Consider the following 66,474-nt stretch of genomic DNA (forward strand, 5'->3'; position numbering starts at 1 on the left):
ATTATTTAAATTAGTACATGCGCGTCTCATGCGAACAATAAAGATTCCAAGTGGATTACCAATATGCAACAGACGGTGGGATAAGGAGTCAAAAACTGAAATAATGAAACTAATGAAACTGAAACAAAGGGGGAGAGGGCTATACCGGATAAATTAGTTCCATGACTGTTCAGTATTCTAATAATGAAGAATAACATAATTGAGAGGTAAGAAGTTAAAAATAATAAAATCGATCACACTGCACTGATGTATTATGTCGAAAAGTATAATATGGAAATATCAATATTAAAAATGTGATTCAAAAATTTTCTGGTAATAAAACGTTTGATGAATTTTAAATACTCACGAAGTCACATAACTAATCAGGAATAAAAATAAATAAATAAATAAAATACAATAAAAGAGCAGTCACTTGAGTTAAAGAAGAATTCTGGATGTATAAATGGATTAATATGGGAGAAAATTAATTCAAGTATTGGAAGCAAAAAAAAAAGTACATATAAAAGTAGAAAAAAGTCCAATTTTAATATACGACTTAAACAGTTCAGAGCATCTTATTATCACTCCAAACATTTTATAAGCTCAAAACCAACTTTTATAAGTTCAAACTTCTATCATGATGAACTAACTTGACTCCAAAACCTAATTGATGTTAACATAAAAAGGGGTTAATCCTACTGTATAGTCGGCAGTGCCTACTAATACGTATATTCTGTGAAACTTAAGTTCCAAAGAAGAAAAAAAAAACGTGCCTTGCAAGAAGCAGATGAAGGGATAGCAAGCCAAGAAAAAGGAAAGACAAAAACATACATAACAATGCAAAAAGGATAGAATGATTTGAAGAATATAATATGATAACTGAGTGCTAAATTATCCTGTAAATTATCCGGATATATGTACCCTCAGGGGTACATATCCGGAATTTGATAATGATGTACTGAGTACTATAAAAATTGGTTTCAACTGGAAGCCCAAAGACATGGCGAAAAGACATCGCAACAATAAAAAATGTTGCACTAGGCCTAAGACCATAGCGTAAGGAAAGAAGTTGATAATATATTTAAAAAATCAGTTATTCACGGTAAACATATGCGTATAATGAATCTTTATAAAGAAAATCGAATGGAGCATTAGGAATTGGATTTGTGGATGAAACCCTTTCAGGGTAATAGATGGCAATGCTGTAGCCAATGAAGTTCTAACTGAGGCTCGGCTATTGCTGTTACCCTCTTGCCATGATCAGAACTTTAATAGCTCAATAACATCTTATCCCTACACTGTCCTCTACAGATAACGGGGAAGATGAAAAGCATTCTTGCTTCTCCCCTTTAAGCCAGTCCTTATAAGGCATTAGGAATTGCAAATTTACTCAATTTCATACTCAGGATAAGTTAGGGAGTGTTCTACGATTTGAGTCAAGCAAGTGGAATGATGATGGTTGCTCATGGTATCATATCAACACATTACGCAGACATTATATAATGCCACGAGTTATGTGGCATTATATACAATGTCTTTAATAAGAGATAACTCTTATTAAAATGAAACTATGCGATACGTCTAAACATCTGCTTTTCTTAATTACTTAGTTGTTGTCTTTTTATTTTTTTAAACTGACATACTTATTTTTTATCAGTTAAGAATCTGTTTAAATTTTAATATGTCTGCAGGTAATTTGAGCATCCGAAAATATGGGACAGTACATTTTTCGGTTTTAATTGGGTCCTCGTTTTAATTGATTGTTTTACACTAATGAGACATCTCATGGGCGTATTCTAATTTAAAGTGTTCATTGCAGGAAAAAGTATTTGGTTGGTTAGGCTGCTGGCATGATCAGAAAACAATTAAGATAGTCTTTACTTTAGTAATCAGGTCGCTTTCTTTAAACACTCGTTTCAGTTTTTAAAATTTCGGACGTCTCACTTTTCCTAATGTCTTCTTCAGACATTGCAATGATAAATCGGATCAAAACTTTGTAATCTTTACAATACATAAAATATTTCTATAGTAGGTATACAGAACTGGATTATAAATATCACCGATTAAGTACTTTTAATAAATTTACTGTTTTTGAATTTCAATCCAATAATTTTATAGTTTTGATTTATTTTATTTTTTTAAACGTTTATTGATTTATTTTATTTTTTATATCTGGTCAACACACGAAAGGCCACAAGACCTATAACACACTAGTGCCGTGTGTGGGCAAGAGGAATAGAAGAAAGGAGGAATCTATTCACATTTTGCTTGAACAACTGAGGATTGTAATCTTTGGGGAAGGCAGAGACTGTTCCAAAGGACAGAAGTAGATGAAATAAAAGAGGAAGCAGTGCAGTTGGTTTCGGTGATTTTCGAGATAGACTGTAAAAGGATGTTAGTTAGCAGTGGCTCTTGTTTTAATTATTTTGGAGGAGAATGAGGGAATAATAGTGGCCAATTCAGTCAGTAGAGCATGAATGTATCTGCAGAAGAGGCACAGGGTAGAAACTGAACTTCTGTGAGAGAGGGAGTGAAGCGGGTTTATGAGAAAGGGATCATTAATTGTCCTCTTCCGGATAGAGAGGATTTTGGTGCACCATCCAAAATATGGGAGCAATATTCCATAGTTGGGCGGATTTAGGCTTTGTGTCGAATTAGCAGGTGTGAAGTAGTATCGTGTGCGAAAAAGTACACCAAGATTTTTGGCGGCTGCAGAAGCTATAGTTGAAATATGTTTGTGCCAGGAAATATCGGAGGTGCAAGTCAGTGCAAGAAGAGAAATCTGATCGTGTTTGGATATCTCAGTAATACTGAAGATAAGGTGGGAGGGACGCGAGCTCTTTCTTGCGAGAGATCAGACAAGTCAGTTTTGGTGGCATTGAAGTTTACAAGATTGTCTTTGCCACACTGGGATATAGCTAGGAGATCTGGGTTTAGGTCCCTGGTCATGGTAGCTCTTAAGGATGCTAATACTTGACATTAGCAGGTTTGTCGTATAAAAAGGAGGAATGGTAGCATCGTCAGCAAAGTTTTGTATAGAATTGGATGCCTCTTGGAGCAGGTCGTTTATATATAACAGGAAGAGAGTGAGTGAAAGAACAGAACCCTGGTGTACTCCTGCATTGGTTGGGAAAACTGAGAAGAGTAAACCGTTCACCATGATACGTAGTGACAAACCAGTGAGAAAGTTGGTGATTCAGTTGCATAGTGTGGAAGGCAGACCATAGGATGGCAGTTTGGTGAGTAGGCTCCTGTGCCAAACCCGATCAAACGCATTTTTCAAAGGCGTTTGATCGGGTTATCGAGGGAAATCACAAATTTAAAGAAACACTTGAAAGGAACAAAATTTACGACAGATGACGAAGTCATATCTGCATATTCTGAGGACTGGTTTGCGCAACAAGGGGAAGCCTTTTTTCTTAGAGGATTGCAAATGATTGCAAACTTGTTACAATGTTGCTGCATTGTAACAAGTTTACAAGTTTGCAATACAGTATATATTAACATTAACATTTCTAACTAGATGGGTGAAGCAAAATTACTTTTCATATTCCCCTTGTCTTATAATGAAAGAACTTTGAATGGAGTGTTTGTGAGCTATATGCTCGCCCATTGAGGGCAGTGAAGTTAGCTGTGTTCAGCTGAACTTAAGATAGACTTTGGTCTTTTATATTTGTTAATTTCTGCTTCATTATATTCCGAGGCTTCCTTGATTAACGGATTTGGATAGTTACTTGTCTTGGTAAAGAACTTCTCAGCTAGATTTATGAGGAAGGAAGAGATATAAGGGATATTAACTTCTCTATGGATCTGGGTGTTTCTTATAAACCAAGGGGCATCCAGAGTCACCCTCATGCACTTATTTTGTAATCTCTGAAGTTTTAGAATGTTTGAATTTGCGGTGTGGCTCCACGCTGGGGATGCGTAAGTGATAGCCGGTCGAATTACCATCTTGTAAATTGTTAATTTTGTTTGTGTGTCCAGTTTACTTTGTCTGTTGATCATAGGGTAGAGCTGTGCTAAGACTTTGGATGTCTTTGAGGTAATGTAACTAATATGTTTGCTGAATAGGAGTTTACTTTACTATCAAGAATCACTCCAAGATATTTAACTTCAGTCCGCCATGGAATCTTTACTCCCAATAAATAAATATCCTCCATGGTATGGATTTTCTTTCTAGTAAACAATATAGCTGAGCTTTTCTGGGAGTAAACTTGGATCCTCCAGTCTGCCATCCACTTTTCTAAAATGTGTATGCTGGTTTGTAGTCTTTTAGTTGCCAGTTTTGAGCTCAGTGATCTTGCCATCAGTGCAGTATCATTGCATATAATGCAGTGAATGTTGTTCTTGGGTTCAGAGGGATGTCTGCTACATAGACTGAGAATAGGAGAGGTGCCAGAAGAGATCCCTGAGGTACGCCTGCCGAGATCCTGCGTCTGGTCGAAACCGTTTTGCCGACCCTGACCTGCATATATCTGTCTTTCAGGTAAGAATTCATTTCAGGTAAGATTTCAGGTAAGAATTTGACAATACTGAAAAATGATTTTCAGTATTGTCAAACGCCTTCTCTGCGTCGATGAAGATGCAGCTGTGTTGAGTTTCCAGTTAAAACCTTTAGTAATGATTTCTACCAGCCGGTGTACTTGTTGAGCTGTACTATTGTACTTATGGAAGCCGAACTGTTCATTAGGCAAAATTCCTAACTTATCTGTTTCTGCTTGAAATCTTGAGAGGATCACTTTCTCTGTCACCTTTCCGAGGCTGGACAATAGGCTCATGGATCTGTAGCTTTCCGGAAAGTGAGGATTTTTTCCTGGTTTCTTCAGTGGCATGATGATAGCTGTTTTCCATGTAGTAGGGAAATGCTGGAATCTAAAGATGGCATTTGGAATGTAAATGCCATCTTTAGATTCCTATGGCCTTTCTAGGAAGTAGTTTTACTATTCTGTTAGTTATGCCATCCGTTCCTGGAGCTTTTTTACTGTTTAGATGGGAGTTGATATTTATCATTTCTGCTGGATTTGTAGGAGTGATATGTTCGGAGTTAACAGTGTTCTGTCTTAAGGTTGTCCTAACATGACGATGAATCTTGAACATAAGGTTGATATTTAGATTTGTATAAGATGGACTGCACTGAGATTTTAGGTTATCTACTAGTGCTTTTCTCTTCATCTTTGTGAACTGTCCCTTTCTTGGTTTGTATATGAGGTAGGAGTTGCTTTTTGGTGCGGATTACTCTTACGAATTTCCATACAGAATGATCTTCAGTATTGATGTTAGCCAATTTGGATTCCCATTGATGGTTTCTGTGTTTTTGAAGAGCATCCCGGACCTGCCTGTTTAGATTGTTCAATACTGTTTTATCTTGTGGGGCTCTGGTATTGTGGTATCTCTTTCTGGCTCTATTTTTTGCTCTGATTAGTTCCATGATTTCTTCAGGGATACGGTTGGTTGGGTGGTAAGACAATGAATTATCTGACTGAGTCTATTGCTTTCTGAATTTGTATGGTTAAGTTATTTATTGCTGTGTCAATCCCTTCCTTTTTACTGATATTGGGCACCAGACTAATATGATCGGGAAGAACCTTGGCTAACTTGTCCCATGGTATGAATGTGTGCAGAGGAGAGAATTGATCTGATGAACCTAGACTAAGCACTATGGGACTGTGGTCAGGAAATAATTCGTTGATTGATTCCAATTTGAATCGATATCTTAAATTTTTAAAGATGACAATGTCTAGTACATCCGAGTTACCCGAAGGGCTGAAGTGGGTAAGATCGGTAGGGCCGGCCACAACACCAGAGTTGAGCATTGCAAAGTTGAAAAGTGTGTGGCCTTTGGTGTTAGTTGATGAGCTGTACCAAGCTGTATGTTTTGAGTTGAGATCTCCTGCTATTATTATGGAGTCAGTTGGACCAAGTATGGAGTCCAGATCTGTTGTCAGCAGAGGAATGCTCGGCGGGTTATAAGCAGCGTAGATCTTGAGACTTAGTTCTTGCATGTACCTCCATACCGGTCACCTCCAGGTTTACTGTTTTGGGCTTGTACTTTAAATATATATGGCTGTGCCTCCACCTCTTGTACCAGTTCTGTCGTTTCTGTACATTATGTATCCACGGAGTTTTGGGTTATTAGCTGGTCGTAGGTGTGTTTCACCAATCAAGATGATATCAGCACTGAGACGAGTTACAAATTCTTGAAGTCCAAAATCTTGTTCATCAATCCATTTGCATTCCATGCGATTAGCTTAAGAGCTTTTGGTTTGGGTTTATTATTCATGACAGATGGCTGTTATAACGTTTTGAGTGCCTTTCAAGAAGATGTTGAGGGGCATGTCTTTCTGAATTACTGCAGCATAGTGGCAAATGAGGCTGTTAAAACGGATGTTATGTTGGAGCTTTCTAGCTCGAGAGATATAGGAGACTTAGTTCTTGCAGCCTCAGCATATGTTTTGGTCATGGTTGTTCCTTCCTGTGAGGTTGAAGGAGAGGTGTTTCGGACTGGAGGACGATTTGTTCGGTTGCTTAAAACGTTGTTACGTGAAGGAGCAAGATTGACTTTTGTTGAACCTCGATTTTTTGGATTGGAAAGGCATCCCTTGTAGTTGGCGGGGTGAGGTCCTCTGCAGTTTGCACAGCATGCTGTTGTGCATGGTTTGGTGCATGTGATGGTCTTGTGCCTCGCCGCACTTCAAGCACCTGAAGGCTGCCTCACATAATTTTTGGGCGTGTCCAAACATTTGGCATACATGACACTGACCTGCAGATGCTCTTTTCCCAAGAGGCTCAGTTGAAATCTTGATTCTGCATACTAGAGTCAGTTCATAGATCTGCTTTTGCGTGTTGCTTATTTCCACCAGCACCAAAGGCATTGGTCTTTTATCAGATCTGGACATTCTGCTCAATTTTACTGGGGACGAGCCCCTGTCTGGAGAGATCAGTGCTCACATCTTCAGGAGTAATACCTTCAGATATCCCACGTAGAACTATCTTCAGGTTCTTTTCGCTGGGTAAAGTGAAGGTGTGATATGGGACGTTAGCATTGTCCATAAATCTTGTCATCTGTCTGTAATCCGAGACAGTAGTGGGTTGTATTTTAACTCCATCATCTGTGTTTTTGGCCCATGAGAATGAGATGTTTTGTTTTCTGAGGGCTGACGAGACAGGGATCCATTTTTCCTTATCCCTTAATATGATTGGTGGTATCTTTTCTTTAGGATCATTGAGTGTTTCTATCCTCTTGTTTTGGGTTCTTTCACATTGGTGGAGATTTTCCTCTTCTTTTTGACCATTTGGAACTCTGTATCTGTTTCCAAGGTATGATAACTGCTGTCTTGGGATGTAGCATCTTCCATACTTGGGGAGTGTGCAAAATCTGATTGCGTCAGAGTTATGCGCTCTTCACTTAGGTTATCCATATCGTCCTCTGTGACTGCTGTGGGGGAGGGGGGGGAAATGTGTCAAAGAGCTTGACTTTTCCTGGCCAATTATCACTCAGCAGCTTTCCTAGTCTGAGGAATTCCATGTATACTTCCTCGAATTTGGCCTCATTCAGAAGTTTTGCCATGACAATAATTTAGAAATGTGTTAAGACACAGATGCAGAAAGAGTAGAGATTGCTCAGGTGTCCCGAGCAGGAAAGATAATCCTGTGGACTTTTGAGGGTCCATTAGCAAATCCCGTAGGCACTCTTAGGTATCTACCAGCAGTAAAATGTCACTATAAGAAACAATGGCGATACTAGTGGCAGTAGGCCTAGCGTATCGCCCTTGTAATTTCAATTGACTTACCTGGATAAACCACTATGGAAAAATAAAGTGTCTGTTTATGGTTAGCAAGCAATTAACTACTATTACTAATGAATAAGCATAAATCGGGAAAAAAACATATCAATCAAATTCACAATTCATCATCAATAATACACGACATGAAACACTAACACGCGAGCCCATTCATCATCAACTCCCTCCACTATATATATATATATATATATATATATATATATACAGTATACAATATATACTGGGGTGTGCGCTGAAAAGTTGTGATAATCACCGGGAAGGAATTGAAATAGAACCGTGTAACTTACGCATTATTCTACATATTCCCCACGAAGTGTTACACACTTGTTACAATGCTGATGCATTGTAACAAGTTTGCAATCATTTGCAATCCTCTAAGAAAAAAGGCTTCCCCTTGTTGCACAAACCAGTCCTCAGAATATGCAGATATGACTTCATCATCTGTCGTAGATTTTGTTCCTTTCAAGTGTTTCTTTAAATTTGGGAATAGGAAATAGTCATATGGGACCAGGTCTGGCGAATGGGTGGGTGAGGCAGATATTGAAACCCAAGTTGTGTATTGTCTGTCGGGTTTCATGAGCAGTGTGAGCAGGTGCATTGTTCTGAAAAAGAAACACGCCTTTGCTCAGTTTCCCGCAGTGTTTTTCCTTCAACCCCCCCCCCTTTCAATTCCTTCAGAGCTGTTGAATAAACTGCTGCTATAGCAGTTTCACCTTTTCTGAAGTACTTGGTAAGAATTACACCATCCATATCCCAAAAGACAATGACAAGAACCTTCCCTGTTGACTTTTGTGTTTAGAACTGCTTTCGCTATGGAGAAGCTGTGCGTCTCCACTCCAATGACTGTTGCTTGGTGTCTGAGTGATAGTGATGAAGCCGTTTTTCATCAACAGTCACAATACGAGCCAAAAAAAAATTGCTGCTTATTTCTCAAAATGAGCCCAAAAATCCTCTGAGATGACAGCACACATTCTCTCTTTTGGTTGGCATTTAAACATTTTGGGACCTACTTCGCTGAGAGCTTCTGCATGTCCAGATGTTGGTGATAAATAACTCCAACTCGTTTCCTGGATATCCCCATAGTCTTTGCGATGTGTTTAGCTGGTATTCATCGATCATCAAGGACAATGGCATGAACTGCATCAATGTTTTCAAGTGTGATCGCAGTGGAAGGTCTTCCTAACTTGGAGTATCTGTTGTCTCAGAATACCCACCCATCTAGCAACTGCTGGATATGCTGGCCACAGTCCCCTAAGGTCTCATCCCTCGTATATATACAAACCTAATTTTTTCCCTTTTAGTCGTTTCAGACCGTACGTGACTTTGTAGGCATTGTCCACCAAGTATCCCTAGTGAGATTTTTACAAGCTGGTTCACTATTGCTTCTCACCTCCCCCCCGATAATGTTATCCAGGCTCTTGGATGGCATATGGCTGGGAGGTATTCATGACTGTAATCCAGATTTGTTCATGGGATGGGTTTGCCTGTTCTAGGGGACGAAAAATCCCATTTTCCGGGTGAAAAAATCCTCTACCTCCGTATGAGCCTCCGTATGGGAATCGAACCCAGATCTTTTCGACCAAAGGGCTCTTCGTCTATACTGAGCTAGGGAGGCTCTCTCTACATAAAATCTTTGCCATTAACATTACTAATTACACTGGACAAGCACCTCCATAGATTAGTCGGTTCGACTAAGCCTTTGGTTGGAAACACATGAGTTCGAATCCCATCTAGGACGCGAAGAATCTTCGTCAGGGCTTTTCAAATGAAAGTGAGGTCTTCATACGAGGGGGGAAGAATTTTTATCCTGGCAATCCCGGTTTTTCTTTCGCAATGAGCGAAATCGGCTAATAGAACATGCAAAAAGTACATTACAACCTGTAGCATTATACTGGTTTTGAAAAGACGGTGCCGTACCTGCTCACTGGCCTCAGCAACTGTAGCATCATGCTAACAACGAACTATTTACAATGATCAACAGCTTTTTTAATTTTTCTCAGTGAATGATGTTATAGGATTGTGAAGTAGTGTAATTATCGTGCTGCTTATCAGTTTAAGGACAGTTTAAATATTGATTGATTACTTATTAAGTATTAAATGGTTCTGAAGAAAGCAGGGGAATTATGGATGCAAATTTGGATGAAATGTTCACGGGATATCATGATATCTGTGCTGCATGCACAGAATGCATGCTGAAATTCATTCGTGAAAGAGGAGAGAGAGAGAGAGAGAGAGAGAGATTCAAGTTCAAGGCAAAATAAAATTTTTGAGGGGGATTAAATTTAACTAGTTTATCCCTCCCCCCCTCCTCACCTTAGAGAGTGATATGATGGTCAACATTTAGAAAAATAGCTATGGCTATTCTTGAAATCCTGCTTCAGATCTTGCAAATTACATGTTTCTAACGTAGCAAAGCAGAGTGATGTCTTCTTCAGAGCTATAAATAAGACATGCAGTCAGAGAAGGTAGATCATTGATATGCAGAATAAAATAAAATGGGCGAAAGTACAGACCCTCGAAGTACGTAACGCTTGTCGAGAGTTGGATAACACAAAGAAGGCGGCCTCTTATGCGAACAGCGAGTGCGGAATGCATATTATCATCTCTGCTTTGGCGGCTATTAAGTGGTGCAGAAGTAGACTGCTTGGTGGAGTTCTGAAAGCGCAAAAGTAAAAGTAGCAAGTCTGGTTTACACAATGTAGATTTCTTTTCTGATTTCCAACTTACATGATAGATTTTATTGAAAATGTCGTAAGATTTTTTTTTTTTTTTTTTGAAAAGAGGTTTTAGGAATATAAATTATATCTAGTGTTGGCGAAAGAGTACAGAACACATCACACATTCGGCAGAAGGAGGTCTCCTTCATCTTTAGATGATTTGCTAAAGAAACATCAAGAGATGGAGAAGCTAAGATTAATACACGTTATGGCCAATGATTGCAGCAACGACCTGAGAAAGTCAGGGGAGTACATTTTAAGTAAGTGGGCCTTATCTTAAAGTCCCATTTTTATATATATTTCTCAAAACTTGGGAGCCTTTAACATTAGTTTTGTCTCGGTTAGAATTCCGTCTAACTCGAGAGAAACGTTTTTTTTGAAGGACTTTTCAACTAAAGGTGAGTTAGCCAATCTCATACATAATGAACGAGATCAGTTTTCTTCCCTTGAATTTTAGACTTTTATCCCCCAAAACAGGCATACAGCAGGAGAACGCACATAATTAACAGACATAATAAATCCCTTCTTTCGGATTGGTCATAATTCTAAACTGCCTAACCCACTATCATTCATTCAATCATCATCGTTGCACAATCGAATTGGAGCTATTTTGGCTAATGGTCGCAGCTAATTTTTCCACTAACACCCGAGATTTCTCGACAAAGTTTTAGTAGAGATCTTAAATATTTCATTTAATTCTCACCTGCGAGAGGAGTTCGGCAGGTTGTGGGAACACATATATATATATATATATATATATATATATATATATATATATATATATATAGGAAATACCGTGAGTTGACATAATAATTAAAATTATAATAACGGAATTAACTCACTTAAAATATTACTTATTAGTAGAAATTTCGCCTGAGTATCACAGCTATCTTCAGTACATGTATAAAGCTAATTAAACAATAACTGACAATTCCAAAAGGCTCCACCTAAGTAGCTAATGTAAGATAACTAAAAAAGGTCAATATTGCTTTGATAACTAACTAGGGAGGCTCACCAGTGATTCAAACTTTAACTTATCACGAGAAGCGTTAAAAAACCTTCAGGTATGAAGTCGAAGATATACGCAAAATAGCGTTAAAACTTTCAGCCACTAATACAGATTCTAGAGCGTTCTTGATATCAACAATTTCTCTACTTAAGAGGGCGAGAGATTTTTTAGCTTCGCGCAGCTATAATTTAAAAGCGACCTACTGGCCTTTAAATAGATCCGACGAGCTCTTTGGGACCTAAAATCGCTCTTCTGATGAACTACAACAGTTTCTCTCGAAATTAAATGCATTTCATCCAAGGATCCAGTTCACCCTAGAAGTAGAATTAAATAAACAGTTAGCCTTTTTAGATCTTTTAATTCTTCGCCAACCAGATGGTATCCTACATTTCTCAGTCTATAGAAAGAAGACTCATCCATGCCGAATCTCATCACCATCCCAGTAAAAAGGTAGGAACTAATAAATCACTGGTTCATCGGGCCCACTCCTTTGTTCTTCAGACGATCTCTATTACAGAAAGAATTGCAATACATTATTTCCTCCTTTTTATCTAATGGATATAAAAATTCCTTCATCAAAAGTGCTTTGAGTAGTTTTGATATGTCTTCCTCTTCAAAATACAGAAGAAATAACGCGTATTCCTATCCCTTATGTGCAAGGCATTAGTGAACGCATAGCAAAAGTTTTGAAACCACTAAATATTTTTGTTGCCTTTCGATCTTTCGGAGAAATCTCCACCTTTCTCATTTCTCCAAAGGACAAGCTTCCACATCTCAGTTATCCAGGTGTCTACCAGATTCCTTGCTCTTGTGGATTATCTTATTTCGAACAAACGGGAAGATCTGCCTTTATTCGCCTAGAAGAACACCGGTCTCATATATATAATACCTTGAACCTGAACAGTCTGAACTTGCAGAACATGTCAACACTAGACATAGGGTTCATTTGGAACAAGACGATCCGATGGTTTACGTCTATCCCCTTTGTGGGAGATAGAACTTTATAAATCAGCTAATCTTTCCTAACCTTTATTTTAATTGTATATATATTTCCTTTTTTTTTTTTTTTAATAAGCTAGGAAATTTATTGACTTTTTTTAGTTATCTTACATTAGCTACTTAGGTGGAGCCTTTTGGAATTGTCAGATATTGTTTAATTAGCTTTATACATGTACTGAAGATGCCTGTGATACTCAGACGAAAATTCTAATAAATAATATTTTACGTGAGTTAATTCCGTTATTATAATTTTAATTATTATGAATAGAGCATAATTAATTGCATTACTTCTAGAGTTCCGTGTTTTACCTTTTACTACACTGAATTTAGGCAATCCTCTTTAATATTAGTTTATTATCATTTAGCCTCATTACCTGACACGTTTGGAATCGATCTTGAAGACACGAATTCCATTATTTCGTACAGATGAATTATTATTCTCGAAACAAATTGCATTATGTAAGAAATCCATCTCGTTTTAATTGTCTCATTAGTAGAGACGACTTATCGCAATACTTCCAAGTTTTCCTTTCTCAAATGAGTTTAAACCAATAGTGGTTGTCAATATGAAGCATCTCTATTTATAAACTATCTTTTAATTATTCTCAGCTTCTGAGGCCGAGCATTCATATTTATTGCTGTATTTTCATTTACCTCATAAAAACAGCTCATATATAAAAATGAGTTAAGTATTGATGAAAGAACGAGTATAATGGAAATTTGGTGCAAATTCCAAATTTATTGAATAATGTGCGTGGTGAAACAGAGAAGGAGAATTTAAAAAAAAAAAAAAATTAAAAAACGACTTTTCTTGGACATTTCTCATTGTGCTCAAATTGCGATTGCTATTTCATTAAATGACTAACTGTTCGAATCTGGAAGGCTGTTCTACTGATTGTTGATCACGTCTGTCAAATAAAAGTGGTAGACAGACAATATTGAGATCATAAGTAGTTGAATTTTGATCCTAATGATTTTTGTAATAAGAACTGTTTTTAAAACCTATCACAAAAGTTGTCAAACGAAAAACGCAATTGGAATAATAATAATATTATTATTATCTGAGCTTTCCAGCAGGGATTCAAGGATTCATCGAGGGAGACTATAAACCCAGCTATCATACCTTCCCTTAAATTCATTCACACTAGATGCACTCACTACCCCTAAGTGTAAATTATTCCACTCACTCACTCACTGCTTTCTGGGAGAAAAACCTAGCTCTTAAACTTAACCCTTTCTTGATTGTGAACAAACTTAATTTCCATGGATGCCCCCCCCCCGTTCTCTTCCCACCTTCCATATAACGAAAAATTTCATCAGTTGAAATCCTAAAACACCCATTCATTTATATGTGTTGGGAGAAATTCGCGCTTTGAGTTTGTCTTGCTGTATCACGAGTTTCTCCACTCTTACTTTTCTTTAAAAATCAAAGCATGTTAAAAAAGCACTTTTTCATTTAATTAGATCAAGTCAAACGTTGTCTTTCTTCCCTTATAATACCATCCGTAAATCGATCTTTGTAAGAGAAATGTTATATGGAGGCGTGGTTTACGTAACGTTCCAGTGACAATTAAACAGGTGAAACCGGAGAGTGTGCGCTGTTTGACGCAAAGTTTCACAGTGAGGGATATAGAAGACTTGACAAGTGACATTCAGCAGCTGATAGCAAAGTACATCTAACGGAGTGTAACTTCTCTTCTCATAGCTGCTTCACAAAGACAAAGAAACAGGTAATTTTCTTTTATTTTCCCGTTTATTTGTTATCCACAAACTAATGTATTTATGATTCTTTTGGATATTTAAGTTTTATAAAAAAAAGGTATAATCTTACAATAGAAATTCAACGAAGCGAGACATTATTATATTTTAGTTGCAATCCAAGTACGTCTTTCACTGAAGCAAACAGGAGTTTGTAATTTTTTTTTAATTACGATATTTTTGGAATAACAGAGATTATTGTTTTATCTGCTGAGTTGCTAAATAGTTATTATCTAAAAACTGAAACTTTCATAAAAATATAGCACTCTTTTGGCTTAACTTGATTTAAAAATACGAACACTGTATTGATGTTCTGCTAATACATATAAAATTGCCAAGCAGGAAGCCTTCATATGTTCCAAATATTTGAAATAAACTTTTAAAATTGTATTACCTTTTAATGGTGCGTTTTATTATAATAGTTCGTATCGTATATTGCTAAACAATCCACTGTTTAAATTAAAGATGCCAAGATATATTCTTGGTTTCATCCTTTATCCAAGTGTAAGCAAACAATATCTACGCTTGAAATAACTTCATGACAGGGCTACTCGTATATAGAGGCTAATGACTTCACAATATTGCCTTGGTATTCCATAATGCAATGCACGCAGACCATTTTAGATGTGTATAATGCCGTGAATTATGGGTAGGGCCCATACCCAGACCAGTTTCGACCTTTATACAAGTAGTCTAGTCGTGAAGATACTTCACACGCAAACATTGTTTTTTTTCCCACTTGGATAACGAATTAAAGCAAGAGTATAATTTTGGCATCTTTAATTTATAGTATAATCGAATGAAACAACTTTCAACATCTAACTCTAATAATCCAGAGTATTTTAATAATAAGATTGGACACATTTTAACTACTTGTATATAGGAAATATATGATTTCTGCATTCAAATTTGGTATCTCTTCAGGGTCTAGCACTTCCTGATGACATTTATTAATACTCATCATTGCGTTTGCTTATCTCCTCGAGGAGTAGAAAAGTTCTACTCGCTGACTGATTTTCTCCTGTCACTGGGTAGAACCACAACTCAGTTTCCTGTTTTGGAGTGTTTTAGGTCAAAAGTGATGAGTTTAGTAGTGATTCTTTAGGGTCATTCGTGAGATTTAGAACGAATTTATATCTCACTCAGAGGTTTTGGAGCGGTATCTCCACACTTAAACATACCTCAATAACAGATCTGGGTAGGCCTTTCCAATGCATGGCATTATACACATCTGAAAGGGTGTGTGTTTTGCATTATGGGATACTAAGGAAATTGATGTGCAGTCATTAGCCTCTATATACAAGTACCCCAATCGTAAAGATGCTTCATTCGCAAACATTGTCTGCTTACACTTGTATAAAGAATTAATTACCATAAATTAATGATTACTAAAAAACACGTACTAACCACAGTGATAAGTTTTAATACGTAAATATTTCAACCCAAGTATCTTGGGACATCCTCAGTACAGTAATTCAAACAATACTAGGAATAACATACGGTTAGGGCGCATGATTATAATGGAATCTCAATATGCGTGCTACTGTTATAGAATTAATATGTGTATTAATTCTATAACAGTAGCGTGTTATAGAATTAATTAATTACCTCTGATGTTACCTGGCATGTATGAGGTCCCATGCTGCAAGTTGTCTTACTTTGGACAGACAGGTAGATCTGTTCAGAAACGCATTTCGGAACATCAAGACCACATGCGTCTTTTCAAACCGCAGAAATCTGGCCTCGCTCAACACGGAATTGAAAACCCAGACCATAGGATCCATTGGGATAAGACAAAACTTTTACATAGATCTTTATGTAAACATGAACGTTTATATAAAGAACGTGCTGAAGCCCCACTACACAGACCAAATTTAAACCGCAATAACGTTCTTGCTATTCCTAAAGTATGGGAAATTATCATACAAAATTGTGTAAAATAACCTCTTTATATATGTTATTATTATTGTTATTTTTTTTTTCAGTTATATTTTAATTAATTCTATAACACGCTACTACACGTATATTGAGATTCCATTGTAATCATGCGCCCTAACTGTATGCTTTTCCTAGTATCGTTTGAATTACTGCACTGAAGATGTCCCAAGATACTTGGGATGAAATATTTACGTATTAAAACTTATCACTGTGGTTAGTACGTGTGTTTTTTAGTAATGAGTTCAACTACAGGTTTCATTGTATAAAAATAAATTAATGTGTATTATATATCATTAATTTACAGTATAACCAAGTGAAAAAAATAAAAAAAAACTTTCAATCCGCTGTTTAGCTAAAACAACTGCATGTAGTTTCTTTCTTGTACTTTCTGGATTTGTGAGTTTCTTTTAGATGTGAATGAATTCTCTTAACGGACATAATATGGGATTTTTGATGTTGATATATTTCAAACATAGATGTTTTATCCAGCTGTTCGTATTTTAAACAGCAAGGATTTCTCATGTTCAGCTGTTGTTGTCAGAAGAATACTACATACTAAGGCACATTTAGCGAATAGATTGCAGAAGTCTCCGAAAGTTATCGAAGGCCAAGGAAACAAGGAAGGAAGAGAAATATCTCGCTAACATCTTGTCATGATTGAATTATACTCTGCATACGCTCCTCTAATGTATATCTATCTTAAGCGTGTTGGGCTCAATGGCCTGTCACGGCAAGTAACTCGGCTACACAGAAACCTAATTAATATTATAATAGGACAGTTAATCCTATCTATCAGTTGCTTGTATGAATTAGACGAAACATTAAATGTTTTACCTTGAGAGGAATTTGAATATCTTCTTATGAGAATGGATTAATCACTTTAAGTTGGCTACCGAAAACCTCTGGTTACAAGCCAATGGTAACGCAGATGCATAAAAAGGTTTTTTTTTAAATTTCTTTATAGATGCAGTTACAATCAAAACTCTTCTTCAAGGTCACAAATCATTAGAATTCTTGCTACTTAATCCTTATAATAGTCTACATAATGCTTAAACCTCGTAACAGCCTCCATGTCTTATAATAGCACTGCAGGGCAGTGCTAATGTATTTCATTACAATCATGACGTCATTCAGTGGCAAATTATACCTCGATTGATTGATTGATTTTGAAATGATTGAAATCTTCAATAGCTTTATCTGCAGAAGTAGTCTGGTATTACTTATCTCTTATTCTTTAATAAGAATTACTGCAGGTATGTTGCTTCTCATATTTCTTTTACAGGTTGTTCCATTACATTAACATTTAATTATTTTTTTTTTAAATAACAGTTTTTATGTTCCCCAGGTTCTACAAATAATTAATCAGTATAGTAATTTGTCATTCATACTTATTTCTCCTATCTCATTACCTTTTCTAGGCAGCAAGCTTCTTTTCAGTGTGGTTTTCATCTGAGAATTTTTGATGTTACAGAATTGAAAGGTTTTTCTTTTCTACTCTCTGCTGTTGTTTCCTGGTGTAATCCACACTTTTCCTATGCTAGGTTTTTCTTTCTTTCAATTATACATTTAGCAAGTTTTTCATTCGCTGTCGTTAAATTTTATTCACATTTGTTTAACGAAAACAAAAGTTTTAAACCTAGACAGTTTGTAAAATTAAGAATATTATTTTTAATTTTAAAGAATGTATATATGCATTCACGAGTTAAAACATTATGACGATCAACATTATGACTTTTCTGGCCAACCAGAAACAGTCCAGTGGTCGCGATACCCTGATATGAGAATCGTCCCGCTTGAATATCACTGCATCTCATTTCCCATCGAACACACTCTGAATGCTAATTCTTACCTGAGGAAGAGGACCTTCACATTGTTTCAGACCTTGATATTATTGCTCTATATAGTGACAATGTGACATGCCAGCCTGGTTAGCCGAGTGGTTCGCGTATCCGCTCTCCAGCCAAGTGGATGCGGGTTCGAACCTCCCTTGGGCATGGATGTTTGTGATTACTTTTCACTTTTATACATTCATTCAAACAAATATGTATACACTCTCCCAAGACAGAGTGGGTCATCATGGGAGAAGTAGACTGAGCGGAAGTCTGGAAACAAGAGGAAGAATAGTAATGATGTGACAAGGATCCATCGTGTCGATGGATCCTAGCTCTTCCAGCAAAAAAACTCCTTGCGTTACAACGCTCGCATTGTGCAAGCACACCTAATTCTCTTGATTTGAATCCCATACAACATTGAGGGATCATGTGGAACACAGACGCCACCGGTCAACTCCAGTGCCTCGCTTGATCGCTAACCTCCTGGAAGTTATTCTGTCTAGTCGGTTCAGGACCCCTTCCATGTCTACTTGAGTCAATAGCAAGGCGGACACAAAAAGTGATCTCGCCAAAGGAGGACCAACATGTTGCTAGGTAGATAGTTATAATTTTTTAGCTCGTGGGTGTGTATTTCTTAATTACGAAAATATAAATATAAATGGATGGAACAAGTTCAAAGAATGAAAATAGAAAGATTACCAAAACAAGCGTTAAAGTACAAGCCATTAGGAAAAAAGAAAATTAGGACGTCCTCTTAAACGATTCATCCATGATTTCTAAGGCCGGAACAGGCCACACTAGGCCTAAATCCATGATGTGCATGATGATGATGATGATGACGAAAATGTTCGTGTATAACAAAAAAATGCTTTTGTGAAAATAAAACAAAAATAAAGATGGCAATTATATTTTTGTCACAGGCACCAAGAAAATCTTGTTTCAATCTTAATTATATCAAACTTGATACGAGTTTGTCTTTGTGGAATATATATATTTGTCAGAATGTTTTAATTAAGCAAATTAGGATGGACGGTTTCTAGGCTTTAAATTCTTTATGAGATCTCTATTCATGTTTGATACGACTCTCTCTCTTTCTCTCTCTCGCTCTCTCTTTGTAAATGAGCATTTCAGTTTCGCAATAACTGTTTTGTTCTTTTTCTTTTCTTTTTTTCCTGTCTCACAGTTACTATATTTATAGGTTAATTGAATAATTTTTGCTGATGAATTAAAAATTGAGTGTTTTTCAAAATTTTAAGAAAAAGTTCTAAATTATTGCGATGTCGAATGCATTTGACTTAAAGAAAAACTAAGATTGAATTAATATTAATACGATTAATCAATTAATGGGAAACTAAATATAAAATTGTGCAACTTTTACAACAAAAAAATTTAATAACAATTTTACCAACAAAAAAATCATTCGAGAAAGAACGTCAGCAAGAGAAGAAACAGAAGAAATATATATTTCACTGGAATAATGTGTAGGACGTGACCAACATTTATATACTTTATTATTATTATTTTTTACTTTTCTTTTTTATGGAAACGTATTACTTGGAGACGAGAGGGTTTTTACTTCCTGGAATTTTCACTCTTTCCCCAAAAAATAAAGAAACAGCTAGAGAGGATACAAGAAGCACTTCCACTGAGGATTTTAATTACTCCTACGTAATCTTAACCACCTTACTTGAAAAATTATTATTATTTTTTTTTTAATGTGAATTCCACCCACGAAAACCTGGTTGCCTGCAGTATAATACGTTAGTAACATAGGTGGACTATGGACCATTGCTCGTGAAACTAAGCATGGAGCTTTATAGGGACACTTCAAGGTTCCGATAAGCTGGTAGTGCTGGTTTCGTACCTGAAGATGAACCTCATCTACCACCTAAAGGCATTCACAAACATCATTCCCATAGCGGATTTTTAACCGAGGTGAATATCTGATCTCAAAAAAAAAAAAAAAAAAAAAAAAAAAAGCTAAAAAGTAACAGAAAGCTACATGTAAACCGACTATGAAAGGAATTATACAGACATAACAGACTATGTAGAGGGGAGTAAACAGAAGGGGGTAAGTCGTATTGTCACATTGTGATTCCTAATTGACAATACGGGTTTTACTATTCAAGGGAGTTAAATGATAACAATAATAGTATTCATCTCGCGGGAGATGAATACTATCACCGATGTGGTTAGTGATGTGATTATTATTAACAAATTCACCAAATCATTAAATGGGAATTTCAGTGAAAATTTTTTCACCAGTTTATTTAGCACAAATAAAAGAAATTATTTGTGCTAAATAATAATAAATAAAGAAATTAAAGACAAGACATAAATAGTATAAAGAAAGAAATTAAAACAAATAGCTCTACTATAAGTAAAGAAATGGAGGAGCTTTTCAAATTCACGACCTGAAATCATTCCTTGAATTCAGTTTCGGTAATATTCAAGATCTAAAGAGTAAAATGTTAATAAACTATTATGAACTATTGTCAAAAAACGTATTGCAGAAAGAGAAGTCGGAGTCTAAAAAGAAATTGGCTGGGCAAGTTAAATACAACCCAAAAAATTTTTATCGTTTTTCTTTAAATAAAAGAATAACTTTTATTTGAAGAATAACTGTGTAAAAATAACTTTAGTGAATGCAGAGAATACCCTTTTGTCAGAAGCCGATGAGATTATTCAAATAACCAGTGCTCATTTCGCTAAGATGAACAATTAGGTGTATGTAACACGATGCACGGTGCTACTGTGCATCGTGTTACATTGGACGAAGATGATACAGAGCATGATGATGATGCTACAGAGGAAGGGATACATATTGGAAGGTTTTACAGACGTAATTAATGTCGCTTTAGATAAAAACAAAATTGTCATGGTAGTATTTATCGACATGACTAAAGCATTCGACACACTCACACATGAAACCTTATTAGAAAAGCTAAGACATGTTGGAATAGATGGGCCTCTGTGCACGTGGTTTAGAAACAATCTTCAAAACAGAAAAGAAATCGCACGTATCGGGTCAATCCGCAGTAGCGAGTTACCAGTAACATGCGGAGTTCCCAAAGGGAGCTGTTCTCTCCCCAATTCTATTCAACATCTATATGCGCGATATTAACCAGCTATCATCCAATATGCAGATGATACAGCTATAATATTCATCCATAATAATGCAAGCATAACCAGAACAAACATGCAATATGGCATAAATTTGCTCACCAAAAACTCCATAAAAATAAACTCTGATAAGACAAAATTAATTATATTCAGAAATCTACTGAGTCAACCAGTTGATTATATATATATATATATATATAACCATCCAACATCCACTCTCCAATATAAAAAACACACAGAACAGTAAAACCACTACGATCACTCAGGCTGAAACAATACGATACTTTAGAATTTACTTTGATGCAGATATGAACAGGAATAGCCACATAAGTTATCTTATGAAACAAATTCCAGACAATAACTAGCAAACTCTCATGCTGGAGGTTTAATGGAATATTTACAGCACTGGGAAAGGATTAAAACTAATTTTAATGCTTCCAATATTTCATCTCGGTCACTGAGATCTCTTTAGGGATTACAAACAACTGTTGTAACAACACATTCAAATGCAATACAATACTAAGTGAAACACGTGGGTGACTCTAAAGTCCTATCTAGGTGTTGCGCCCTCTATGGGCGTTTTTAGAGTCACTCACGTGTTTCACTTAGTATTGTATTGCATTTGAATGTGTTGTTATAATACAATACTAAGTGAAACACGTGGGTGACTCTAAAGTCCTATCTAGGTGTTGCGCCCTCTATGGGCGTTTTTAGAGTCACTCACGTGTTTCACTTAGTATTGTATTGTATTTGAGTGTGTTGTTACAAAAGTTGTTCGTAATCCCTGAAGAGGGCTCAGTGACTGAGACGAAATATGAAACATTAAAATTAGTTTTAATTCTTTCTCAGAGCTGTAAATATTCCATTAAGCCTGCTGTCCTCGCAGCACTTAAGCTTCAACACACGAACTAGCAAACTCTGCAGGTTAAAAGACATAGTTCTGTTAAATTGTGATCGATTGAGAATATAGAAATTCCAATCTCTTCATAATTTAACAATCAAAATGAGAGAGATTGAATAAATATATGTGTTTGTCTCTGAGTATACTGTAGTGTAACCTTGTAAATATATCCAAGTTCCATACTGTACAGTTTTCCTTGTCTAAGTATGTTAGAATAGAACTGAGTAAGTGTATCAAATATTGTATAATTTACATTAAATTATATTGTTAGCAAGTTATCTATGAGATATTCCCTTGTCATCACAATTTTAGTATCAATCAAGGTCAGGGTCCTGTCGTGAGTGCAACTAAGTAAATGTGTCAAATGTTGTAAAATTTACATTAAAATTTGTTGTTCGTAAGTTGTCCATAAGATATGCCTTTGTCATCACAATACCAGTATCAATCAAGGTCAGGGTCCTGCCGTCTTTGTTTGAATTGAGTTGCATATGGCAATTTTGTCCCACCCTTCAACTTGGGTGGATCGGTCAAGCTTTCAGACCGTTGCAGCATTACTTGCGTAATGTTTGGAAAGGAGTGTCACCCAAAGTCCCGGAGCAGTAATATGAGAAGGATGGGTCGCCTCGCTCTCTTTTGTTCCTGGATCGTCTCGCATTGGGATTCTTGAGGCCGTAGGCTGGACGAAGGTGGCAGAGCCTCCACTCCGGAGCTGGTTGGATGATGCATCAGCGGAGACAATAGATCCGAAGTCCCGTAGATCTACAGCCGAGTCAGCCATCCATAGAAGGAGGGGGCCATGCTTTCGTCCTACGGAGGTCGAGGAGAATTGTCGACAGCCCGGAAAATAACTCGCCACTGTTTTCAGTTAGGGAAAGGAAAAGGGGCATTTTATTGAAGAGAGCCAGCTTCCAACAAGTCAACAACGGTGATGATCTCCGAGATAGATAAGTAGGAACTTTTCATTGTTAGCTGTGGATGAAAGGAATTTGCTTAAGTGATCGATTTAAAGAGAGAGCATTAATGATAAGACAGGACTGTAGCGATCAAAATCTTGAACGATAAAATATTGTAGTTTCGTAGCAGTGCTAAGTTATTGTACAAACTAGGAGAATGTTGAGATGATTCAGAAAAGCTTTTGAAGATTAGCATTGAGGTTTAAAATGATATTACTACTAGAATTTTGTATTGAATTTAATGATAATGCTGATATCCAAGATAGCCTGTTAGCATTTAGTTTAGAAGTGATTATTGCCACATGTATCTAGCCTTGTAAGAAAATTTATTGGTTAATATCATTGATAATACTAAGCGTGGAATGATTGGGCCCAGTTAGAGTTTTAATATCTTAATATATTAACCATTGACTGAAATTGTGTAGTGTTCTAATCTGTATGTATCATATATAATGTTCATTAAACCTTTGTTTTCTTTAATCTAATCAAGTTGTCTGTGTTTGGAATCTGATGCACCGCTTATAAAAAAATTAATGAGAACCTCAGCGGGGAATTAAGGAATAAGACCTTGGCTACGCCTGCAGATTTACAAAATCACTTGTATTCCTTCCTGAGATCATCTCTCTTCTAATATAACTTATAAAATTCATTAGTCCTAAGAGGCGCAGTCCCAAAATATAAATATCTTAGAACTTCTTGAGAAGCTGATCTCAGGACTATGAGACATCGGGATTGACTCCTCCCAGAGCCAATTCTCGTTAACCAGAGGCATCACGTGTTATCAAGAAAGGGTCTTATCAATATCGTTATATAAAATTACAAACATCCGTTGAAGGAAGAAAAACGATATAACAGTTCCCACATGCCTAAGGACACTAATATGCAAAACACTATGCCAAAATATACTAAGACACGCTATAGCAACGTACGCATTTTGTGCACTCTACAAACTAAACAGATTAATATCGTTACAGTACAAAATGAACAGCTGATCTTTTGGGAACAAAGAGACGATTTTGTAGACACTGCAATGTCAGAACATAAAATACTAACAGCAAAACACTGACTCTTCTTGACATCAATTCTATCAATTCTTGTTGAAGGGGAGAAAGGAATAAGGCGATGTACGAATTCGTCACCAACACGCGAAATCACGTGCTTTATACGTAACATTTTCCAACTTTGTAGAAGCAAAATAGCTACTTTAAATTTAAAAACTAGAATTTTCATAAAAGAAAACCTAATTTTTCGACGCATAATAATAAACACTCATCCCACGAAGCGCATTGATTACCCTATTATCGGGATGGATTCGCCTTCTTCTGCTATGCGCAAAAGTGTCAAGAAGTCTCGCATCTGTGATCGGACAGTATGCTAAAATATTACTTTGATGCCAACTTCAGGATAGCCAGACCTCAGATAACTAATTATATCGCATATAAGTACAATAATCACTACGGAAAGATCACTCTAAGCTTCTACATTTCAGATATGTTAAATAAACTACCTTTTGAATACAGAAACCTGAAGCCTAAAAAGGGCCCCAAGGACATATTATGAACGAGAAATATGCATCTTACACTCCTTACAGACTTAATGAAATGCAATATATTAGTTCAGGTTTTTCAGTCCAGTGATGCGTCATGACATTCCTAATTATCATGTGTGTGTGTGTGTGTGTGTGTGTGTGTGTAAATTTCTTATCCTATGGCTCTGGTAAATATCAGATCTATTAAGCGTCAGTCTGTTTCCAGCACAGTACTCAAACCAATAAACAAAACTAACCGGTGCCATTGTCAGATTCATCACAAGCTTAATAAAAAGCTTTCCAGGATGTAAGATGAGACAACTGGGATTAATACAAATAAAATATTAGTTATATATATATATATATATATATATATATATATACTGTATATGACAGAATGATCATTGACTCGGTTAACATACATACTTTTATGAAAAAAATTGAATGACTAGAACCGAGATTTAATTAAAAAGGGTTTTAATATAAACACACTACTAGTTTCGGCCTGTAACAGCCTTCTTCAGGTGACATTATAAAAGAAAAAACACTAAACATTGAGGGTTAAAAGATTATGAACATCATAGACAGTCTTTATACATAATTAGCATTAAAACGTTGTAATTGTATTTGAAGCTGTTCTTTCATTTGTTGCATTGTTGGGAGAGTGCGTGCTTGCTGCATCACGTGAACGCCAGTACATGATTACAGCTGAATGACTATCCGGGAGGTTGTAGCTTAAGTTGTTATTTAGATGAATAGGATTGAAGATGATTTCTCTCGATTCCACAATTTTTCTCTCTATTTCGTCACTGCAACGGAAGATGTTTGTAGATTTTTCCCAGCAGACTTTGTGACTTTGGTTATCATCATTAGGATTAGCCGAGAAAAGGATATGACTTGATAATGCACTTGCTCGCTGTCTCTTGTAAGTAATGTCTCTCATGTGTTCTTCCATACGCATTTCGACAGATTTGTCTGTCTGCCCGAAATAAGGAATATCGTAGTCACATAATATTTTATATATGCCAGGGTATTTGAGTTGATGATGACAAGGTTTTGGGTGGCTAATTAAGGAACGGATCTTTGGAAGTGGAGTGAACAAGGTTCTGATATTGTATTTTTTTTAGAACTTTTGCTAATTTATGTGAAACAGTACTTATGTAAGGAATAGATATATTGCTTTTGAATCTATTTGTTTCTTCTGAGTGATGTCGGAGGATTAAGAAGGAATTTGTTAATGATTTTCTTGGAATATCCATTAACTTCGAAAGAAGTTTTCAGATGGTTTATTTCTGTAAGCAATTCATTTGGATCATCAAGAAGAGAACGGGCTCTATGTCCCAAGGTGGAAATTATTCCAAGCTTATGAGGAGGGAAATGATGGGATTGACTGTGCAGATATCTGTTGGTATGTGTGGGTTTTCTATATATCGATATTTTTAGTTTACCAGCAGAAGAGCGAGTCAGTTTGACATCAAGAAAAGGCAAAGAATTATCCGTTTCAAGCTCAGCAGTAAACTTAATACTTTGATGTCGGCTATTGAGATGTTCGAGGAAAACCATAAGGGATTCATGTCCATGGCTCCAAACAATGAAGACATTATCCACATAACGTTTCCAAACTTTAGGTGTTAAAATAAAGGAAAGAGATAGCCTTGGTTTCAAAATCTTCTAAGTAAATATTTGCAAGAACAGGAGATAAAGGATTACCCATAGCCAGTCCATGATTTTGTTTGTAAATATTATCTTGAAATTTGAAGTAACCGGACCTGATGCAATGTGTAAGCAAGGCTAACATTTTTTTGGATAACTTGTCCTTGAGTAATGTTAGGACTTCATCTGTTGGGACAAAGAACAAAGAAGTTATGTCCAAGCTAGCCATGATGTCATTTTCATCAACGGTAATATCCTTGATTTATGTAACAAATTCTGATTGATTTACTACATAATGATACCTACTCAATACTTGAGAGAGATCCAATTCGTGAACTTCAAAATCGTACAAACAACTTATTAAAAACAACAACTGAATTATCCCGAAACGTCCGTTTATCTCTTCGCTCTCTCCATCCGTTAATTCCTCGCATATATGGTGTTCCTAAAATCCATAAAGAGAACACCCCATTACGCCCAATTGTAGAAGGTAACGATTCTCCTACATACAATCTTTCAAAATACCTTGCCAAATACCTCAAAAGTTTTTCAGGGAAATCACCTTCCTTTATCAAGAACACTACAGAATTTGTTACATACATCAAGGATATTACAGTTGATGAAAATGACATCATGGCTAGCTTGGACATAACTTCTTTGTTCACTAATGTCCCAACAGATGAAGTCCTAACATTACTCAAGGACAAGTTATCCAAAAAAATGTTAGCCTTGCTTACACATTGCATCAGGTCCGGTTACTTCAAATTTCAAGATAATATTTACAAACAAAATCATGGACTGGCTATGGGTAATCCTTTATCTCCTGTTCTTGCAAATATTTACTTAGAAGATTTTGAAACCAAGGCTATCTCTTTCCTTTATTTTAACACCTAAAGTTTGGAAACGTTATGTGGATGATGTCTTCATTGTTTGGAGCCATGGACATGAATCCCTTATGGTTTTCCTCGAACATCTCAATAGCCGACATCAAAGTATTAAGTTTACTGCTGAGCTTGAAACGGATAATTCCTTGCCTTTTCTTGATGTCAAACTGACTCGCTCTTCTGCTGGTAAACTAAAAATATCGATATATAGAAAACCCACACATACCAACAGATATCTGCACAGTCAATCCCATCATTTCCCTCCTCATAAGCTTGGAATAATTTCCACCTTGGGACATAGAGCCCGTTCTCTTCTTGATGATCCAAATGAATTGCTTACAGAAATAAACCATCTGAAAACTTCTTTCGAAGTTAATGGATATTCCAAGAAAATCATTAACAAATTCCTTCTTAATCCTCCAACATCACTCAGAAGAAACAAATAGATTCAAAAGCAATATATCTATTCCTTACATAAGTACTGTTTCACATAAATTAGCAAAAGTTCTAAAAAAAATACAATATCAGAACCTTGTTCACTCCACTTCCAAAGATCCGTTCCTTAATTAGCCACCCAAAACCTTGTCATCATCAACTCAAATACCCTGGCGTATATAAAATATTATGTGACTGCGATATTCCTTATTTCGGGCAGACAGACAAATCTGTCGAAATGCGTATGGAAGAACACATGAGAGACATTACTTACAAGAGACAGCGAGCAAGTGCATTATCAAGTCATATCCTTTTCTCGGCTAATCCTAATGATGATAACCAAAGTCACAAAGTCTGCTGGAAAAATCTACAAACATCTTTCGTTGCAGTGACGAAATAGAGAGAGAAAAATTGTGGAATCGAGAGAAATCATCTTCAATCCTGTTCATCTAAATAACAACTTAAGCTACAACCTCCCGGATAGTCATTCAGCTGTAATCATGTACTGGCGTTCACGTGATGCAGCAAGCACGCACTCTCCCAACAATGCAACAAATGAAAGAACAGCTTCAAATACAACTACAACGTTTTAATGCTAATTATGTATAAAGACTGTCTATGATGTTCATAGTCTTTTAACCCTCAATGTTTAGTGTTTTTTCTTTTATAATGTCACCTGAAGAAGGCTGTTACAGGCCGAAACTAGTAGTGTGTTTATATTAAAACCCCTTTTTAATTAAATCTCGGTTCTAGTCATTCAATTTTTTTCATAAAACAATATATATATATATATATATATTGAAGTAAGGAAAGAGGGTTTATTAAAACCCATGGAGACAAAATCGGAGTACAAGACCAACCAAGTGAAAGTGAGAACTGAAAGATGGAAAAATAAGGCATTACATGGAAAGTACCTTCACAGCATAGAGGACACTTCTGACAGCAACTTGACCTGGCAATGGTTGAGAAATGGAAGACTTAAGAAAGAAACAGAGTCGGTAATTTTTGCAGCACAACAACAGGTCATTAAAACCAACGTTATGAAACCAAAAGTACAAAAAATTCAAGATTGTGCAAAGAAAAGGAAGAAACAGTAGACCACATTATAAGTGGATGCAGCAAAATCACACAAGTTGAGTACCGTAAAGGGCACGATAATGTAGCTAAGATAATTCACTGACATTTATGTAAAAAGCACGGGTTTAAAGTATCTAAAGACTGTTGGAAGCATAAAGTTGACCAAAATATGATTGAGAATGAAAAAGCTAAAATACTCAGAGATTTCAAAATCCAGACTGACAAAAGCTTGGAATGTAATACATCCAATATAACAGTGGTTGAAAAAAAAAGTGAAAAGAAAGGTGTTCAGTTTATTGAAATATTAGTATTAGGAGATAGCCAAATTGATGAAAAAGAAACTGAAAAAATTACAAAGTATCGTGAGTTGCAAGTCGAAGTTGAACGAATTTGGCAAAAGAAAACGAAAGTTGTTTCCATAATAATAGGTGCTTTAGGCGCCATCCCCAAAACTTTGGGAAAAAAAAAAAAAAAAACATCTAGAAGCACTCGAGTTAGGTGGATTAAAAACCGGGCGGTTGCAAAAGCCCACTTTGTTCGGCACAGCATTCATATTCACAAGATATTTCCACAATTTATAGGTTCGAATCTCACTGTGATAGGGATGAGGTTCTTGGAAGTTGGTGGCCAACGATGTAATTCAAGATATATTTATAATAATAATAATGAAAATTGTCTTTGCCATCTTTTAACATTCAACTGTAACAGCATTCATGTCAAAAGTTTCTGCTTGTAAATATTTAGTTTTAAGTAGTTAAATTAAGTATTGTAATTATATTTTATACATAGAACTCATACTTGTTAAAAGTAGAACTTTCTAAAACTCGTAGGTGAATGACCCGCATTGAATATTAATAGTTCTTAAAATTCAATACATTACTGCATGAATTTATTTTATTATGGTAAAATCGTAAACATATTTCAGGAGATTATCAGTCATCTAAATGCACTCAGCTAAGAATTAGAATGAACTTTTACGTGAAATTTCAAACTTCGAACCATCTGCCTGCTCAATGAAATATTTGCTTCCGTCGTCTCCATAATTTCTTAGTTAATTTAATTGCTTAGTTCATTTTCATCCGTTTTTTATAATATGAAATTTTCAAATGACCAGCGATATTAATTCCGTCAATGATCCGTATTTATTTCTTTTAAATGACTTTGATATTTTCTTTCAGTTAATTCATGTTTAAATGGAATCAAAACTGGATAGCATTATTTACTCTGAAAGTTGAAGGAATTAAGTTTGAATTAACACTTAAACTGAGCTCTCATAGACAGAAAAAAAAATCTTATTACTCTGCTATAATTAATTAAATATTTCCTTTTTGTTACTATTTAATTTTTAAATTCGTTTGTCCTTAACAATGTCGAAAAAAATAAGTTCAATCCTCCCCTCCTCCTAGAAAAACAAAGAGCGCTGGAAAATATAAGAGCAACCAGAGCGATAAGAATTGATTTCCATTTCTTTAGCGTGCATTCATGTACCTGCTATGAACAACGAAGAAGATGCTTTTACGATTTGCTGACTCAAGTTCCTTTCTCTTTCAGCGATGACCGATTCCACTGCAGAACCCTTTCTTTTTTTTACTACTTCACTCACGACAATGTGGATCAACAGAGATGATAACACTACTCAATGGTCGTTGGTCATGGAAGAATTCCAGAGTAGTTTAATAAAGATTAATGATCCGGCAGCCCTAACTTTGATTTGTCTATACACCATAGTATTTATTGTCGGATGGGCAGGGAACTGTACTATTGTGTACTTTGTATACAGGAGTAAACAGCCAGTACAAGGAAGGACTCGCCATCATGTGCTGGTTAACCTGTGTGTTGCTGATCTTCTAGTAATCGTTATTTGTTGTCCAATGGCCATCTACAACAGTGCAACTAAAATGTGGATTCTTGGAAACGTTTCGTGCAAAGTTCTCTCCTATCTTCAAGGTAAGAGAAAGTTTGGATATTTGATCTCAATCTTAGCATAACTTCTACCTTACTGCCTATTGCTTGAGTTATTTAACAACTTTAATGTTAGGAATCGGATGTTAATCAAAATGGTCTTAAGAAATATAAAAATAACGGAATATTTCTTTTATATGTTTCAGTACAGAATGAGCAATATATTATGAGTGAAAATATACGTAACAAAAGAATTAAAAAGGTGGTTAAAGGGTAATTTTGTTCGAGGTAAATTATCTCAAACATTCGTTAGAAATTAACATTAATATCTCTCAGTTCGTAATAACATCAGAAGGCTTCTGGCTATTGATAATATTAAATTGATATTCATTATCGCAGTAACTAAATTTTTATTCATTCTAACAGTTTCCAACATTGTTTTAATGTGAGAAATTAGTAGAAGTACTGAAAATTTTGTGACCCTTTCCTCACACCATCCAAAAGGATAAAACGCCAGAACCCTTGTGGACTATTTTTGTTGAGAATTTCAGCTACTAACCATTCAGTGGGCGTGATCTCGTGCAACGAGAGCGATCCTTACACCGAATTTTGGTTCGACTTGTGGCAAAAAGTCAGTTTGTTGCAATCAATACGAAGAGCATTTGGCAAGACATGGGAAGACGTGACTAGAATGTTACTGGTGAGCCTCTAATTTTTCGGATAGGAAAACATTTCACTAAACACACACACACACACACACACACACACACACACACACACACACACACACACACACACACACACACACACACACACACACACACACACATACACACACACACAGATGAAATTTTATAATTGTTTTGCGATCTTCAACTAACATATACTAGAGATTCCATCCCTAATTTGTTAAAAGATCGTAATTGAGTTTCTTAAAAAACGGATCATGTTAATGATTCCAATTATGAATACGAGTATAATCATATACTCGTATGTGATTGCTTTTATATTATTGCTAAAATTTAATTCATTTTTATGTTTTTTTTTTATTTTCCTTTACGTGTTCAAATTCCATTATTTTCGTCAGAAAGGCACACAAGAAATTGAAAGATATTAATTAAATGAATGTAAGAAAAGCAAACGGAGGAATATACACTTCAAGGGCAATTAATAACAACTATGACATTTTTTGGGAAGATTCAATGTTTCAAAAGCTTTGAAATCTAGGACCACATGAAAATGCATGATATGCTAGATGGAATATTGTTTTTATGCTTATGTAATTAATATCGTTAACCGAAAGATAATATTTAATTAATATCTTTCAGATTCTTGTATGCCTCCAGGCGAATGCAGGAGTGGACCACTCAAATATAAGCATATAAATAATTATAGTTACTCGTATAAAATAGCTTTCGGCTAAATATAATATGGAATCCGTTTTTATTTTTAATAAGCCATCAAGAATCAAATTAGTTTCAATGACTTAAATCATTCCCCAGAATTACTTTCATATTTACGTATACTGAGTTTGGATTGCGGGGGTGGTGGAAAAAAACATCCCCAATAATAGGAAAATAGCACTCCAAACAATTTATTCATTAACTGGCCCCTCTTTGTGGGTTAGGGGTTTGACACCACTAATCCGCAATCCATCATCATCATATCTCGTACATGGAAATTTCCATGTATGAGATATGATGGTGATGATGATGATGATAATGACATCTTTTTATAATTATTATTATCAATAATATAATATAATTTTATAATTATAATTTATAAGCAGAAAGAAGTAGAGAAGATTGGCTTAAAAACAGTGTGAAGAAATGGAAAATTATGAGAGAGTGGGAAGGTATAATCTTTCGTATGAAAAAGCAAGAAGCATGAATCACAAGAGAAATGGAATTCGAGCTAGAGCCATAGAAAATAAGAATGGAGAAATCATAACTGAAGAAGATAAAATCCTAATAAGATGGAAGGAATACATTGAAGATCTATATGCAAGGAAAATAGACCAAATGAGTTGCCATTAGAAGATATAAAGAAGGTAAATGAAGATGATCTAGGCTCAGAGATTTCGAAGACAGAAGTAGAAATGTTAATTAATTAAAATATTAATTAAATATTATCTTTCGGTTAAAGATATTAATTACATAAGCATAAAAACAATATTCCATCTAGCATATCATGCATTTTCGTGTCGTCCTAGATTTCAATGAATCTTCCCAAAAAATGTCATAGCTGTTATTAATTGCCCTTGAAGTGTATATTCCTTCGTTTACTTTTCTTACATTCATTTAATTAATATCCATTCAAGAACTAAAATGTAGAAAGGCAGAAGGAACAGCTGAAATACCTGCAGAATTCCTGAAATAACTTCAGAAGAAAGGAACTGAAGAAATAACCAAAATAATAAATTTATTTTATAACAAAAGAGAATTACCAAAAGATGTTATGACCTTAATATTTATACCTATACCAAAGAAAATTAATGCAGTGAACTGGAAGGATTTTAGAACAATAAGCCTCATTTCTCATGCATCAAAAATACTTATGAGAACCTTAACACGAAGAATTGCATCTAAGGTGGAAGAATTTCTCGGAGAAGATCAGTTTAGTTTCAGGAAGGGTGGGGGAACAAAAGATGCGATTGGACTGTTAAGAATAGTAAGTGAAAGAAGTCTGGAAGTGAATAAAGAAGTTAACATATGTTATATAGATTTTGAAAAAGCTTTTGACTTTGTAAAATGGGATAATATGGTGGAAGTAATGGTTAAGATTGGTAGATTGGAAAGACAGAAGGCTAATTATTTCACTATATGGGACAAACTGCCATGGTGAGAGACATATATGGTACAACAGAACCAGGTATCATTGCACGAGAGTAGAGACAAGGCTGTTCTCTGTCACCAATTTTGTTTAACATGTATTCCGAAGCAATGTTAAAAGAAGCACTTGAGAATTCAGAAATAGGAATAATTGGATGTAGACAGATATTTGTAATAAGATACGCAGATGATAAGGCATTATTATCAAATACTGAAACAGGACTACAGCATCTGTTGAACAGATTACTGGAATCCTGTATCAATTATGGAATGAAAATTAACATGAGAAAAACAAAGGTAACGAAAATAGCAAGGAAAGAGTCAAACATGGATATCAGAATAAATGGGAAAAAATTGAATCAAATAAAGACATTTAAATATCTAGGAAGTGTGATTAGCAGTGATGGAAGACGTAAAAGACATAAAAGCAAGAATATAGATGGGAAGAGATGCCTTTAATAGAAAATAGAATTTATCCAGAAGAAAAATGGATAGAAGCCTAAAGAAAATATTAATAAAATGTTATGTGTGGAGTGTTGCCCTTTATGCAGCTGAAAGGTGGACATTGAAGAAAGAAGAAATTAAGATTTTGGAAAGCTTTGAGATGTGGATTTGGAGAAGGATGGAAAAATCAAATGGACAGATAAAATAACTAATGAAGAGGTCTTAAAAAGAGTAGAGGAAGAAAGAAGTCTGTTAAAGAGAATAAAAAGAAGAAAGGGAAACTGGATCATACATATTCTGAGAGGGAAAGGAATCATCAGAGATGCCATCGAAGGAAAAATAGACGAAAAAAAAAACCCAGAGGAAGAGTAAGGAAAACAATGCTAGATGACATGCTGAATGGAGACAGGTACACAACCTTGAAAGAGAAAGCTCAGAACAAAAGGGAGTGGAAGAAAAGTTTTTGCTACTAAGAGAAGAACCTGCTCAATTGCAGAATACTCAAGAAGAATTATATAATTATATTGTTTATTTCAAAGTTACAGCTTGTGCTATCAAAAAGTAAAAATGTGTGTTAGGCCGGCGATTTTTTTGCCATCAAAAAATGGCCGATTTTATAGATTAAATGTAAAATATATGATTAACGCAGTCAGCTTCTTAATTTTTATTAGTAGCGTACGTTAAGTGGATACTTTTGCAATATTCGTCTCGCTAGTGATGTCCTTGATTACAACATTCAAGTTTTTTTTTATTTATTTTAAATTAGAATGTCTTTTAGTTTTAATTTGATTGTAGTTTGTGGTTTCAATCGCTTTAATGTACTTTTACAATCTCATTATTCTCAGAATTCTCATTATTTATTCTGTTTCTGTTAGTTTTAAGAATTATTCAAGCTCTACAAAATGTGTGTGTGTGTGTGTGTGTGTGGTTCAGTTCTAATAATAAATCTAAAGCGCTACAATGTAACTGTATATGAATATCTCCACTTTCACGTCTCATAATCGCTTCAGGAATACATTTATGTTTTTTATAATATCTTCGACTTGTCATTACTTGGAATACGAGATAGACTCCTGTTGCTTACAGTTGGAAAAAAAAAATTCGTAAAGTAGCACTACATTCATTTTGACGAAACGTATAAATAAATTATACATTTAATTTCAACTTAAAATGTGTATTAATTCAAAAAATACTCGCGTACTTCACTGGAACATTATACTCTTTGTGTTTTGTTATTATCATTTTTGTCTATTCGCTATGGCTGGATTTACGCATACGTTCTGCTTGGAATGTCAGGCATTTATTTCTTTTAAACAAAGTATTAGTTTAAGTTTAAACAGAGAATAATAATTTTAATTTAAAATATTTTACATTTATAAATTTGTATGCTTGTACAAGTTTATAGCACTGTAGATATTCTGAAATTAATTGGTAACTTTTAAATAAATTCTTCGGTTCTGGGAAATTTTCGCTATAATTATTGTCAATCAACAGTTACAAATTCAATAGTTTCATAATCTCATCTTCCTTCCATCTGCACAACAGATTTGCTTTATGAATTTGCTTTGCATCCGTTATCAGGAAGTTAGAACTTGGTGCTGGTCTTCATTATTGATTCAATGATAAAATAAACAAACAGTCGAGTATCTTAATCAAAATTCGAGTTAATTAATGCTGCTTATATTTCTCTGTTGTCATAACACATCTAGAACACCGAAACAAATGATCACCGCTTGTAGGCAGAGAACACGACATCGAATTTGTGAAATTTTAAGTAGTTTATGAATGTCACACTTGTTAAAGCATGGGATAATTATAGCATAGTTAATTAATGTCGCCAATTTTTACATACTTTTAAAAAAAATAAAAAAAATAAAAAAGAAGAAGACGAAGACTCTAACGAACCGGCACCTAATTTTAATGGCTCGGAGAAAAAATAGTTTAGAATAAAATATTCAGAACACATGCAATTTACTGATGAAAAATACTGTTGTTGGTGATGATCGGCGATAGATGGCGTTAATGGTTGTAATGTCGTAGTAGGATTAAGTAGTAGTGAAGAGGGTGAGATGTATTTAGCGAAGTAGAATAGAGTGCCCTTCCTCGATGAGTCCTTGGACTCCCTGGAGGTGACACGTAATAATAATAATAATAATAATAAATACCAAGACAATTGTGATAAAGATCATTTATCATTGGCGCCCACTGTATATAAGTTAGCTATCAACCTGATAATATGTTGAGGAAAATCTATTACTTTCCACAATGTTGAACACAGTCAAAAGCTTTTGAATGTCGAGGAAACACATTACCAAAGACAGCGTAAACGCTATACTTCTCAATAATCTTCCTAAGGCAAAGAAAGGATCTGATCTCTGGTATCCTGGCCTTTTTCTGAAAGCTACCGGTCCTCTCAGGCATCTCAACCATGACTTTGGCCTCACTCCTATTTAGAATAACTATAGAATAACACGTATGCTACAGCAAAATAAATTTATTATGTAAATATTTCGTCTTACGTATCATAAGGCATCATCAGTACAAACAACGAACAACAAAAAAGGAATTGAATTAGAAAACAGTAGTGTGCATGCTTAAATTGGAATCCCTCTACGTATACAGTCGCGTGTTCATGGATTAAAACTAATGGGCTGAAATTAAAATTAATTAAAAATAAAAATTAAAAAATATATATAAGTGATAAAATTTATTTACTATAATTGAGGATAACAATTTCCCAAATTTCTGGAATTGTGAGGCAGTCGTTACGATTGAGATTAGGTCTATGAAGTAGGGGTTTCAGCACTTTCTTTATGATACATAAGACGAAATATTTACATAATAAATTTATTTTTACTGTGGAATATGTGTCATTATATAGTTATGGATGTTCCACAGGTTTCATCATACAAGAAAGCCTTATTCCTTCACGGGGAGTCAGTAGCATGGAAGAGCAACTTACTAGGAAAGCTTCAATTGAAACAGGGTAAGTTGCGTGCCAGAATCTCATTTTTAAAGAAGTGCAGATGCGCTAAACTAATACCAACTTTCGTTAAGTTAAAGGAAGACATTAAATCGCCAGGGCCTCATAAAATTTATCACAGAGCTAGTCCATTGTTACTTAATCAGTAACGCTTGTCAAAAAAGGAATTGGCATTAAATATAAAAAACACCTCCAACAGAATTGGAAACTGATCTGTCAAATACATTAAATCAAGACTTGCTACACATGGTTATTAATATATCAGAAAATGCAGGCACTAAAGCATTTGATAAAAGTATCGTAAATCTCGATAAGAAATACTCAACTTTGTTTTTTTGTCAGAACTAAATTACCTGCTGACAAATGGGTTCTAAACTTATCTGGCTGTTCGCTAACTGAAGATGAACTGAATATACTACCACGAGGTCATCAGTTTACGATTTCGTCCAAACGTATTCCCTATTTAGATTTCATACACAACATTAAAAAGAACACCAGTCATCTGTCTAGTAACGAAGCTAATAGACTACGTTTTGAAATAGCCAAGGTGATCTATGATGCCCCAAACATCAGAATTAAAAGCCCTGAAGTCCCTAAAACGAAATGAAACAAAACTTCGTGATCGTAAAACATACTTCCAGCTTAATAATGATCCTATCAAAAGTCAGGTCAAAAAACTCAACAAGTAATTGGATAAAACAATATTAAGAAACCATCAAAAGATTCAGAACATACCATGAAAGACCCCCCCCCCCCAATAGAATATACGATTCAACAAGATTACATAAAAGTAACTGTCAACTTAGACCTATAGTGGATTCCATAAATAGTCCCACGTATAAAATATCCAAAATTCTATCTCACCTTCCCCCCCCAATCCCCATCGGTAACCCGGATATAATGGAATTACTCAAATTTGCAGTTACATCCAGTTACTTCACTCACATGGAGAGACAAAATATATAAAGAAGAGAAATGAAATGCAATGGGCTCACCTTTATCCTAACCTAGCCAACTTTTATCTTGAACAGATAGAAGAAAAAATTTCCGCTCTTGACCCAAAAACCAACAATTTGGCTGCGGTACATTTATGAGGTCTTTGCAGTTTGGAGTCACACAGAACCAGAACTGTACTCATTTCTACAAAAAAAAAAAAAAAAAAAAAAATTAACACTCTACATCTTCATATCAAGTTCACACTAGAATAAGATTCATCAAAAGGTATTTCCTTTCTTGATGCACACATTCAGCATAAACAAGATGGATCCATTTCCACTTCTACAGAAAACCAACTTTTTCAGGTCCTTATATCCACAATACATCAGCTCACCATTCATCTCAAGAATATGACTCATAAAATCAACAGTATCCAGAACACAATATTTGTTCTTTTGAAGAATCTCTAAAACAAAAATTGGAAATTTTCAAAGAAACAGCCTTATTAAATGGATATAATCCAATAATAACCCAACAAATAATCAGCCGCTCTCCTATAAAGCAACCCAGACAAGAAGCTCATAGGACTCCTATGCCACATATTAACTCCTATGCTACATATCAACTCACTGCTACCTATAAACCCATCAACCAAATTCATAACCTGCTACCTTCTCCAAAAGACAAACTCTCATCACTGATGCTAACTGGTGTATACAAAGTACCGTGTTCGTGTAACTTGCCTTACTATGGATGGACAAACAGGAAGATCTGTAAATAAACGTACTCTGAACATCAAGACCATATCCGTCTTATCAAACTTCACAAATCTGGCCTTACACCCGAGAAGGCTTACCACAGGATCCAATGGCAAAACGCTACGCTACTACATAGACCCATATATAAACAAGAACATTTATACAAAGAAAGTGCTGAAAGCTTACTTCATAGACCTAATCTCAATCGTAACGACTGCCTCACAATTCCTAAAGTTTGGGAAATTGTTATTTTCAATTGTATTAAATAAATTTTGTCTCTTATGTATATTTCATTTTTATTTATTTTAATTTCAGCCCATTAGTTTAAATCCATGAACAGCGACTGTACACCTAGAGGGAATCCAATTTAAGCATGGCCTCTTTTTCTTCTTCTTCTTCTTTTTCAACCTTTTGGTTTTGTCCACTGCTGGACGAAGGTTTTCCCCATGGTTTTCCAGATCACTTGGTTTTCTTCCTCTCCCATCCATCTCACTCCTACAACGCGTTCCACTTCATCCCTTCACCTTCTTCTCGGTCTTCCTCTTCGCCTTGCTCCATCCATTGGTCTCCACTGTTTTTCTAGTCAATCTCCCGTCATTGCATCTAGCAGTATGGCCAGCCCATCTCCACTTAGCCTGTTTAATGTATTTTACGATATCTGTGACACCTGTTTGAGATCTTATCCAGTAGAGCCCATGCATTGTCTCTACTATTTTCTAATTCGATTCCTTATTGCTGTTTGTTGTTTGTACTAATGCTGTCTTATGATATGACGAAAGACGTAAGACGAAATATTTATATAATAAAATTTATTTTACTGTGGCATACGTATTATTCTATAGTTGTGGATACTCCACAGGTTTCATTATACAAGAATTTAGAATAATCTTTCGTATAATCTTGCTTGCAATAGATTAAACTAATAGCTCCATAGGTCTAGCAGCTTCTTATTCGTTTCTTGTGCAGTGAAATGAATACTAACTTCTTTCAGGTCTCTAGGTCTTTTATTCCTGTCTCCTATATCCTTATAATTAATCTATGAAACACTCTTATCCCTCTCTCCCATGTGGAAAAATCTGTTGGATTCCAACTGCACCCGGCGCATTATTATGATTAAGTTCCGTAACTGTTTTTTCGATTTCATGTCTAAATGGAGGTAGTTACAACTCAAGATTCCCCTGGAGAGGGTCTGTCAAGAAACCGCTATTGTCTGTTAAATAGATTAGTAATTCCAACAAGTTGTTTTGAATGAAACCTTCAACGCTTCAAAATTGCAACACTTCTATATGATATAGAATTGTTGCAATAAAACTGTTTAAAATTTAATGGTGGTAATCATTTAGTGAATGAATTTAACATTTGAAATGTTTTCATTAGAGATAATGAATCTGCCGGCGGTTTAATGAACACTAATGAAAATGTCTCCCAGCGGTTTCAACACAGCCATTCATTCATTCCAATATTTTCGATGAAACATTAAAAAGCGGTGTACATAATAAGTTCTACTGTATAATATCTGTATAATACTAATTTTAGAAGACAAACATCTTATTGTGACGCAGTTCGTTTGGTTCGTTTCACTCGAACTAAACTAATAATCACAATAATCAATATTTGCAAGAGTGCATGCAAGGATATATGGATACAAACAACTCACACTGAGAAAAGAAATGTGTGATGAAACATTTGGATGCGTACCAATGAATAAAGCAGGCGCCGACTCTACACAAGGATAAAAGAACCTTTTGTACGAGGCGACAAATATATTATTTTAACAAATAATTCAGATATTCGATATATGAAGTTTTTTTCCCATCTTGTCAAAATAACAAGCAATAAGAGTATGTAATAGTCTACTGTTGAAATATTATATAAATAATTCGTTTTTTCTCAGAACTCCTAAGGAGTTTCGAAACCAGACAAACAAAAAGCTTACGTCTTGCATTTGTTCGTGTGTGTGTGTGTGTGTGTGTGTGTGTGTGTGTGTGTGTGTGTGTGTGTGTGTGTGTGTGTGTGTGTGTGTGTGTGTGTGTGTGTGTGTGTGTGTGTGTGTGTGTGTGTGTGTGTGAGAGAGAGAGAGAGAGAGAGAGAGAGAGAATGTCTGCGTGTGTCTTACAAAAATCCCAAACGAAATTCAATTCAGTGACTTCGTTCTCTATGTCCTTATGTTGTAAAAAATTGGCTTCGAATCCTGTCTAATATTCGTGAAACCTTTAGAAGGCCTTTTCAACTGATGGTAAATTAGTCGTCGGTCTTCATGCAAGTTAGGAAAGTATCTTTTCTTGGAATTTTTTAAATTAATTTATTTATTTATTTCGATCACTGTAAAGCAAACAAATAAACCGGCCAGAGAACACACGTAATTCATGGCTATAATGTTTACTGGCCTCCATAGCCCTTGTTGTTTTGACGAAATTTTGAATCATACCAAGTACATTCTTCTCGTAAAATACACTGGAGATAACTTAGGATGAATGAGATAATGTGATTTACCTCTAAAATATCAAAAGAAAAGAAAAAAAAAAGTATAATAATAAATTAGTTACAGAGTGAAATCAGTAACAGGTGAATTTAAGAAGTGAAAGATAATAAAGGAATAAGAACGATATATCCATATAAAGGATATCATATTTTAAAGAAAGAGCCATATGGCTTCATTTCGACAATTTAAATTATATAAAAAAGAGGAGATATTAAATATCCAACTTTATTTCAAAGCTGAATATATGTAGAAACTTTGAACATTTCAAATTTTGACCAGCGAGCTTATGAAAATACAATTCTCGGCATCAGTGTTGCCTTAGCTTGGGCCACTTAAAAGACGATCGCTGCAGGCGTCCGTATATTTGCCCTGTATTCGTGCATTTGATAAAGGTTTAACTGGCCTGACAGCTGTTTTGAACTGGTTGGTTCTCTTCAGAGTCCAGGAAGAAACCTTAAGAGAGCAAAATCTATCATAATTATGATTACGCATTGACAGATTGAGAGTTCACTTATGGAAAAATACAACTCTCTGAAAAATTGTTTTGGTATCGAATAAGACTTTTTGCTCTATTAAGGTTTCTGCCCGGTCTCTGAAGAGAATCAACTAGTTCGAAACAGTTGTCACGCCAGTGAAACCGTTATCAAATGGACTAATAGAAGGCGAATATACAGACGCTCGTATCTTTTAAGTAGTGCAAGCTAAAGTAACTTCGATGCCGAGGATTGTATTCTCGTAAGTTCTCTGGTCAAAATTTCGAAACTTAAGTTTCTACATATATTGGGATTTGAAATGAGGTTGGATCTGTAATATCCACAATTTCTATATATATGATACTATTTTATTATATTAACAAGTATTGCAGTTCTGAATGGCCGATGGTGTATTTATCTGCCCTCCATCCTGGAGGTTCGAATCCTGACTTGCGCATGAATGTTTGTAATTGTCTTTAAGTGGGAGATGCATTTCATCACCCAGTATGAGACCACTGCTTTGCTTATTGAAGGCTTCAATTGGCTTGAAAAATTCCATGTTTGGTCTGTAGAGCAGGGTTTCCAGTAGAAAATAAATAAATTAATTAAAAAAAAAAAAGAAATACCCTTTCATTCACACGCTAATGTACTATAGTTTTACAGCCTTGCCTGAATGAGAGTCACACTCAATTAATCAAAGCTTTTCAAGAGAGAGAGAGAGGAGTATGGTAGACAACTGCGCCATAATTATAAAAACGGAGGAAAACTCACGTAAAAAACTTTATTTTGGTAGATTTTTCGCATAAGCATCATAGGCATCATCACTACAAGATCACAGAAAGGCAATTAAACAATAACAGATAATTCTGAAAAGTGCCATCTAAATACTTAATGTAAGATAACTAAAAAGGTCAATAAACTATAACTAATAGACTAATAAACTAAAAAGGTCCTAACTTATATATATATATATATATATATACTGTATATATAAGTTAAGTTAATATATATATATATATATATATATATATATTTCCCATAAAGGAGATAGACGTAGACCATCAGATCTATTCAAGTTAGGTCAATGGCGTAAGGTTTCACATATTTCTATGAGGAAACGAGTTTATTAAGGGCTCTTGTCTTGTTCCAATGAACTCTGTTTAGTGTCGATCGCATGTTTCGCAAGCATGGTATTAATATAATACCATGAACATAATACGAATGTGTTCTTCTAGACGAATAAAAAGCAGATTTTCCTGTTTGTCCAAAATATGATAACCCACAAGAGCAAGGAATTTGGTAGACATCTGGATAACTGAGACGTAGAAATTTGTCCTTAGGAGAAGCGAGAAAAGTGGAGATTTTTTGATGGGACGAAAGGCAAACAAAAATATTGTGATTTTAATACTTTCGCTATGTGTTCAGTAATAATATGCGCATATGGGATAGGAATATGAGTTATTTATTCTGGGGGTTGACTGTAGGAGGTAGAGAGCTTACGTGAATACACTCCTCGGCATCCTCGAGTTGCCTTAGCTACTTAAGTCAAGTAGTGCAAGCTAAGGGAACTCTGGGATACAGAGGATTGTATTCTCGTAAGCTCTCGGGTCAATTTACGAAACTTTCATAGTATCTACAAACATTCGGCTTTGAAATAATGTTGGATCTAATAACCACTTTGCCGATGTAATTATAAATTGCTTATTTCTAGAATTTTCCATTTAATATTTTCCGACCGCGAGTAGCGAACCTGCGGATAAGGGGGGGGGGGAATACGGTATTTCAATAAATATTTGCATTTAACATACCAACATTATTTTGTAAAAATCCTGTATTTTAACCTTTTCAGCTAATTGCATTAATATAAGTAAATGCATAATACGAAAGTACATTTTAGAACATCATTTAGAATAACAATAATGGAACAAATAATAGTTTAAAAGCTTGAGTTTTAAGCAATCGGTCGCACATCTTCATATAAATTTCATGCGCATGTGCATCATATTGGAATTTTTCGTTTTTAGTTGCTACCATTTTAAATATCAACCACTGATTCTAGAAAAACTAACAAATAATATATCACAGTTATTATTGAAAGAGGATTAAAAAAATATGTGAAACATCGTGATAAGATGATAGAAGAAAGACTGCTATGAAAATTTATTCTCAGATGTAAATCATTAGAAAAACGAAAATTGAGGCAAACAAATTCAATCGACGAAGAACTTCATCGATTTCAAAATTAACAAAAACGATAAGACAAGTACATTATACGAAAAAATACTTAAAGATATATTAACCTAAAAATGTAAATTTCATTTTAGATGTAATTTACATAACAACACTAAGTAAATAAATAAATCTCCAGTTACCGTTTCATTCTCCAGAGTAGCAAACTGAGTTCCTTATGTCCTAACGTTTGGAAATCAGTTGGCAGCCCTTTATCAACGTTCATGATCATCAGTAAATGAGCTCATTTCTACAGAGAATCTCTAGACTTATGGGTGACTAGAGTACTGAAATATGCATAAGTAAAACTCGGACTCGTGATGAATTGTAAAGCTGGTGAAAGTCTTGATCATTACGCAGAATGAATGCTCGCTGAAATTAACTCATAGCTCTTTTTTGCAATGTCGATGACCTATTATACTGTAGTATATAATCTAACTAGAAAATTATATTTGCTTTCAAACACTAATGTTGTACTTGTTCTCTCACTTCGGGCACATTTTTAAAAAAAATGGATACCACTCGGCGGAAACTTTGCTAAAAAGAGTCCTAAGCGTCGTCTGCTTCGACGGCAGTCGTTGTTACGACTGCCGCGCCTCCTCGCCACCAGTACACAGTTTAAAGAGAATTCGCAAGTCTTCGTGACAAAAATCCTTACAACTCCCTTTGGGGGAAGCACATCCGTCACAGGAGTGTCGATGTTGCATCTAAAAAAAAACTCAGGCGAGTAATTGACTCCAAAATACAAGAAATGAGGTGAGAGCTTTATGGTGCGATGCAGCTCCCACAAACAAACAAAACAAAAAAAAACTATATAATCATCATTAACTAAACATCAAGAAAATATATAATCATTATTAAGAAACGAGCCAATAACATTAATTAATTATATCAGTTTTTATTCTGGAAAGGGCATCGGCGTTACCGTGACGACTACCCTTTCTATATGTAACGGTCATATTATAACGTTGTAGGGCTAAAGCCCATCGGGACAACTTGGCACCATGAGGGGCACTTTTAGTTAGATAGGTCAGAGGGTTATGATCTGAAATTACCTGTATTTCAGCACCAAATACCCATGTGTCAAACTTTTTCAACGCCTCCAAGACGCAAAAAGCTTCCCTTTCAATGGTTGACCATTTCATTTGACAGGAATTTAGTTTTTTACTGAAGAAAGCAATGGGCAATTCTTTTCCTTGTTCGTTGTTTTGAGCTAAGCATGCTGTTGCTGATGCATCCGTATACAACTGGAACGGCTTGTCGAGATCTGGAGTATGCAAAGAAGGCATTTTTATAAACTCTTCTTTGAGTTTCGTAAAAGCTTCATCAGCATCAGTAGTCCAAGGAATATTGTTAATATTGTCTGGGACACTTTTCTTAGTCAGATTTGTCAGTGGTAATACAATTTGGGAGAATCGGTGTATGTAGTCACGATAGTAGCTAGCCAGCCCAAGTAGACTTCTTACTTCCTTCTTTGTCACTGGTGTCGCTAAACCTTTTATAACCTCGACCTTCTCTGGGTCCGGAGAATGTTGACCGGATCCAATCAAATGACCTAGGAACTTCACTTGATTTTTTCCGAATTCGCATTTTTCTAGGTTTACTGTTAAACCCACCTCTCTTAATGTTTTGAAGATTTCATCTATATGGGTGAGATGTTCAGACCATGTTTTAGAAAATATAGCCAAATCGTCGATATAAGATCGGCAGTATGCCTTATGAGGAGCTAGTGCTTTATCCAATGATTTCTAGAATGTACTTCCAGCGTTCTTCATTCCAAACGGTAAGACGTTCCATTGATAGTGACCAGAATGTGTCACGAATGCAGTGAAGGGCTTTGCTTCCTTTTCCATAGGGATTTGCCAATATCCCTTGGTGAGGTCAACTACAGTGATAAATCTTGCTTGTCCTACCTCAAATAATAAATCTTGCTTGTCCTACCTCAAATAATAAATCTCTAGCTATTTTCATTGGATAAGCATCTGGAATAGTAAAACTATTTAGCAATCTAAAGTCAATGCATAGTCTGATACTTCCATTTTTCTTAGCCACACAAACCACGGGATGAGCCCATTCACTGATACTTGGCTCAATGAGACCCATATCTAACAGTTCTTTGACTTGTCGATCTACTTCCTTTTGTAGAGTGATTGGAACCCTAGGGTTTGAGTCTCTTAGGGGAACAGTTCTCTGTAACTTTGATGGAGTGTCCATCAACTTTGACATGACCATGTTTGGAACTAAAAACATCTGCATATTTCCGGAGGATGTCAAAAAGTTCTTGTTTTTGTTCTCCCGTCAAGAGAGCTGTCATATCCTCAAGGTGTTTCCTAATATCTTCGACTGATTTATTCATCTTGTCAGCGGGTGCATAGTGGAATGTTCCGAAATCTTCATCTAGCTCGAAAACTAGACCAACATGATTAATTCTTTGAATATATGGTCGAAGCTCATTTATGTGGAGCTCCCTGATACTTCCATTCTTCATCTCAACCTTCGCAGAATGTGGTCTAGTAAGTTGGACGACTGTAGCAGGTCCTGTCCAAGTATTTAGAAGCTTATGAGAGGATGAAGGTAACAATACTAAAACCTTTTCACCAACAATGAAGGATTTTTCTTTGGAACGAAGATTATATCTGGAGGAGTATTGTTCTTGAGACCCTTTGGCGTTCTCGGATGCAATTTCATGAGCTTTTCTTAGATTTTCAAGAAGCTCTTGTAAATAATTTTCAATCGAGCGAGAGGCAGTGGTTGGGATGCCTCGTCCACCAGTCCAAATTTCCTTTAACAAAGATAATGGGCCTGGAGGCAATCTTCCATATACCATCTGGAAAGGTGATAACCCAATAGTGCTATGTGGTACTTCTCGGTATGCGAATAGAAGATAGGGAAGATGTAAATCCCAGTTTCTTCCATGCACCTGTATATTCTTATTCATCATCTCTTTTAAAGTTCTGTTCCAACGTTCGACAGCGCTCATACTCTCAGGATGTCCTGGAGTGGAAAAACGTGGAGCTATGCCTAGCAGATCTTCAAAAGCTTGAGTGAGTTTAGATGTGAAATTCGTACGTTGGTCGGTACAGACCATTTTAGGAAATCCCGTCTGAGTAAATATCCTCATCAGAACATTACATGTAGTTTTAGCACTTATTTCCTTGACAGGTATGGCTTCGGCCCATCTAGTGCATAAATCAACAGCACATATTATGAATCGATGTCCTCTTCCCGATGGAGGTTCTAACGGTCCGACACAATCCACACTCCATACCTCAAACGGAGTTTTTGGTCTGACGATAGGTCGTATGGGGATTCTATTTCTATATGTAGCAGTCCTTCTCATTTGACATTCCTTGCAGCTTTCGCAATATTTTTTCACATCTTGTTTAATAGTAGGCCAAAAGAATGCGTACTTGATTCGCTGACGGGTTTTCTTTTTTCGGCCGAGATGGCCAGCAAGAGGGATTTCATGTTCCATCTTTAAGACATTTTCTCGTTTCACACACGGTAGCACTACTTGTCTAATATTCTCGCCACAAATATGTTCGTTATGAAGCAGAACCCCACTGTCAAACGCATAGGCATTTTTCTGCCTTTTTGCCCATTCAAAACACCTTCGGAGCGTCTCATCATCCTCTTGAAGTTTGCAGAATTCGAATTTTGTTTTTTCTGGTATACACTCATTTTCTGCACCTGGTGGGCTCTATCGTACTGACTGCCAATGCTGTACTGGTTATTTTCGAAGGTGTCTTCGTCTTCATCATCTTCTGACCGTTTATCACTTAAATCTTTTGATTTCAGAACTGGTGTCTCCCAAGGATGACTACTCTCACGTAGCTCGACGCTTTCGACCAGTATTTCATAGGCAGAGGAGCTCAGTAGCAGATCGGTAACCAGTCTTCTTGAGACGGCACATGTGACTGGAACATTACCATGTAAATTATCATCAATTTTCATTTCAAAAATTCTCAAGGGTGTTATTTCATTTTCTCCGAAAGCAGAAGATATTTCTATCTTACTTTCTCCATCATGGGGCGTATCTGCCACTAAATCTTCGCGCACTACCGATATTTGCGCTCCCGTATCTATTATTCCATTTAAAACCCTACTTCCGCATTTAATTTTGACGACCTTCAAATCATCTACGTTTCGACCAATGTCCACTGATTTGGATACTGGAATGGAAATTTTGGCAGTCAACACACCTGATTTATTGTCACCCCAGTGGTAGACGTTTGAACTAGCTTACTGTGTGCTGTAGCAGGAGTCCTTTTGGCTGACTATTTTTCATACAAAAATTGGCGATATGACCTTCCTTTCTACAAGTAAAACAAGTTGGTTTGTAGTGAGGCTTGTATGAATCATCAATTCGCCGCGGCTAGTACCATCTCGGTGGATTTTGAGAGAGAGATAATAACTTATTCTTGAATGTTCGCTCAGCAGGTGGAGTATAAGGTCTAAACTTTTCAATAACATTGTCCTTCGGAATAGCTCCAATGGGCTTCCTTGATGTACTACGAACACTGTCGTATTCGTCCAATCTGTCAGCTAACTTGGTTGGAGAAACGAATTTCCCAGTCGTCTAAGAGATGTTCTCTCACTTCATGTGGTACTTTCTTCTTCAGTTGATCCGTAATAGTTAGATCTTTTAACCCTTCAAAATCCTTGATATCAAGGCCACCAATCCAGTCTTCGAAATAATTAGTTATTTCATAAGAGAAATCCCTCCAAGATTTTTCAGCAACCTTTTGGTGCATCACAAACTTTTTTCTGAAACTTTCAGGATTCAGTCTAAATCTCTTTAGTAGAACTGTTTTAATATATTCATAATCTTCGCAATTTTCTTCTGACTCTCTACCAATTAATTGGACAATCTCAAATGGTAACAAAGTCAAGAGACATGATACCCAGTCTTTAACATCTATTTTGGTTCTCTTAGCTTGTCTTTCAAACAGGGATAGTTATATCACAATATCATCCTCTTATAATCTAAACCTAGGCATTAGCTTAATTAGTTCAAGACAATATGGTTTATTGTCACTGGATACTGGAATTGAGGTTGGTTGAATACGCGCTTCAATTTCCAGTTTCTTCAACTCGAACTCCATTTGTTCTCTTTTCTGCCGGGCTCCCAATTCATCTTTCCGGTATTGGGCTTCTAGTTCTTCCTTCCGCCGTTGAGCTTCTAATTCTTCTTTCTTCATCAGTTCTTCCTCGAGTCTGGTACTAATAATCGTTTTATTAGTACCAGACTCGTAATAATCATTTTAAGATCTATCACTTTCATTTCAACAGTTGGCTTCTCTCCCAATTCTTCAGCCAATTTACGTAAATCTTCCTTTCTACCTTTGGTTAAATAAGCCATGGTGCTAAACAATAACTCTCTTTACTGATAAAAAAAAATCACCCTTAAAAAGGAATCAATTGCAATTTTTTTTTAAAAATGCTCAGAAAGAGATGTATATATTTGGCGATTATGGGACTCATAACTAAATTCAACATATCATTTGTAAACATAGATAAATCTTACAATATTATCAGATAAAAAAAAACTTCGACTACACAATTTACTACACTTTCAAATACACAAATATATATATATATATATATATATAAACAAAACCAAAACAAAAAAGAAATAGTTTCGATTTCACACCGCTACTATATAATAATTTAAATCTCGAAACAGAACTATCAAAACAGTGTGTAAAAATGAACTATGATAACACTGGCGTGTTCTTTCTCTGGCGAGAAATCACAAGTACTGACTGTTCCAAAATGGAACAAACATGCAAAACAGGACAAATCGGTAAATGCAGAACAGAACAAAATAAATTTAAAATGAAAAAAAAAAAACAACTATTCTGATTTATCTGGGACGAAAATATAGCTTGAACACTGGCGTGTTTTTCTTTTATCCAAACTATTGTACTACTGTTCCAGGATGGAACAAAATTTGAATACTGATGTATTCTTTCTCTGGCGAGAAATCAAAACTACTACTGTTCCATGATGGAACAAACTTCGAACGCCTTTTTTTTTGTTTTGTATTAAAACAGACTTTCGCCCAAATAATCAAAATAGAATTCTAAAACATGGGAGCATACATTTACATAACGAATTGCTCTCACCTTGTAGATCCTGTCGACCGCGCCAGTAAAACTCGGACTCGTGATGAATGGTAAAGCTGGTGAAAGTCTTGATCATCACGCAGAATGAATGCTCGCTTAAATTAACTCATAGCTCTTTTTGCAATGCCGATGACCTATTATACTGTAGTATATGATCTAACTAGAAAATTATATTTGCTTTCAAACACTAATGTTGTACTTGTTCTCTCACTTCGGGCACATTTAAAAAAAAAATGGATACCACTCGGTGGAAACTTTGCTAAAAAGAGTCCTAAGCGTCGTCTGCTTCCGTTGTTACGACTGCCGCGCCTCCTCGCCACCAGTACACAGTTTAAAGAGAATTCGCAAGTCTTCGTGACAAAAATCCTTACAGTATATATAAAAACAAAACAAAAAATAATACCTGAGATTGTTTGGAATATTAATATTAATATTAATATGGTGAAAAGTTAGTGAATGTATTGTTATTCACAATTATTCACATCTTCATTTTATATTATTATTATTATTATTATTATTATTATTATTATTATTATTATTATTATTATTATTATTATTATTATTATTATTATTATTATTATTATTATTATTTAATTTAAAAAAGTTTCAAGAATGGCATCAGCTTTGAGGAGCTAGAGATCTGAGAAACATTAAACAAATTCAGAAACTTAGACTACAAATGTCGAAATTAGCATTTAAATTCTGAATAACCTTTCGAATACATTTAAGTACAGACTAGAGTTTTTATTAAGCATAAAAAAAAAGAAAAGCCTTGGATGCTTTCACTTGCCTATTATTAAGTGTAGTTTTTAACTTTATTATTATTATTATTATTATTATTATTATTATTATTATTATTATTATTATTATTATTATTATTATTATTTTGAACTTGAACGAAGGACTTGAACGCATTGCAAGACAACGCACCAATCTTCCTATCCGAATATTTAACACCATTCAACCAGAATCTGTTGTACCAAGCAAAAAAAGCAACACCAGAAACAAATTACCAATTTTTGTGGATCAGAGATGCCAAAATATTCTTGAGGAAGTCACAAACTTCAAAGCCGATACAAATTAAAAGAAGTCATAGAAAGGCTGCCACAGTGGAAAAAAAAGTCTCATAATTAGTTCAAAAAGAAGACCACAATAAAAATTAATGTGAACCACCAAGACAGATGCAATAACACCACAACATACCGGCAATTTCATTTTGATCAGACCTTTCAGATCATTCATTTGACCTCCCAAACATCAGCCTACTTGCAACACAGCAATCAAATCAATAATAATAATAATAATAATAATAATAATAAAAACATATATCTAACCGGTATCATCCTCAGATAATCTCTTTAAAAAGCTTCGAGAATGCAAGCTGAGACATTACATCTCAACTGAGTCAACAGAAAAGGGAGAAAAAAAGAATTATTTATTGCATTGAAGTGCTGTAGTTACAGCGGTTAAAAACATTAAAAAGCAAAAATTGTAAAATATATATAACTTACTGTTATACTATAAATACTGTTAAAAAATGTAACCTTATCCAATTGCAAACTATAAATTACCATCCATACTAACTATTATTAACGCATTTTAGAATACAAAAAACGGAAAAATTTGTATCAAATTCACTGTATAAAAACAATACATGTATTATGTAAACATGTGTATATATGTAAATGCTCTGTAAGATGATAAATAAAATATTATTACAGAAAAAACAATTAAATGTGAAAAAAAAATATTATTATTACTATAACAATGGCTTCATGGAGTCAGAAAACTCATCGCTGGAAACCCGACATTGACAAACTAAGCACTATCCCACAATACTTATCATACATCTTAAATTAATTAACAGACGAAGCATTCACAACCACCTCTGGCAACGCATTTCACACATTCACCACCCTCCAAGCAAACATTTAGCCCGACACCCTTGTTTATCAAACTCTTGCACAATTTTTGAGGGATGATCCCTATTTCTCTCCCTTCCCGTACTGTTCAGAAAATAAGTAATCAGTATCAATCCTATAAAACCCATTTAAGAACTTATATGCTTCTATCATATCTCCCCCTGATAGACTTAAGGTCTTTCAGCTAGTTTTTGGAGCCCACAGACGTTCAATCTTTCCTCATAGGAAACATTCCACAGACCTGACAATCTTTGAAACTGGCCTCTGGATCTTCTCTACCATTTCTTCATCACCAAGGAATCCAGGTGACCAGATCTGTGCTCATTAGCTCAGATGTAGTTTTATTAATGCCATATAAAGTGGACAATAACTTCCTATCCCTGCTTGTCAGTGTGTTCTTCAACAACCATGTAATGTGATGTGATGTTTTGGCAACCTTTGCAATATGCCCTCTAAACTTAAGTTCTCTTAAGAACTACTTGCAATCCAGTTCCATTAATATAGTATACACCATGGGATCTCATCCCTCCCCCACTCCCGAAATCCACCACCTTACATTTAGCCACGTTAAACTGACAGCCATTTACCTTAGCCCGTGTCGCCAGCTTATTTAAGCCATCCTGCAAGATAGCTACATCATTTGAATTGACTATTGCTCTTCCCAATTTTGCATTACCAGCAAACAAGTGGATATTTCCTTTGAAATTATTTCTAGTAACATTAATGTGGAAATTAAATAACAGGGCACCAAGTAACTGAGCCCTGAGGTACACCACTAGTCACCTGCCTTTTCCTGGACTCAGCTCCTCCATAACCACTCTTTGATATCAGGCACGCTTTAATCCAAATCATCAGCTTCAGATACACTCCCATTTGTTTCAATTTATGCAATAGAGTTCCGTGTGAAATCCTGTGAAATGTCTTTTCAAAGTCCAACAGTATAATCGAGTAAGAATTTATTTCCTTTATCCAACTCCACTCTTACTTTATTATAGAAAGTGAGTTACTAAGACAAGACAGACCCATCACAAAACCATGTTGTCACTTATAAAGTATCATATTTCTGTCCATCCAGTCCTGAATTAATTCTAATTTTTATCAATTTCTCCAAAACCTTAACCACCACTCCCGATATACTGATTGGCCTATAATTTGCTACTTCTATCATGGAGCTTCCCTAATGCAGTGGAATTAATTTTTCCTCTTTCCACTCTATTGGAACTTTACCAGAACCGAGGCTTAAATTAAACAACTTGGTTAGAGGTGGTCCTAATTCTCTTGCATATTCTCGTAACACATGTGCCGATATGCCATCTAACCCAATGGCAGTGTTAGCATTAAGGTTCTGTAATATACTAAGCACCTCTCTTTCTTCTGTCTCTAGACTCTCATCAGTCAGTGACACATTCGACACTGTAATATCACAAACGAGATGGTTCATTTACGCAAAATGATCACTAAGTTCCATCAACACTTTTTAAAGTCATCATTCCATAACTCCTAAGGATTTCTTTTGGGCTCATCAGCTAGCTTCTTGTCATAATTATAACGGGTTTTCTCAATTAACTTTCGAGGGGAACAAAAATAACGATGTACCACTGTAACGGAATTGAAGTTTCTTATATTGATATATAAATCGCAATAAATTAATATAAGGAACATATTGATATATTAATATAATAACATAACAAGTATAATAGTTGACATTACTGTAACCTCTATTAATTAATTTTATTTTTATTTTAACATGGACATTCATAAATGTGATTTAGGATAGTTGTGGCAAGACAGTTACGAGTATTTCATCATTTTTTCATGCTTTTACTAGTATCATTTAATTGTTGTGACTTTACATGCCTTAGGTTGGAAATTCTCTGAAACTCGTTTTTTTCATCCCTCAAAATAGCAAAACGAACTCACGTAATTAAAAGACATATTACACTGCCTCAAGCATATTGCTTCGGCAGTAATACTAAAACATCATTAACAATAGCTTCATATGCCGCGCTTCTTTTGTTATTAGTTATGTGAATGTAGTTTTTATTTTGCTGTGCAAGAAACAATTCAAAGTTCTATTGTAATGATGTGCAAAGTTTGCTTTTTCAAGGTCTAGACATCTGACAAGTCAGGAAATGTGATATTGAAGTAACGTAATATTGCAGTTACGTTCGCAATATCTTGATATGTTACTGACTGTACTTAATAAACATAAGACCAAAAGACATCATCAGTGCGATAGTCACTAGACAATTAATACCCAGAAGGAGTGATTAAAATCGGGAAACAAAGTATAACTTCAAACGTCTTTCATAAAGTGAAGTTATTTGTGTCATACCAGTGATAGCAGTGGCACACCCAGCGGGGGGGGGCAATGGGGCACTCCCCCCACAAAAAAAAAAAGAAAAAGGAAAAATATACTCGAAAATTTTCCAAAAATCTTTTCCTAATTAAAATTCATTTTTTATTTACGTTCTGTCGTATCTTTTATTTCTGTACTATTTATGAATTAGCGGTCACATAAGGTGGGAATACCCTGTAGTTCTCGGAATCACAGCCGCTGTGAACGCAAGGCGAACGAAGAAGTGCTCTTGCAGACCGAGCGCTACTTCGTTTGCCCGAGTTGGGCCAGAGGAGATCACGGGCATCATGTATTGGCGATCAATGCAGATAATCAGTCATAGGTCGTATTCAATGTGTAGTGTGTATTCTCAAATAGTCTACTCAACTCCCCCGCCCCAAGATTTCATCTTGAGTGCTCGATCCACTCCAAGATTAAATTCTGAGTGCGCCACTGAGTGATAGAGTGTATGTATGTTACCTAAACGTATTTTGATCTTAACGTAAAGCTGTACTTATTGTTGTCCAATTTAACAGAAAATTACAACTGTTGGATCCATAGTTCTTTCTCAGCAATTTATCTTTATCTTTATCTTATTTATTTCTTCATTTTGTGAATCTATCCACTGTGTGAATCTATCAAGCTTCCAATAAGCAGTGTGTTGGTCTCACACCGGGAGAGTAAATTCATTTACCACCGTAAATGAATTTATCTAAAGTTTATCCATGCCGAAATGGTATTCGAACACACGACCTATTGATCTGAGAGCGGAAGTGCTATCCATTCGGTCAACCGAGTTGCAAATATTTATGTTTCATGTAAGTCAGTTCACCTATTCTCTAATTATTCACATACAGACTTAGCTTATGAATGCGCCTATAAATCATATATAAATGTCATGTAAATATGTATAAATATAATATATAAATATTATACCAAAATAAAATTTATATCTTGAATTAAATTGTTAATTTCATCATTAGTTTCACATTTAGCAGTTAAAAAAAAATCCTCAGAGATTTATTTTTTCTAATTGCAGTTTTTTTTTTTCGCATATCAACTCTCAAAAATTCTTTTTTAAAAAGTAACTACCATCCAAACAAGGATAATAATTATAATAATAATTATTATTATTATGACGTTGTCTCCAGGGAGTTAGAAGACTCATCGCTGGAGACCCTACATTGACACACTAACCATTATTCATACAATATCTATCATTAACAGACGAAGCACTCACAACCACCTCTGGCAATGCATTGAACATATTCACCACCCTCCAAGCAATAAATCTAGTTCTAATACTGTGCTTAACCACATTCCTACACAATCTCCAGGGATGATCCCACGTTCTCTCCTTTCCTGCACTGGTCAGAAAAAACGTCATCAGTATGAATCCTATAAAACTCCTTTAATAATTTATATCCTTCTATCATATCTCCTCTCCTACGTCTATCAGATAGTTTTTGGAGCCCACAAACTTTCATTCTTTCCTCATAGGAAACATTCCACAGACCTGACAATATTTGTAACTCGCCTCTGGATCCTCTCTACCATTTCTTTATCGCCAAGGAATCCAGATGACCAGATCTGTGCGCATTAGTCCAGATGTGGTTTTATTAATGTCATATAAAGTGGAACAATAACTTCCCTATCCCTGCTTGTCAGTGTATTCTTCAACAACCATGTAATGTGATGCGATGTTTGGCAACCTTTACAATATGCCCTCTAAACTTAAGTTCTCTATCCACAAGTCCCTTGTCTTATCAACTACTTGCAATCCAGTTCCATTAATATAGTGCACGCCATATGATCTCATCCCCCCTCCCCCGAAGTGTATCACCTTACATTTAGCCACGTTAAGCTGACAGCCATTTACCTTAGCCCATGAAGCCAGCCTATTTAAGTCATCCTGCAAGATACCTACGGGTACATCATTTGCATTGACTATCGCTCTTCCCAATTTTGCATCATCAGCAAACAAGTGGATATTTCCTTTCAAATGATTTCATTAATGTACACAAAAACTGTGTACATTAATGATACCATTAATGGTATCATTAATGTACAAATAAAAAAACAGAGGACCAAATAACGAGCCCTGAGGTACACTACCAGTCACCTGCCTTCTCTTAGACTCTGCCCCTCCATAAACTACTCTTTGATATATGTCCATCAGGCACTCTCTAATCCTAAGCTTCAGATATATTCCCATTTGCTCCAATTTATGCAACAGAATTCCGTGTGGAATCCTGTCAAATGCCTTTGCAAAGTCCAGCAATATAACCGGGTAATTTATTTCCTTTATCCAACTCCATTGTTACTTTATTATAGAAAGTAACTTACTAAGGCAAGACATTCTCTTCACAAAACTATGTTGCCTCTTATAAAGAATCATATGCTGTCCACCCAGTGCTGAACTCTAATTTTTATAAATTTCTCCAAAACCTTCCACTCTTGATTGGCCTATAATTTGCTACTTCTATCTTGGAGTCTCCCTTATGCAGTGGAATTATTTTCTCCTCTTTCCACTTTACTGGAACTTTACTAGAACTTAGGCTTAAACTAAACATATTGGTTAGAGGTGCTAATTATCTTGTACCTTCTCGTAACACATGGGCCAATATGCCATCTAACCCTATGGTGGTGTTAGCATTAAGGTTCTGTAATATACAAAGCGCCTCTCTTTCTTCTGTCTCTAGACTCTCATCAGTCAATGAAACATTCGGCACTGCAATATCACAACCATGATGGTACGCTTTTGCAAAATGATCACTAAGTAACTCATCTATTTGATTTGCTTCTGTAACTTCCCTACCATCAGCACTTTTATGTACAAATCAAAAAACTGTCTTCCATCGTTATTCCTTCTTTTACTTGCCACATAGCGACAGAACTCCTCAGTATTTCTTTTGGACTCATCAGCTCGCTTTCTCTCATACTTAACTTTGGCTTTCTGTACTACACATGTACTCTTTGCTTGAACCTTGTACTGCTCATGGTTATGTTAATCACATTTTTCTTTATACTTCCACCACAACCTTTTCTTTATCTGCAACTCCTACTTAATAATACTATTCATCCATCTTACTCCTATTTGAGTTCTCCTCCTGACTCTGGAAATACAGTATGATACTGCTTTCCTTAAACACTCTTTGACAATTTCCCATGCACCATCATCTCTTATCTTCAAATTCTCATGCCAAAACACTACTGAAAGTTGACTTCTAAGCTTGTCATAATCACCAGCCTTGTAATTCCACATATACCCCTTCTTAACAGAATATTAGCACATCTTGCAATCTCCCAGGTCAAGACCAAATAATCGCTTTCCCCAAGTGGAGACAGTGTAACTAAATTGTTTATTGATATGTTATGACCAAATCCAACACTCTCGAATCCAACACTCTCGAACCATTAAACGGAGTTCATACAAAACTCCGTTTCCTTCCCTGTGACCATTCCTTTTACAAATCTAAGTCCTCATAGTTAAAATCCTCCAATAATAATTTCTCGATTTTCACTCATCATGTTAATTAGCCAATGCATACCATCTAGATTCTCCCTTATACCCCTTGGATTATAGCAGCAGCTGATTACATATTTCGCCCTGCTGATCTCTATCTCACAACAAACAGCCTCAAATGAACTGCCCTCTGCATACCTGTCATCAGTGTTTCTCAACGTGGGCAATTTGAATATTTTGGGGGGAAATTAGAAAATGTACATGTACATATTTATATTACACTTTTTCAGAATTTGGCTGACTATTATGCTAGGGGGGGGGCATTAAAATATTTGAGACGTTGATGTGGGGCATGATCCAAAAAAGTTTGAGAAACACTGCCTGTCATCTTGAAGCACTTCTATCCTTTTTGGCTTCGTCTATCATTAATAAAACCCTTTCCCCCCCTATTCTCCCTCTCTTTCCTGTCTGAAAATACTGTATCCCTTACATTCTATTCAACTAACTATATCATTCTTAGTTAACCAACTCTCATTAATTCCTGTAATTTTTGGCCAAGTTGTACTAACTAACGACAAAAATTCTCCACACTTATTCCGAATACTTCGGGCATTAGTATACATAAACTGCAATACTCCCTTCTTCCCATAATCTCTCTGCGTGTGAATTAACCCAATCTGCATACAGTTAATTTTCTGAGAACAATTAATCCCAAATTCACAGCGATTATTGATCTTAGTACTATCAACAGTTGACTCTAACTTGTCTCCCCAAGCACATTCCATTTCCCTGTTTTTGATCATTTACTCTATCCTTTATCATCTAAATGTTCTAAATGCCATGCACCCAATCCATTTAAGTGCAAACCATTACACTTAAAAAATTCCTTCCTTTTATCAAACTCATTCCAGACATTCATAAAATGAATATTCAGTTTCATTTCTTTACAAAAGCTTTTACACGTGAATATACTTCTTTTTTTTTTTTAAATACCAAATAGATAAACGATGTTGTTACTCCGAAACGTAAAAAGTTTCGAAAATCTCCGATAGCTTATTAAACTATCGGAGGTGTTTTTTTTTTGTATTATATTGCATTGGTGGTGGTGGTGGCGGAGGGGGGGGGGTAGATGGCGTTCTGTGTTTATTTTCAATGTGTAGTTGAAGAATTAAATAGGAGGGACGTGAGTTGTGTTTCCCTCTCCCACGATGAGTCAATAATTCTTAGAGGTATGTCACGTAATAATAATAATAATAATTAACTAAAGGATGAGATCGGCTGGTTTTTTTAGAGGAGAGGCAGAAATCCAGAATACATTCAGCTGCTCATCTATATCATTCCTTGATGGCCTCTCAGTTAATGTTGTTTTTACTACTAATAGCATGACGGAATGTTTTTAGTAATCTTTAGATCTTTTTTTAGATGCTTGAGGCAATGTTTTGTCTCGAGAGGACATAATTCTTGGTTTACACCTTTCTAACTTTTCGTGGATAAAAAATAAATATGGACTCAAGCCTTGAAATTAACGGGAAAATAAAAATATAATCTAAAAACATGCAGCTCTTCAAAATTTATCTTCTCAAAAGGTCCAAAAAAAACCCCCTCAATTAGATTATATATTGACACATTCTATTATAGAAGTGAACTCAAGCTGAAATCCTTTGTTTTATCACTTTTCGCCTAGCAGTTAATTAACTACTTGTCATTATCGACTTTTTTCACTATTCCTTTCTACATGGAAAGAAAGAGTGTCTGGAAGCAAAAGAAAGTGCAGGGATGACAAAGAAAAAAGCGAGAATTTCTCGGTGTTCTCAAGAGGTATACACTTCATTTTGTTGTCCTTTTCACTGACATGCATTTTTCTCCTTCTGTTTATTTTACATGTCTTTACTAACATTCTTCATTTGTTAAAGTTTTATTATTATTATTATTATTTTTTTTTTTAAACTTAAACACTATGATACTAACTGACTGTCAACTGTAATAGTTTCTCAATTTTCTTTTTCTCTCTTTCCAAGGTGTTGCCGTCACAGCAGGAACTATGTCATTAGCAGTTCTCAGTGTAGACCGCTACATTTTCACCAGACATCCTTCCACGTTTAGGAGGATGACCAGTTGGCATTTGACAGTAGTTATCATTTGTGTCGTGTGGGTAATGGCAGCGTTACTCTCGCTCCCAGTACTACTAGTTCGCACTACACAGGAGCTTCGCATGGGATCACTAGAGGTGACGTTCTGTGTTGAACGTTGGCAGTCCGACATCACCCGTCGAGCCTTTACCGTATTGACGTTAGTCGTCGTGTATAGCATTCCTTGTGCTATACTCGTGGTATGTCACGCAGCTGTCAGTTGCACTCTTTGCTCTACTACTGATAGCAATCTCAGTCGGAATGACACCAGACAACGATCGTTCCGTATTAGGCCTGAGGAGTCAAGTAAAGTTCGTGGATCGTCTGTAGTTTCGAAAGGAAATTCTACTTCGTATGTTCACAACGGAATGACAAGCATTGCTCTTCGAACACTGAACTCCGAACGTTATTCAGATACAGCATCGTCTTGCATCAACGAAAGTGTACAAACCACGGCTTCTGGTAGGAATCAAGGAGTGAAAGCGCGTCGTCGATTGGCGAACGTACTTATGGGAATGACGATATGTTTCGTGGCTTGTTGGCTTCCTTACAACGTGATGTCGTTTTATGTCGATATTTATCCAAATCTTGACCCTGTATTTCTACTCCCGTATACTTTGCTTCTCGGACACGCACACAGCGCTGTTAATCCTGTCGTCTATTGGATTCTCAATAGGAATGCTCATCGAAAAATGCAAGAAGTAATCAAAATCAGATCATCCTTGGTTAGAGCTCATACTCACAAGTACACTTTACCGAGTGCATGTTTACCGTTTAACGGGAGTATAGATTCGATATCTACTTCTCAAAACGCACTCGGAGCATTCCATCCAAAATATACCACGCGACAAGCATCTTTAAGGCTTTGAGAACCAAACGCATTTCATCGTAATTTATTCTGAACAGACTCGCTACATTTCCGAAGCTGTGCTTAATCATGATTTTTATGTGTGTGTGTGTGTGTGTGTGTGTGTGTGTGTGTGTGTGTGTGTGTGTGTGTGTGTGTGTGTGTGTGTGTGTGTGTAAATAAAAAGAGTAGCATTCAAAAAAAAAAAGCAAATAAAAAGTCATTTTGGCGCACGAATTTTGAATATACAGAACAGTACGAGGAAATCCCACCAAATACTTCATGGAAATTTACACAAGGTTGACAATCCTATAATTATTCAATTGAACGGCGAGACTTCAATCCATATTCTTTCTATTTCTTCTAATTAAATTCGGATTTGTCGTTTCTGCCATTTCTTTACGTGTTTTTATAGTAAAAAATTAGTTAGAGAAGCACATTTTTGTGCAAGGTACTAACCTTTTGAAGAAAAATATACTTTAAGGACAAGAACAAAGGACAAGATTTAAATAAATCTTGTCCTTTGTTCTCCAAAGGGAATAGGTAGAACTCCTCAAGTTCTAATTAACATCGAAAATCCGTAGTCAGCCAGCTCTAGCTGTTCGTTATCGGTATTTCATTTCAGGGCTTATCGACGATTCCAAGACTTCGGGAGGAGTACGGCAGATAACTGCTGCCATCACGTCTTCTTGAGCCCTAACTGGTATTACTGTCTGAGATAGTGTGAATTCTAAGGTAGTTTTTTCTGAGTTGAAATGTTACAAAACTCAAGATTTAGGAATAGAAAAGCCGCACTTGCCTTCTACTTTAATTGACTTAATTGAGAAGAGGCTAAAAACGGGGACCTCATCATTTCTTCTGGTGATCTAGTAACGAAGCTGACACGTTTCCACAAGACTACGCATAGCGGCGCTATCAAAACAGGGTGACCACTCAGCAAAAATATTTAGTACCAACTTATGCAGGAAAAAAGGTACTAGATCTCAAAAAAAAAAGTACTAAATTTTTATTTACTTTCGTTTCATTCACTCTATTTAGTGTATTTTACGGTATTACTACCTTATTATCATGGATGAGCTCAATGTAAAACCGCTAAATTAGCACATGTATGACAAATATGAAAAGAAATAAGTCAAAACTCACCTCACTGTAGTCATCTATGAGTCCAAGAGCTGCAGTTGACAATCATCAAAACAGAAGTCCCAGTTGTAACTCTAGCACTCCACATGTGTGTTATTTATCATATAATTTTTAGTCTCATTTTAGTGTTTAAAATAATGTAATATTAAATTTTCAGTTATTTAATATGCTATTTACATATATACAGGGTTTCCACCCGCAAGAAAAACACTGGAAGTATTTATTCATTATTTTTAGCAGATTTTGCTAAATTAGTTAACTTTTCAGAAATAGTGAAGTCTGTAGCTGATGAATGTTTCAATTTTTCTTTTGTTAAAAGGAGTTCATTCCTCAAGGGAGTTTGTAGTTGATTTCTTATTTTATTCTTATTTATTTTCCCTGCTGAAAATATTCTTTCAGTTGCTGCTGATGAATTAGGGAGGCACAGTACAGCTTTAACTAATGTTGCTAAATTAGGAAACATTTGTTCTCCGACAGCATTTTTCATTTCAAAAACTTTATTCCAAAAAACTATGAATTCTTGACCTTTTTTCAATGCTTTTACAGTCTTCAAAGTTGCCATCCTTTATATACATTTTCTATGTCTAAAAACTGACCATTTTTGGCTGGATTTCTCTTTTCAATCGGGTCCAAATTACGCTGTGCATCAATAAAAAGTGGTTATTCATATGAAAATATTTATTTTTTCCAATTGTTTTCATAATAATACCAGTCTTTAAGAAGGGAGACCAGAAGGATTGCAGTAACTATCGTGGCATCTCACTGCTCAGCCTGCCTGGGAAAGTGTATGCTAAGTGCTTGGAAAGACGGTGCAGGAGCATAGTTGAGTCAAAGTTCCAGGAAGAACAATGTGGCTTTCGTCCTGGTAGAAGCACAACTGACCAAATCTTCACTTTAAGGCAAGTCTTTGAGAAATCTTGGGAATATGCCAAGAATGTCTACACATGTTTTGTGGACTTGGAGAAGGCATATGACCGTGTTCCTCGGGATAAGCTTTGGCAAGTAGTACAGGAGTATGGAGTGGATGGTCAACTATTAGCTGCCATCAAGTCCCTGTATGAATGCCCAGAGTTTTGTGTCAGCACAAAGTCTGAACCTTTCACAGTCTCCGTTGGCCTCAGCCAAGGGTGGGTTCTGTCACCCCTCCTTTTCAAAATATTTATGGACTGGATTGATAGGCACAGCCGAGGCAGTGAGTGTGTCAGAATTGGAAAATGTAGCATTGGACATCTGCTTTTTGCAGAGATGACCTAGTTCTGCTTAGCTCTTCCACAGATGACCTCCAGCCGACCCTGGATAGGTTTGTAGCTGTTTGTGCAGACGCCGGAATGAAGATCAGTGTGGCCAAAACTGAAACATTTGTGGTCTCAAGACAACCATCCCAGTGCACTCTAAATGTAAGTGGAGTCCCAATGAGACAGGTGGAGAAGTTTAAATACCTTGGGTCCATATTCACGAATGATGGAAAATGGGACGTAGAGCTAGATACTCGAATTGGCTTAGCAAGCTCAATATTGCGGGAGCTTGGCCATTCAGTAGTATTGAAGCGGGAGTTAAGCCAGAAGGCAAAGCTGGCTGTCTTCAATAGTCTATGTCCCCATCCTCACCTATGGTCATGAGAGTTGGGTAATGACCGAAAGAATGCGGACACGAATCCAAGCGGCTGAAATGAGGTTCCTTCGAGGGGTTGCGGGGCTGACAAAACTCGACAGAGTCAGAAGCTCTGCAATTCGGGAACCCTCAATACTCAACTGCTGCTTCTCCGTGTTGAGAGATCACATTTACGCTGGTACGGGCACCTGGTCAGAATGCCACAAGAGAGGCTCCCCTCAGCAGGCCCTCTTTGCCAAGCCAGAGGGTGGGAGGCCACGTGGAAGGCCAAGGATTCGCTGGATAGATTACATCCAAAACCTTGGGTGGACACGTTTGGGAATCCCACCAGAACACCTGAACTTGGTGGCAGAGGATCGTGACCATTGGAAGTTCCTCTTGCAGCTTTTGCCCCTACAACCCAATTAGGAAGAGTGGGCCTTGAAGATGTATGTATTGTTTTCATTGTTGTAATGATCTTATAACGCCGAGAAGTATTTGAATAGCGAAGAATATATTTTCATTGGCTAATACCAGTCGGATTGCATGAGTATGGGATCAGAGGGGGGGGGGGAAAGGTTAGCGAACAGTGAGAAGGGGAGACAAAAAAAAGAGAAATCATCCTTGTGTCACTGAATGTGACATATGGGGAGATGGGGGAAGAGAAAAATATTAAACTCAGATGTCTAACTCTCATGTTGTTGTTATTATTATTATTCGGAAGGACGAAAGTACTAGATCTGTTGGTCAACGTACTAGAACACTAAAAATTTATAAAAAGTACTAGATCTGGTACGAAAGTACTAGATGTGGTCACCCTGTATCAAAACCTTTTCAACGGGTGTAGTATTAGCGATTTCATGTAATAAGATGTATTGAACTTTTGTTAATTTTTTATGCTACACAGCTCAATATGCCAGCTCTGTTAGGGCATTTACATTATATACTGGAATGGCATACATAGTAGGCAGTGAAAAAAATAGAAAATAAAATTAAAAAAAAAAAAAAAAATCTCTCTCTCTCTCTCTCTCTATATATATATATATACTACTACTATATATGCCATTCCAGTATAATTTATTATACTGGAATGGTCAATCGTGCCGAAAAAAAAATATTATGTTAACAGAGTACTACTGATATTAATATACATACGTCATATAACACAGCCATTTTTATTAAAATGCTGGTTTATAATAGCGAATATTCTTATGGATTTTCTTAAAGAATTATTTAAATTTCTGTAAATCAGGTCCATTCGATACTAGAACTTTGGTCTTACTAATGAGATCGTCAAATTCATCTATTATTACCTTCTTCTATGTGTGTATTTGTGTGAATAGAAATTAATATACTTTTTATTAAAAATAGTTTCATAATTTATTTTTATAAAATATGTTTATGAGCGTTTAAGGATCTAAGCACTCTTCAGTCGAATATGTGTCAAGACATTAAGCGTTTCAGAAACAGGTGCATAGGACATATATGTTTCTAAAAGTATAATGCCTAAGTGTCAGTATTCTTTGATACGCATTCCATAGAAATATTTGTATTGAATATAAAAACTCATTACTTTTAACAATATTTAGCCAGTACAGTACTTCGAAAAGGACATTGACATTGACAAAGGACACTGATTGCGTACTCATCTGTCTGATGGTATGAAGACATCAAAATGAAATCGCTATTTCTATTTTATTCTTATTTTACTATAAATACTAATCATTGTTATGTATCGACTCTAATGAAAATTGTAGCAAAAAGTGTACTACTATAAGTTTCGCTGTATCGCTTTATATATATATATATAGCTTTATATATATATACTGTATATATATATATAAAAGATTGTTATTTTTTGTAAATAAAAGTATCGTATAAAATGCATATTGTGTTTATAAAAACTTTAAATTTATCATACTTGCGCATTGCAACCTAAAAAAATTAATAACGAATCCGTTCACTTCTGTGTTAAATCTACAGGAGTCAGAAAAGTTTGGAACCAATAATACCAGAGTTTTCGGACCGTCATTTACGCTTACTCTCATTTACAATACGTATGTGTTCCACGTGTCCACCCTGCACTCCACGCATTTTCTAAGCCGATGTACCATGTTTGTTTGAAATTTTCTCAGCATACTGAGATCGACAGCAGCACAAGCCTCGGTAATTCTCTCCCTAAGTTGACGAAGATCTCGGATTTTTACAGCATATACCTGTTCCTTCAAGAATCACAAAAATGCTAAGTTCAGCGGGTTAAGGTCAGGTGATCGTGGTGCTCACTTCACTGGTCCTCTCCTCCCAATCCATCAATAAGGAAATGTGTCATCGAGACGGCACACTGATTTCGTAATGGATCTTTGCATGAGCCATTTGGCACCATTTTAGTATCATTTCATCACTTAACATTTTCAGATTTTTTTTTGCCATCCACAGTTTTTTCGAAAAAGAACGGTCCGATGACATGTGTGTCATTATACCACATAATACCATTAATCTGCCAACTCCTTGTTCTCATCTGTTAGAGAATCAATGAGGGTTTTCGTCTACCAGTATTGAAATTCTGCTTATTCACTTCTCCATTTACATAAAAGTTTGATTCATCAGAGAACATCACACCTTGTAAGAAACTGTTGTCTGGTTAAATTTGGCACAGAAACCATTTGCTACATTTCGAATCATCCTCGGTCAGATGATGCAGGATTTGAACTTTGTATGAATTTTTTAGAATGTCAAGCAGCGTACTCTTGAGCACTCTAATTTCAGCACTGGTCCTTCTGACGGATTTCTGGGAACTGACATGAAACATATCAATCATTTTAATTCGATCGAGGCTTGTTAGCGACATCCTTGATCTTTAAATTTCTTCATCAGTTTCCCAATTGTGTTATGCGTTATCGGATTCCTTTCAGGGATGACTGGCATTAAACTCGTCTAACATTCCGTGAGTCCATCCTTAACGATCACTAAGAAGGACTATCTGCACTCTTTCACCCAGTGTTAATACCATTTTTCACCTGTAAAGAAAAACATGTTTTTACTATTTTACTGTACAAGTTACTAAAATTCCAAATAAGACTGCGAAGTAATCTAAAGCTATCTGTTCAGGCTTGTACGCTTCTGTGCTCTATAAAGACAAGTTTCGATATTGTTGTGTGCGCAAATGAAACAGAAGTCACAGAACTTTGAGGGTTATGTATAATGACTATGATTTAATCGTTTAATATAAAGTAATTAGTGATTTTACTGTACAATAAAATTAAACAAGTGTATAAACTAATCAGTACT

At 35.7% G+C, this 66,474-nt stretch overlaps 1 protein-coding gene across 1 annotated transcript; it reads left to right on the forward strand.

Moving 5' to 3' along the window:
- Positions 1–20,773: 20,773 nt before the first annotated feature.
- On the forward strand, positions 20,774–60,478 carry LOC150108599 (neuropeptide receptor npr-1-like). The gene is made up of 2 exons (XM_090390489.1): positions 20,774–20,876; positions 59,499–60,478. The coding sequence occupies exons 1-2, from the start codon at positions 20,774–20,776 to the stop codon at positions 60,476–60,478; spliced, it is 1,083 nt and encodes a 360-aa protein (XP_090246615.1).
- The last annotated feature ends 5,996 nt before the right edge of the window (positions 60,479–66,474 follow it).

This window comes from Typopeltis vanoorti, chromosome 3 (genome assembly GCF_054136105.1).
Source record: "Typopeltis vanoorti isolate ZY-2024b chromosome 3, IOZ_Tvanoo_1.0, whole genome shotgun sequence".
NCBI classification, from domain to species: Eukaryota; Metazoa; Arthropoda; class Arachnida; order Uropygi; family Thelyphonidae; genus Typopeltis; species Typopeltis vanoorti.

Coding starts and splice junctions, on each gene's coding strand:
- LOC150108599 (XM_090390489.1), top strand. CDS start 20,774: ATGCACGGTGCTACTGTGCATCGTGTTACATTGGACGAAGATGATACA. Junction 20,877..59,498: donor TATTGGAAGGTTTTACAGAC/GTAATTAATGTC, acceptor TCTCTTTCCAAG/GTGTTGCCGTCACAGCAGGA.